We start from the raw sequence: 70988 nt of genomic DNA, 5'->3' as shown, positions 1-70988 counted from the left end.
CAGCAACACTTCTTTCTTCCCCACTGCCAGTTCTCTGAGCTCACCTTGCATTTACCCACAGCGGGTTTTCACTTTATAATTTATTGTAAATCAAAATTTCTCCCTCTCCAGTTTTTTCCCCTCGGGCCAGGTAAGTAACCCCTGGTAGCCTTTGAAAGTCTCTGCACTGAATTGGAATGGAGAAATGATTGATGTTTCAGAGCACATGTGTGAGCAAATACAGAGAGAAGTGAAACAGCTTTTCAAAACAAAGGATCAAATATCAGAAACCCTTTTCCTTTGTTTGGCTGTGATTTATTGTGGATGAGCAATTAAGATTTCCAATTCTGGCTGGCACGGTGGCTCTCGCCTGTAATCCCAGCACTTTGGGAGGCCAAGGTGGGCGGATCACCTGAGGTCAGGAGTTCGAGACCAGCCTGACCAACATGGTGAAGCCCCCATCTCTACTAAAAATACAAAAATTAGCTGGGCGTGGTGGTGCATGCCTGTAATCCCAGCTACTCAGAAGACTGAGGCAGGAGAATCACTTGAACCCAGGAGGTGGTGGCTACAGTGAGCTGCAATGGCACCACTGCACTCCAGGTTGGGCAACAAGAGCAAAACTCCATCTCAAAAAAAAAAAAGATTTCCAATTCAACTCCAGACCCTACTGAATTTTATTTCCACCGAGGTAGAAGTGGGTCTGATTACCAACACACAGACAGATCTCAAGAAACCCTGCTTCACTGAGCCCCGTCGGATTCAGGGGAGGGATGCCCTTCTCTTTGAGTCACACTTAGTCAGTGCCACAGCATGTTGTCTGGGGCAGTACGATGCCTTTTGGATGAGATCTAAACCCAACATCTGACTCCTGACCACTTGTGGTTATTAAAAGTCTCCTAGGGCTTGTGAAAGAATTAAAGGGAAGAGACACTGATTTTCATTGTCTTGGCCCAATTCCAAGTTTGATAATTAGGAGTCCTCCTCCCTCTGTCTTCCTGCCATTTCACTGAGACGTGCAATTCCACACTTCCTGTTATAAACAGCTGTCCACTGTTAACTGAGTGAGCCAGAGAGCCAGCGAATTCCACCCTAGGGGAAGCTGCATTTCAAAATAAACATTTCCTCCACATCTACTCGTAAATTACCTAGGTTTACCTTGGAGGAAAGGTGTTATTTTCTAGGGATAAGAAGGGCATAATAATGGGGAGTTGAGAACTATCCACAAACCCTAGTTTGTCTAAATACCAAACAAACAAGACTAACATTGATCACAAAGGGGCCCTCAGAAGAAATGTCCTCACTAAGAAAATATACTTTAGATTCTAAAATTGTCTTTTTTTTTTTTTTTTTTTTTTTTTTTGAGACGGAGTCTCGCTCTGTCGCCCAGGCTGGAGTGCAGTGGCCGGATCTCAGCTCACTGCAAGCTCCGCCTCCCGGGTTTACGCCATTCTCCTCGCCTCAGCCTCCCGAGTAGCTGGGACTACAGGCGCCCGCCACATCGCCCGGCTAATTTTTTGTATTTTTTTAGTAGAGACGGGGTTTCACCGTGTTAGCCAGGATGGTCTCGATCTCCTGACCTCGTGATCCACCCGTCTCGGCCTCCCAAAGTGCTGGGATTACAGGCTTGAGCCACCGCGCCCGGCCTCTAAAATTGTCTTTAGGGGATCCAGAATTTAATTGTATAACACTGATGTGGCAGCTGCTTTTAGCCACCAAAACTCACTTCTTCAATCCAAGGCATCTATACAAACAGAAGAAAGAGGGAAAACTCTGTAACCCAGAAAAAAACAGAAAAATTCACCTCCGCCATCCAAGCTCCGGTGTCGACATGACACATGACTGACCACTCATTTTAGTGCTTCCCTCCTCTTTGTTCAACTTTTCCAGGCACCTTAATTTCAAACTATCCACATTCCCATTCCTTTCAATGCCAAATGTCTCCTACTACTCCAATTTCCAGAATAAATTCTGCTATGGCTGGGCACAGTGGCTCAACACCTGTAATCCCAGCACTTTGGGAGCCCAAGGCGGGTGGATCACCTGAGGTCAGGAGTTCGAGACCAGCCTGGCCAACATGGTGAAACCCCTTCGCTACAAAAATACAAAAAGTAGCTGGGCATGGTGGTGGGCACCTGTAATCCTAGCTGCTCAGGAGCCTAAGGCAGGAGAATTGCTTGAACCTGGGAGGCAGAGGTTGCAGTGAGCTGAGACTGCACCACTGCACTCCAGCCTGGACCACAAAGCAAGACTCCATCTCAAAAAATAAATAAAATAAATTCTGCTACATTTGCTTTTTAAAAATCTTATCAATAAAAAGAGCATTTTAACATGGAAGCAACTGAGATGTTCTTCATTAGGTGAACAGATAAACTGTGATACATTCATGCAATGCAGTATTATTCCACACTAAAAGGAATGCGCTATCGGCCGGGCGCGGTGGCTCAAGCCTGTAATCCCAGCACTTTGGGAGGCCGAGACGGGCGGATCACGAGGTCAGGAGATCGAGACCATCCTGGCTAACACGGTGAAACCCCGTCTCTACTAAAAATACGAAAAACTAGCCGGGCGAGGTGGCGGGCGCCTGTGGTCCCAGCTACTCGGGAGGCTGAGGCAGGAGAATGGCGTAAACCCGGGAGGCGGAGCTTGCAGTGAGCCGAGATCCGGCCACTGCACTCCAGACCGGGCGACAGAGCAAGACTCCGTCTCAAAAAAAAAAAAAAAAAAAAAAAAAGGAATGCGCTATCAAGCCAGGAAAAGGCATGGAGGTGCTGGGTGTGGTGGCTCACCCCTATAATCCCAGCACTTTGAGAGCCCAAGGCAGGAGGATCCCTTGAGGCCAGGAGTTAGAGACCAGCCTGAGCAACATGGTGAGAAAAAAATAGTAATGATCTTTAAAAATAAAAATAAAAAATAAAGAAAAGATGTGAAGGAACATTAAAGGCATATTACCATGGGAAAGAAACCAATGTGAAAAGGCTACATACTATATGAGTCCAACTATCTGACATTCTGGAAAAGGCAAAACTATGTCTAGGAAAGGCATATTCTGGGAAAGGCAGTGAAGGGATTAGTGGATGCGAGGGCTTTGACAGAGGGAAGGATAACTAGGTGGAGCACAGGAGATTTTTAGGGCACTGAAAGTATTATTCTGTATGATACTTTATAGGTGGATATATGTTACTATACATTTGTCAAAACCCACAGAATGGGCCAGGTGTGGTGGCTCACACCTATAATCCCAGTACTTTGGAAGGCTGAGGCAGGAGGATCATTTGAGCCCAGGAGTTCAAGGCTGCAGTGAGTGTGATTGCACCACTGCACTCCAGCCTGGGCGACAGAGGGAGACTCTGTCGCCAAAAACAAAGAGGCTGGGTGCAGTGGATCCCAGCACTTTGGGAGGCCAAGGCAGGAGGATCACTTGAGGTCAGGAGTCCTAGACCAGCCAGGCCAACATGGTGAAACCTCATCTCTACTAAAAATACAAAAAAAGTAGCCTGACTTTGGGAGGCCGAGACGGGCGGATCACGAGGTCAGGAGATCGAGACCATCCTGGCTAACATGATGAAACCCCGTCTCTACTAAAAAATACAAAAAACTAGCCGGGCGACGTGGCGGGCGCCTGTAGTCCCAGCTGCTTGGGAGGCTGAGGCAGGAGAATGGCGTAAACCCAGGAGGCGGAGCTTGCAGTGAGCTGAGATCCGGCCACTGCACTCCAGCCTGGGCGGTAGAGCGAGACTCCGTCTCAAAAAAAAAAAAAAAAAAGATGCCTGGTATGGTGGCACGTGCCTGTAATTCCAGCTACCCCGGAGGCTGAGGCAGAAGAACTGCTTGAGCCTGGGAGGCAGAGGTTGCAGTGAGCCAAGATTGCACCACTACACTCCAGCCTGGGCAACAAAGCGAGACTCTGTCTCAAAAATAAATTAATTAATCAAATAAAATAAACCATGGACTTTAGTGAATAAGACTGTATCAACATTGACTCATCAGTCATACCAAAGAGACCACACTGATGGGAAATGTTAATAACGGGCAGCAGCGGGGAGTGAGGGGTATATAGGAACTCCGTCCTTTGGGCTCAATTTTGCTGTGAACCTAAAACCACTCTAAAAAATGAAGTCTATTGGGCGTGGTGGCTCACGCCTATAATCCCAGCACTTTAGGGATTACACACCTGTAATCCCAGTGAGGCAGGCGGATCACCTGAGGTCAGGAGTTCAAGACCAGCCTGGTCGGCCGGGTGCGGTGGCTGAAGCCTGTAATCCCAGCACTTTGGGAGGCCGAGACGGGTGGATCACGAGGTCAGGAGATCAAGACCATCCTGGCTAATACAGTGAAACCCCGTCTCTACTAAAAAAATGCAAAAAACTAGCCAGGCGAGGTGGCAGGCACCTGTAGTCCCAGCTACTTGGGAGGCTAAGGCAGGAGAATGGCATAAACCCGGGAGGTGGAGCTTGCAGTGAGCTGAGATCCGGCCACTGCACTCCAGCCTGGGTGACAGAGCGAGACTCTGTCTCACCAAAAAAAAAAAAAAAAAAGACCAGCCTGGCCAACATGGTAAAACCCCATCTCTACTAAAAATACAAAAAATTAGATGGACATGGTGGTGTGCGCCTGTAATCCCAGCCACTCGGGAGGCTGAGGCAGGAGAATTGCTTGAACCCAGGAGGTGGAGGTTACAGTGAGCCAAGATCACAACACTGCACTCCAGCCTGGAGAAGATGAGCAAAACTCCATCTCGAAAATTAAAAGTCTATTAATTAAAAAAGAAAGAGCATTTGAGTTCTGTCCTTTTTATGGTGAAGAATGGAGACTTGCTCAACATCTGAAGTACGGATTTAGCATGAGGAGGTTCCAACGTGGAAGCCAGGCAAAGCTGAGCAATCTGACCTCAGGAAGGGAAGAGACAGAAGTGGGGCCACGGGAAGGTCGGGACTGCAGCTCGCTCCCCAGCGTTAATGTCACTAGCCCCCTGTTCTCATCTTCCCACCCGCCGGCCTCCTCACCCTGCACTGCGTGGCTTTTCTTGACTTCACAGCCTTCTCCTACGTGCACCTCCCTTGTAATTGCGGCTAGCATATGGCTCCTCACAGCCCCTCCGGTTGTTCCGTGGCTTATGACTGAGCAGCTTGGGCCGCTTCTGCCAGCTCCTCATGACTTCAGTATTTCCTGGTTAAAATTTCTAAGAGGGAGAAACCTAACTGACCCAAGTCATGCTTTCAGGCCCCACCCTGGCCTGGCCACTGAAGGCTGTCAGGCATTGGTAAGTGCACAGCCAGGCTGTCCCAGGGAGCTGCTTCCGCAAAGGCTCAGTAGTGCAGCTTGTCTGCAGATAGGCCCAGGGGCGTGACAGCTCTCCTATTGTGTCACACAAATACCAGAATATCCCCTTAGTTGGGGATACATTCCAGATCCCCAGGAATGCCTGAAACCTTGGAGAGTAAACTATTTCTATTACGATTTTTCCTAGGCATTCGTACCTAAGATAAAGTTTAATTTATAAATTAAGCACAGTAGGCCGAGCACAGTGGCTCACGCCTGTAATCCCAACACTTTGGGAGGCCGAGGCGGGCGGATCACGAAGTCAGGAGTTCAAGACCAGCCTGGCTAACACAGTGAAACCCTGTCTCTATTAAAAATACAAAAAAAAAAAAAATAGCCGGGCCTAGTGGCAGGCGCCTGTAGTCCCAGCTACTCGGGAGGCTGAGGCAGGAGAATGGCCTGAACCCGGGAGACAGAGCTTGCAGTGAGCCGAGATCGCGCCACTGCACTCCAGCCTGGGGGCGAGACTCCGTCTCAAAAACAAAAAACCTAATACATCCACAGAGTGACATATTATGATAGAGAAAACTAAACCCTAACACTAACCCTAGCCCAGTTGTGTTTTATAAAATCTAACAGAATTTTTTTAACTTCTTTTCAGGAGCCTGTGATAATATACTAATGAAAATGCACTTGCAAACCTAATGTGGAAAACAAATAACATGACTTGTAGACTCAAGTGTGAATTGCAAAACTAAAGACATTTCAGAATAAAATATATGAGACATTGTTGAACAAGACCCAAAAAACACGAGCTGTTCAAAGACTCTTTTGACTAAAGTAATATTAAAGATTTCATATGATGTTATAATACGTGAAAGTCACAGATTGGGATAAGATCATTGTAATTTCCATAACCATGAAAGGGTTAGTGATCAGAATACATAAAGAAAGTTTACAGACCAGGCACGGTGCCTCATGCCTGTAATCCCAGCACTTTGGAAGGCCAAAGTGAGAGGATCTTTTGATCCCAGGAGTTCGAGACCAGCCAGGGCAACAAAGTGAGACTCTGTCTTTACAAAAAATACAAAAAGTTACCCAGATGTGGGGACGTACACCTGTAGTCTTTACTAAAATTACAAAAAATAAGCCGGGCATGGTGGCGGGTGCCTGTAGTCCCGTGTTGGCCAGGATGGTCTCAATCTCCTGACCTCGTGATTTGCCCGCCTTGGCCTCCCAAAGTGCTGGGATTACAGGCGTGAGCCACCGCGCACGGCCTATGTAACTCTAATTTTCATCCTAGTGTGTAAGAAATAGCCCAGAGCTAGACGGCCAGGTAGAGGTGACAAAATGACTTTCTCCAGGACATTAAAAATTTTTAAGTTGATTACCACAAATAAAGGAAATGAATTTCAGTCTCTATGATTAAGAATAAAGCCAGGCGCAGTGGCTCACGCCTATAATCCCAACACTTTGGGAGGCCGAGGTGGGTGGATCACGAGGTCAGGAGATCGAGACCATCCTGGCTAACACAGTGAAACCCTGTCTCTATTAAAAATACAAAAAAAAAAAAAAAAATAGCCGGGCCTAGTGGCAGGCGCCTGTAGTCCCAGCTACTCGGGAGGCTGAGGCAGGAGAATGGCCTGAACCCGGGAGACAGAGCTTGCAGTGAGCCGAGATCGCGCCACTGCACTCCAGCCTGGGGGCGAGACTCCGTCTCAAAAACAAAAAACCTAATACATCCACAGAGTGACATATTATGATAGAGAAAACTAAACCCTAACACTAACCCTAGCCCAGTTGTGTTTTATAAAATCTAACAGAATTTTTTTAACTTCTTTTCAGGAGCCTGTGATAATATACTAATGAAAATGCACTTGCAAACCTAATGTGGAAAACAAATAACATGACTTGTAGACTCAAGTGTGAATTGCAAAACTAAAGACATTTCAGAATAAAATATATGAGACATTGTTGAACAAGACCCAAAAAACACGAGCTGTTCAAAGACTCTTTTGACTAAAGTAATATTAAAGATTTCATATGATGTTATAATACGTGAAAGTCACAGATTGGGATAAGATCATTGTAATTTCCATAACCATGAAAGGGTTAGTGATCAGAATACATAAAGAAAGTTTACAGACCAGGCACGGTGCCTCATGCCTGTAATCCCAGCACTTCAGGAGGCCGAGGTGGGTGTATCATGCGGTCAGGAGTTCAAGACCAGTCTTGCCAAGATGGTGAAACCCCATCTCTACTAAAAATATCAAAATTAGCCAGACAGATGGCATGCACCTATAGTCCCAGCTACTCGGGAGGCTGAGGCAGGAGAATCGCTTGAACCCAGGAGGCGGAGGTTGCAGTGAGCCAAGATGGCACCACTGCACTCAGCCTGGATGACAGAGCAAGGGTCTGTCTCAGAAAAAAAAAAAATTTACAAATCTATGCAAAAAAGACAAGTAACCCAATAGAAAACTGGCCAAAGGATAAGAATAGGCAACCACAGGAGAAGACTTTGTATGTCCAACAAAAACAAAAGATGCTCAACCTACTCACTCATGTCTAAATTCTCAGCCTCCCAAGTAGCTGGGACCACAGGTGCATACCACCACGCCTGGCTTATTTTTGTATTTTTTGTAGAGATAGGGTTTTTCCAAGTCTCTCAGGCTGGTCTCGAACTCCTGAACTCAAGCAATCCGCCTGCCTCAGTTTCCCAAAGTGCTGGGATTACAAGTGTGAGCTACCTTGCCCAGCCCATGTCTTAATTCTTGATAGTTTCATAGTTTCATTACACAACAGTTTAGCATCGTGTGTATGTGTGTGTTCATTGTGGTAAGACACATATGACATAAAATTTGCCATCTTAAACGTGTTTTTTGTTTGTTTGTTTGTTTTTTGAGACTGGGTCTCCCTCTGTCACCCAGACTGGAATGCAGTGGCATGATCTCAGCTTACTGCAACCTCCGCCTCCTGGGTTCAAGTGATTCTCCCACCTGAGCCTCCGGACTAGCTGAGATTACAGGCGTACACCATCACACCTGGCTAATTTTTTTTTTTTTTAAGTGGAGATGGGGTTTCACCACGTTGGCCAGGCTGGTCTCAAACTCCTGACCTCAAGTGATCCACCTGCCTGGGCCTCCCAAATTGCTGGGATTACAGCCATGAGCCACCGTGCCCGGCTAGGACTGTTTTAAATGTTAAATATTTCCCAAGAACCTGTGACTAGATTATATCTACATAATGGTCTGTATCTGTGTGTGTGTGAAGAATTCTCCCCGTAGAGGTATATTCTTGTCTTCCTAAGACAAATCTGAATCAGTCTAAGATCATATCATCCATGACTTGATCTCCTCCCTCCCCTTCGTCCCTGTTTAGATTCCATGGTCAGAGTCCTCTCTGCCGTGTGTACACCTTTAGCAACCTCCCCCTCTCACTTCCTCACACTCCCTGGGCAAAAACACAACCCTGGTGATAATTCCAATTTGCTGCCTGGTAGGCACCTGCAGCTGTCCGCCAAATGAGGCTGGCATCACACTGACGAGTTTCACTTTCAAATTCACAGCCACAAACCTCACGTGGAGTCTTCATGCCCCTTGGCAATCATACAATGCTTATCCAGGTTAATTTCTCCCCTCATTTTCCAACCAGTAATTTTATAACCTCTCCTTTCTGCTCAAACCTCCAACACCTCCTCCCTTCCCCAGTTACTGGCTTTCTTTCGGTTCACTGTGAGTTAGCCCCCAGTTAACGGCTTTCTTTCCCTTCACTGTGAATATTGACACAATCAGCAGAGAAGCTGTGTCATCTCCCCCTCCCCACACCTATCTATCTTCTCTAAATCCCCACCCTCTGGGCTCCTGCCTACTATTACAGACAAAGTATCTCTGCTACCAGAGCCCAGCCCTCTGCCTGTGCACTTGATCCAGTCCCCTCTGATTACTCATAGGTATCACTCAGAAATTCTCCCCTCTCTCTGCTGCATCAGGGGTTTTTGTTGTTGTTGTTTTTGTTTTTCTCTCTGCTGGATCATTGCCATTAGAATATGCATAAGATAGGCTGGGCGCCATGGCTCATGCCTGTAATCCCAGCAGTTTGGGAGGCTGAGGTGGGCAGATCACCTGAGGTCAGGAGTTCAAGACCAGCGTGACCAACATGGTGAAATCCCATCTCTACTAAAAACACAAAAATTAGCCAGACGTGGTGGCACATGCCTGCAGTCCCAGCTACTTGGGAGGCTGAGGCAAGAGAATCTCTTGAACCTGGGAGGCTGAGGTTGCAATGAGTCAAGATTGTGCCATTGCACTCCAACCTGGGCAACAACAGTGAAACCCCATCTCAAAAAAAAAAAAAAAAAGAATATACATAAGTTTTTTATTCCCCTATAATAAGGCTTCTCTTAACTACGCTGTAGACATTATCTGCCCCATTTCTTTGCTTCCTTTTCCAGCAAAACACCTTTGAAAGAATTATCTACAGTTGCTGTATCCAATTTCTTATTTCCTATTCTCTGTAAAATCCACCCCAATCTCACTCTAACTCAACCTCTCCTCCAAAATTTTCCTGTCAAAAAGAAGAGACAGTGACTCAAACCTATAATCCCAGCATTTTGGGAGGCCAAGGCAGGAGGATCACTTGAGGTCAGGGGTTCAAGACCAGCCTGGCCAACATGGCAAAAACCCCATCTCTACTAAAAACACAAAAATTAGCTGGGCATGGTGGCGCGTGCCTGTAATCCCAGCTACTCACGAGGCTGAGGTACGAGAATCAACTGAACCTGGGAGGTAGAGGTTGCAGTGAGCCGAGATTGTGCCATTGCACTCCAGCCTGTGCAAGAGAGACTCTGTCTCAAAAAAAAAAAAAAAAAAAGAAAAGAAAAGAAAAAGGAGAGCCAGCTGGACTCCAAAAGAGAGCCCATCTTTCTACCGAGCCCGGGCTGGGTGACCCCATTTTGCCTCTCTCCCAGACTTGACCACTATGTCATCATCAAGTTCCCACTGCATCTGCCATGAAGAAGATGGAAGACAACAACACACTTGTGTTCACTGTGGATGTTAAAGCCAACAACAGCAAGTCACACAGGCTGTGAAGAAGCTCTATGATGTGGATGTGGCCAAGGCCAACACCCTGATTCGGCCTGATGGAGAGAAGAAGGCATATGTTTAACTGGCTTCTGATTACGATGCTTCGAATGTTGCCAACAAAATTGGGATCATCTAAACTGAGTCCAGCTGGCTAATTCTTATCTGATACAATTGGTCACTGCTCCTGCCTCCTCTTTGCCAGAGGGGCTCTTGCCATTTTGTGAGTTTTACCTCCAGAAACCCAACCGGGTTCTCACAGTGAAGAGCTGAAAAAACATCTCCTCATACTTCCAGCAGGGGAGAGGAAAAGCAGCCATTTTGGAATACACCCAGAACACTCCGATTTTTGTTTTTTTTTTTTTTTTTTTTTTTTTTGAGACAGGGTTTTGCTCTTGTTGCCCAGGCTGGAGAGTAATTGCATGATCTCGGCTCACTGCAACTTCCACCTCCTGGGTTCAAGCGATTCTCCTGCCTCAGCCTCCCAAGTAGCTGGGATTACAGGCATGCACCACCACACCCGGCTAATTTTGTATTTTTAGTAGAGATGGGGTTTCTCCATGTCAGTCAGGCTGGTCTTGAACTCCCGACCTCAGGTAATCTGCCCGCCTTGGCCTCCCAAAGTGCTGGGATTACGGGCGTGAGCCACTCCGCCCGACCCAGAACACTGTTCTTAATAAGGCCTGCCCTGAAAGGAAACTACACTCATACACTGCATAAGACGTTTTGGTCAACAACAGACCACATACATGATGATCGTTCCAGAAAATACCATATTTTTACTGTACCCTTTTAATGTTTAGATTTGTTTAGATAAGGCCAGGTGCAGTGGCTCACGTCTGTAATCCCCCAGCAGCACTTTGGGAGGCAGAGGCAGGAGGATCCCTTGAGTCTGGGAAGTGGAGGCTGCAGTGAGCTGAGATCCGGCCACTGCACTCCAGCCAGGGAGACAGAGCAAGACTCTGTCTCAGAAAAAAGAAAGAAAGAAAACAAAAGAAAAAAAGCTTTATCAGACAAACAAAAATTGAGAAAATTCACATCCATAATCCCAGCATTTTGGGAAGCTGAGGCAGGGAGGCCCCCTTGAGCCCAGGAGTTCAAGACCAGCCTGGACAACACAGTGAGACCCCCGCCTCTACAAAAAATTACAAAACGTAGCCAGTCATGGTGGCACATGCCTGTGGTCCCACCTACTCTGGAGGTTGAGGTGGGAGGATCACACAAGCCAGGGAGGTCAGGGCTGCAGTAAGCCATGATTGCACCATTGCACTCCACCCTGGGTGACAGACCAAGACTCTTGCCTCAAAAAAAAAAGAAAAAAAAAATTAGGAAATTTTTGCCAGCAGACCTGCTTTGCAAAAAATGTTTAAAGTATTTTTTTTGTTTGTTTTTGTTTTTGTTTTTTGAGGTGGAGTCTCACTCTGTTGCCCAGGCTGGAGTGCAATGGCACGATATCGACTCACTGCAACCTCCACCTCCCGGTTCAAGTGATTCTCTTGCCTCAGCCTCCCGAGTAGCTGGGACTATACACGCGCACCACCACACCCAGTTTATTTTTGTATTTTTAGTAGAAACAGGGCTTCACCATGTTGGCCAGGCTGATCTCGAACTCCTGACCTCGGGTGATCTGCCCGCCCTCCCAAAGTGCTGGGATTACAGATGTGAGCCACTCCACCTGCCCTAAAGGTTTTTCTTTTTTTTTTTTGCCTGGGCACAGTGGCTCATGCCTGTAATCCTAGCATTTTGGGAGGTTGAGGCAGGCAGACTGCTTGAGCCCAGGAGTCCAAGACCAGCCTGGGCAACATGGCAAAAACTCATCTCTACAAAAAAAAAAAAAAAAATACAAAAAATTGGCAGCGTGTGGTGGTGCACACCTGTGATCCCAGCTACCCAGGAGGCTGAGGTGGGAGGATCACCTGAGCTAGGGAGGTCAAGGCTGCCGTGAGATGAGATTGCACCATTGTACATCAGCCTGGGTGACAGAGTGAGACGCTGTCTCAAAAAATAAATAAATAAATAAATAAATAAATAAATAAGGCCGGGCACAGTGGCTCATGCCAGTAATCCTAGCGCTTTGGGAGGCTGAGGCAGCCAGGTTGCCTGAGCTCAGGCGTTCGAGACCAGCCTGGGCAACATGGTGAAACCCTGTGTCTACTAAAATACAAAAAATTAGCCAGGGATGGCAGCGTGCGTCTGTAGTCCCAGCTACTCGGGAGGCTGAGGCAGGAGAATTGCTTAAACCCAAGAGGAGGAGGTTGCAGTGAGCCGAGATCGTGCCACTGCACTCCAGCCTGGTTGACAGAGTGAGACTCTGTCTCCAAAAAAATAAATAATAAAAATTAAAAAAATTTTTAAGAGAGATGAAAAATGACATTGGTCAGAAACTCAGAAATACATGAAGAAAGGAGGAACATTAGAAAAGGAATAAGTGAAGATAAAATAATTTTACATGAAGTGACACAAAAATTCTAAGGAATAAATATATGTTGAATGAGAAAATTAACACACAAAAAGACATTTATGGAATGGCACCATTCATATGAATTATAAAAACATACTAAACAGACTGGGCCCAGTGGCTCACGCCTGTAATCCCAGCATTTTGGGAGGCCGAGGCGTGCAGATCATGAGGTCAGGAAATCGAGACCATCCTGACTAACACGGTGAAACCCTGTCTCTACTAAAAACACACACACACAAAAAAATTAGCCAGGCATGGTGGCGGGCACCTGTAGTGCCAGTTACTCGGGAAGCTGAGGCAGGAGAATGGCATGAACCTGGGAGGCAGAGCTTGCAGTGAGCCGAGATCACGCCACTGCACTCCAGCCTGGGTGACAGATCAAGACTCCGTCTCAAAAAAAAAAAAAAAACTAAACAATGCCATATGTACTATATGGATACATCATCTAAGTATACACATCTTCTCTAAGAAAAGTGAAACCAACTTCAGGATCAGTTATCTCTGGGGAGGGTGGCAGGAAGGCAATGTGAGAAGAATCTTTTTTTTTTTTTTTTGAGACAGAGTCTTGCCCTGTCGCCCAGGCTGGAGTGCAACGGTGCGATCTCGACTCACTGCAACCTCCACCTCCCGGGTTCAAGCGATTATCCTGTCCCAGCCTCCCAAGTAGCTAGGACTACAGGCACATGCCACGACATCTGGCTGATTTTTGTATTTTAAGTAGAGACAGGGTTTCACCATATTGGTCAGGCTGGTCTCAAACTGCTGACCTGAGGTGATCCGCCCGTCTTGGCCTCCCAAAGTGCTGGAATTACAGGTGTGAGCCACTGCGCCCAGCCGAGAAGAATCTTTTGGCTGTAGTTGTAATATCTTATTTATTTATTTGTTTGTTTGTTATTTTTGAGACAGACTGTCACTCTGTCACCCACGCTGGGGTGCAGTGGTGCAATCTCATTTTACTGCAGCCTCACCTCCTTGGCTCAGGTGATCCTCCCACCTCAGCCTCCTGGGTAGCTGGGATTACAGGCATGCACCACCATGCCAGGTCATATTTTATTTATTTAGAAACTATCTCAGGCTGGGCACAGTGACTCACGCCTGTAATCCCAGCATTTTGAGAGGTGGAGGTGGGCAGATTGCTTGAGCTCAGGAGTTCGAGACCAGCCTGGGCAACATGGAAACCCCATCTCTACAAAAAGTATAAAAACCAGGTAAAACATGATATTGATGACTGGTGTGCATTGAATCGTGTCCTCCAAAAACACCATGTTGAAGTCCTAACCCCTAGTACCTCAGAGTGTGACCTTGCTTGGAAATAAGGTCATTGTGGAGGGAATTAGTTAAGATGAGGTCATACCGGAGTAGGGTGAGCCCCCTTCATCCCATAGGACTGATGTTCTCATAAGAAGATGGCTGTGGCTGGGCACGGTGGCTCACGCCTGTAATCTCAGCACTTTGGGAGGCCAAGACGGGCGGATCACGAGGTCAGGAGATCGAGACCATCCTGGCTAATACGGTGAAACCCCGTCTCTACTAAAAAATACAAAAAACTAGCCGGGCGAGGTGGTGGGCGCCTGTAGTCCCAGCACTCAGGAGGCTGAGGCAGGAGAATGGCGTAAAAACCCGGGAGGCGGAGCTTGCAGTGAGCTGAGATCCGGCCACTGCACTCCAGCCTGGGTGACAGAGCGAGACTCCGTCTCAAAAAAAAAAAAAAAAAAAAATTAGCCTGGCGTGGTGGTGGGCACCTGTAGTCCCAGCTACTTGGGAGGCTGAGGCAGGAGAATGGCATGAACCCAGGAGGCGGAGCTTGCAGTGACCTGAAATCGTGCCACCGCACTTCAGCCTGGGTGACAGAGCGAGACTCCATCTCAAAAAAAAAAAAAGATGGCTGTGGCCTAGCATGGTGGTATGGGCCTGTGGTTCCAGCTACTCAGGAGGCTGAGGCAGGAGGATTGCCTGAACCCAAGAGGTCGAGGCTGCAGTGAGCTGTGATCGTGCCACTGCACTCCAGCCTGAGGGACAGAGACCGTGTCTCTAAAAAAATTAATAAATAGGCTGTGTGCAGTGGCTCATGACTGTAATCCCAGCATTTTAGGAGGCCAAGTTTGGCAGATTGCTTGAGCCCAGGAGTTCGAGACCAGCCTGGGCAACATGGCAAGACCCTGTCTTTACAAAAAATACAAAAATTAGCCCAGCTTAGTGGCAAACACCTGCACTCCTAAGTACTGGGGAGGCTGAGTTGGGAGGATCACTTGAAGCCCAGGAGACAGAAGTTGCAGTGAGCTGAGATTGTGCCACTATAGTCTAGCCTGGGCAACAGAGTGAGACTCTATCTCAAAAAAAAAAAGTGAAAAAGGCAGATAATATATTAGTATTATAAAATTAGTTTTAACCTCACAGACCCTGAGAAAGGGTCCCCAAACCTCACCTTGAGAACTATTGATTAATCCAAATCAAGCTCAACAATGGGAAGTAGCCTCTTCCAGTTGGGGCCTAATTGGAGTCCTGGCTTCCTGACTTGGTTGTGAGGTTCCTAGAACCACAGAGCCACAAAGCCACAGAGCCACAGAAGGAATGTTTAGGGAATAGCAGGGCAAGTAACTAACATGAACCAACTAGTGAGTCTTAACTAGACACTGCTATAGACCATGTGACATCATTAAGCACAGGTCTTTTTTATTGGCTTGTGCACTGCATTTTTTTTTTTTTTTTTTTTTTTTGAGACAGAATCTTTCTCTGTCGCCAGGCTGGAGTGATCTTGGCTCACTGCAACCTCCACCTCCCGGGTTCAAGCGATTCTCCTGCCTCAGCCTTTCTAGTAACTGGGACTACAAGCACATGCCATCATGCCCGGCTATTTTTTGTATTTTAAATAGAGACGGAGTTTCACCGTGTTGGCCAGGATGGTCTCGATCTCTTGACCTCGTGATCTGTCGGCCTTGGCCTCCCAAAGTGCTGGGAAAACAGGCGTAAGCCACCACACCCGGCCACATTGTTTTATTTTAAAAAGTCATTTAAAGAGTGTGATGTGGCCAGGTGCAGTGGCTCATGCCTGTAATCCCAGATTTTTAGAGGCCACGACAGAAGAATCACTTGAGACCAGCAGTTTGAGACCAGCCTGGGCGACATAGTGAAACTCAGTCTCTATGAAAAATTTTTTAAAATTTGCCAGGCACAAGTGGGCTCACGCCTGTAATCCCAACACTTTGGGAGGCCAAGGTGGGTGAATTACCTGAGGTCAGGAGTTTAAGACCAGCCTGGCCAACATCGTGAAACCCCATCTCTACTAAAAATACAAAATTAGCCAGGCATGGTGGTGGGTGCCTGTAGTCCCACCTACTTGGGAGACTGAGGCAGGAGAATCACTTGAACCTGGGAGGCGGAGGTTGCAGTGAACTGATATCGTGCCACTGCACTACAGCCTAGGTGACAAGAGCAAAACTCCTCAAAATTTTTTTTTTTTTTTAGCCGTTTGTGGTGGTACATGCCTGTGATCCTAGCTACTACGGAGGTGGAAGTGGGAGGATCACCTGAGCCTGGGAGTTTAAGGCTAAAGTGAGCCCTGATCTTGCCACTGCGCTCCAGCCTGGGAGACAGAGTAAAAAAAAGAGTGTTGTCCACAGTTTATTTTATTTTATTTTTATTTTTATTTTTATTTTTATTTTTTTTGAGACGGAGTCTCGCTCTGTCACCCAGGCTGGAGTGCAGTGGCACGATCTCGGCTCACTGCAAGCTCCCCCTCCCTGGTTCAGGCCATTCTCCTGCCTCAGTCTCCGGAGTAGCTGGGACTACAGGCGCCTGCCACCACGCCCGGCTAATTTCTTGCATCTTTAGCAGAGACGAGGTTTCACCGTGGGCTCGATCTCCTGATGTCGTGATCCGCCCGCCTCGGCCTCCCGAAGTGCTAGGATTACAGGAGTGAGCCACTGCACCTGGCCTATTTTCTTTCTTTTTTTTTTTTTTGAGACGGAGTTTTACTCTTGTTGCCCAGGCTGCAGTGGAATGGTGAGATCTCGGCTCACTGCAGCCTCCGCCTCCTGGGTTCAAGCGATTCTCTTGCCTCAGCCTCCCGAGTAGCTGGGATTATAAGGCACCTATCACCACTCCCAGCTATTGTTTTTTATTTTTAGTAGAGACAGGGTTTCATCATGTTGGCCAGGCTAGTCTCAAACTCCTGACCTCAGGTGATCCACCCGCCTCGGCCTCCCGAAGTGCTGGGATTATTGGCGTGAGCTACCACGCCTGGCCTTTAAAAAGTTTTTTTAACACACAGGGTCTCACTGTGTTGTTCAGGCTTGAGTGGTGCACTTTTCTTTTTTTTTTTTCTTTTTCTTTTTTTTGAGACGGAGTCTTGCTCAGTCGCCCGGGCTGCAGTGCAGTGGCATGCTCTCACTCACTGCAAGCTCCGCCTCCCGGGTTCATGCCATTCTCCTGCCTCAGCCTCCTAAGTAGGTGGGACTACAGGCGGCCCCCATCACGCCCGGCTAATTTTTTTTTTTTTTTTGTATTTTTAGTAGAGACGGGGTTTTACCTTATTAGCCAGGATGGTCTCGATCTCCTGACCTCGTGACCTGCCCGCCTCGGCCTCCCAAAGTGGTGGGATTACAGTTGTGAGCCACCGCGCCCGGCCGAGTGGTGCACATTTGAAGAGAAAAAGGCATAAGTAACTTTGTTTCCCAACGTCTAAGGCAAGGTTTCTGATTCCAAGGATTCCTCGAGTGCCCAAAACCCCTGGAATTACATAAAGGGAATGCGAGGGTGTCGATGTATATCTGTGTATGTGTGTGCACGTGTGTGTGAGCAGCTGACATGCACATTTTGGGGGGAGGCAGAGCCACAGCACTTGATGGGGTTTCAAAGGGAGTCCATGTCTCAGAAGATGGCTACAAACCACTGCTCTGAAGGCACGGTCATCCAGGGAATGGCTGCTTAGAGCTTTCCTCTCTCCACTGTGTGCGGACTTGGGAATCTGGCCGCTCCTTTTTCTGCTCGCAGGCTGTCTTTCTGCACGCTCTCCACTGGTGCGAGGGTGGAGGCTTCTGTCAGCTCGAGCCGTTTGCTCCACTGTCTCATGACATGAAAACAGATGTGCACGAAACAGCCCATTCATTAAAAGAATCACGTGAAGAATGACCTCCGCCTGCGGAAGTCATCAAATAACAGAATAATTCAGGGCTGGAGGGGCAGGGAGGGGACATCAAGATGCGGAGAGCTCATTTGTCTTTTCGTTCTCGCGGTTTGGCTAGGCATGACCAAATGTTCATAGAAATATGAACCCTGTAAACATAGCATTTGAAACTCCAAATATTTTAATCCTTGAACATATATAGGATGGATAGTGTTGGACTAACTTCAGATCTGGGTAGCTAAAGATTTCTCTAATTGGGCCGGGTGCGGTGGCTCACGCCTGTAATCCCAGCACTTTGGGAGGCCAAGGCAGGAGGATCACAAGGTCAGGAGATCGAGACCATCCTGGCTAACACGGTGAAACCCCATCTCCACTAAAAATACAAAAAGTTAGCCGGGCGTAGTGGCGGACACCTGTAGTCCCAGCTACTCGGGAGGGTGAGGCAGGAGAATGGCGTGAACCTGGGAGGCAGAGCTTGCAGTGAGCTGAGATCGTGCCACTGCACTCCAGCCTGGGCGACAGAGCGTGACTCCGTCTCTAAAAAAAAAAAAAAAAAAATTATCTAATTGGAAATAAATAGTAAAAGAAATTATATTTGAGACCAGGTGCTGTGGTGGTTCACACCTGTAATCCTAGCACTTTGGGAGGCCGAGGTGGGCAGATCACTTGAGGTCAGGATTTTGAGACCAGCCTGGCCAACATGGTGAAACCCCATCTCTACTAAAAATACAAAAATTAGCTGGGCTTGGTGGCAGGTGCCTGTAGTCCCAGCTACTCAGGAGGCTGAGGCAGGACAATCACTTGAACCTGGGAGGCAGAGGCTGCAGTGAGCTGAGAATGTGCCACTGCACTCCAGCCTGGGCAACAGAGCAAGACTCTGCCAAAAAAAAAAAAAAGAGAGAGAGAAAAGAAAGAAATTATGGGCCGGGCGCGGTGGCTCAAGCCTGTAATCCCAGCACTTTGGGAGGCCGAGACGGGCGGATCACAAGGTCAGGAGATCGAGACCACCCTGGCTAATACGGTGAAATCCTGTCTCTACTAAAGAATACAAAAAACTAGCCGGGCGACGAGGCGGGCGCCTGTAGTCCCAGCTACTTGGGAGGCGGAGGCAGGAGAATGGCGTAAACCCGGGAGGCGGAGCTTGGAGCTTGCAGTGAGCTGAGATCCGGCCACCGCACTCCAGCCTGGGCGACAGAGCGAGACTCCGTCTCAACAAAAAAAAAAAAGAAAGAAAGAAAGAAAAATTATATTTCAGAAAAATAAAATCTCGTCTCTTTTCCTCTAACCATCTAAAGTTCAATACCATGATAACCAAGTTCTTTTTTTTTTTTTTAGTTGTCTTTGTAGGTTCATGTTTATTAATCAGCTGTACTTTCCAAAATCATATTATTAGCGGAGGATTCTGAGTAGTGAAAATTAGTAGCTTGATGTCTCATCTAAATGCCAAAAATATGCAGCAGAAATACAGTTAAAAATAACTTTAATTGAACAAATGTTTGAAATAACTCATCATTTATTTTTGTATATTTCGTGACACAATGAAAAGATGTCATGGCCATTTCTGGAAAAGGAGATTTATCTGCCAAGAGGCATGTGTGCTGACCTTCAAATTCACAAGTGCTGAAACTGCTAATGACCAACGAAAGTGTTTCCTCTGAGTGGGATTCCATATCCCCCCAGACCCCTACTGCTGTATTCTGTTTTTACCTTGCAGCAATAAAAAGTAGCTCATTCTTGGTTTTTATCCGGCAAAATATCATAATTTAATTAAATTATTTTGGTCTGAGTCCAAAACAGTCTCTCCACAGTGTCCCGAAAGTTACAGGTTTTCTGACGGATGCCAAGACCATTAAGCCCACTTTATGATGATTGTGCACCCATGTATCATGTTCATCTATATTTTACAGTTCATTATTTAACAGTGCTTATCTCAAAGGTTAAAGTCTTTATAGGATCATTTGGCTGATTCTTAACTTGGCTAATTTACAAATAATTTCACAAATATCTTTTTGTCACTGTTATTTGTCCACAAAGATCTGATCGAGAGTATGGAATCTTTACATTATAAATGCTTCACTGCTTTAACGAGATGCCCCTCATGGTTTCCTTATGACAAATAATGACGACTCTGTCAAATAAATGCAATACACATTCATAATGTGGTGAACTGATTTTTTAAACAACTTTTCCTTCACTATAACTTTCAGAAATCAATAATCTAAGTTGTATTTCCTGCTCATTAATGCACAATAAAAGCCATGATACAAAAAAAGAAAGCTGAAAAAATGGAAAAATAACAAAATATCTTTTTCATAATAAAACATTTTGGGTCACTAATGAAACTAAAAGTACGAAAATTCTAAAAGTTTCATATACATGCAATAAATTATCCTAAAGATTGAAATGCATGTAATGTTTATAGGGCTGTTTTCTGGGCTGGGGAAATACACTAGGGACACTAGCCAGATCACTGGAATTCTAGTCAATGCCTCTTTTCATTTCTTTTTTTTTTTTTTTTTTTTTTGAGACGGAGTCTGGCTCTGTCTCCCAGGCTGGAGTGCAGTGGCCGGATCTCAGCTCACTGCAAGCTCCGCCTCCGGGGTTCCCGCCATTCTCCTGCCTCAGCCTCCGAGTAGCTGGGACTACAGGCGCCCGCCACCTCGCCTGGCTAGTTTTTTGTATTTTTTTAGTAGAGACGGGGTTCACCGTGTTAGCCAGGATGGTCTCGATCTCCTGACCTCGTGATCCGCCCGTCTCGGCCTCCTAAAGTGCTGGGATTACAGGCTTGAGCCACCGCGCCCCCGGGCTTTCATTTCTTATAGAGAAACACAAGTCGGCCGGGCGCGGTGGCTCAAGCCTGTAATCCCAGCACTTTGGGAGGCCGAGATGGGCGGATCACGAGGTCAGGAGATCGAGACCATCCTGGCTAATACGGTGAAACCCCGTCTCTAAAAAAATACAAAAAACTAGCCGGGGACGAGGCGGGCGCCTGTAGTCCCAGCTACTCGGGAGGCTGAGACAGGAGAATGGCGTGAACCGGGAGGCGGAGCTTGCAGTGAACTGAGAGCCGGCCACTGCACTCCAGCCTGGGTGGCAGAGCAAGACTCCGTCTCAAAAAAAAAAAAAAAAAAGAGAAACACAAGTCGATTTTTGATGCTTATTAAAAAAAAAAAGTGGCCGGGCGCGGTGGCTCAAGCCTGTAATCCCAGCACTTTGGGAGGCCGAGACGGGCGGATCACGAGGTCAGGAGATCGAGACTATCCTGGCTAATACGGTGAAACCCATCTCTACTAAAAAATACAAAAAACTAGCCGGGCGACGAGGCGGGGCCTGTAGTCCCAGCTACTGGGAGGCTGAGACAGGAGATGGCGTGAACCCGGGAGGCGGAGCTTGCAGTGAGCTGAGAGCCGGCCACTGCACTCCAGCCTGGGCGGCAGAGCAAGACTCCGTCTCAAAAAAAAAAAAAAAAAAAAAAAAAAAAAAAGTGATTCCTTGATTCACATCTTTTTTTTTTTTTTTGAGACGGAGTCTCGCTCTGTCCCCCGGGCTGGAGTGCAGTGGCCGGTTCTCAGCTCACTGCAAGCTCCGCCTCCCGGGTTTATGCCATTCTCCTGCCTCAGCCTCCGAGTAGCTGGGACTACAGGCGCCCGCCACCTCGCCCGGCTAGTTTTTTGTACTTTTTAGTAGAGACAGGGTTTCACCGTGTTAGCCAGGATGGTCTCGATCTCCTGACCTCGTGATCTGCCCGTCTCGGCCTCCCAAAGTGCTGGGATTACAGGCTTGAGCCACCGCGCCCCCGGGCTTTCATTTCTTATAGAGAAACACAAGTCGATTTTTGATGCTTATTAAAAAAAAAAAGTGATTCCTTGATTCACATCTTAAGTGAAAAATATAATTTATTAACAAAGGGTAAGAACATCAGAACTATCCATAATAATTGGTCTATCACACAAATATCTGTTCCCTTCTACACAGCACTGTTTTCTGGGAGCAGAGAATCACTGTGGATTTAGCAAGGGCCTTGGAAGCCCCCAGGATGCTTTACACTGGATTTCATTAGCTGACTGGTATCCTTTTGCGGTTGGTAAGTAAACTGCTGCATTTCTAACTAGAATCAACTGGGTCATCCCGAATTACTTCAGTCTAGTACTGCAGTTTTCCCAACAAAGACATGGAGGCACAGCAGAGGGTGAATCCACAGTTATCAAGCTGGGGATTAGACCAGGAAGGCTCCTTCCAGATAAAGCAGCTATCTGCCATGACGGTGGTGGGAGGGGGAGGTCAATGTAGACTCTCACTTCTCGCAGTACACAAAACTTCAGTTATTTGAAGAGTTAAATAGGCTGGGCACCGTGGCTCGCGCCTGTAATCCCAAGACTTTGGGAGGCCGAGGCGAGCAGATCTCTTGAGGTCAGGAGTTCGAGACCACCCTGGGAAACACAGTTTTAAAATTCTACAAAAAATTTTAAAAATTTAGCCAGGTGTGGTAGTTCACACCTGTCATCCCAGCACTTTGGGACGCCGACGTGGGCAGATCTCTTGAGGCCTGGAGTTTGAGACCAGCCTGGCCAACATGGAGAAACCCCATCTCTATTTTAGAAAACACAAAACTAGGGTGCGGTGGCTCAAGCCTGTAATCCCAGCATTTTGGGAGGCCGAGGCGGGCGGATCACGAGGTCAGGAGATCGAGACCATCCTGGCTAACACGGTGAAACCCCGTCTCTACTAAAAAATACAAAAAAACTAGCCGGGCTAGGTGGCCGGCGCCTGTAGTCCCAGCTACTCGGGAGGCTGAGGCAGGAGAATGGCGTAAACCCGGGAGGTGGAGCTTGCAGTGAGCCGAGATCCGGCCACCGCACTCCAGCCTGGGCGACAGAGCGAGACTCCGTCTCAAAAAAAAAAAAAAGGAAACACAAAACTAGCTGGGCATGGTGGAGCATGCCTGTAATCCCAGCTACTCAGGAGGCTGAGGCTGGAGAATCATTTGAACCTGGGAGTCAGGGGTAGTGAGATAAAATTGAGCCACTGCACTCTAGCCTGGGTGACATAGCAAGACCATGTTTCAAAGAAAAAATTTTTTTTAATTAAAAAATTAGCCAGGTGTAAGGGCATATGCCTATAGTCTCAGCTACTGGGAAGGCGGAGGTGGGAGGATCTGCCTGAGCCTAGGAGGTCGAAGCTGCAGTGAGCTATGATTGTGCCACTAGCCTCTAGCCTCAGTGACAGAGCGAGACCCTGGCTAAAAAAAAAAAAAAAAAAAAAAAAAAATAGAAGCCTATAATCTGGGAGGCCAAGGCTGGCGGATCACTTGAGGTCAGGAGTTCAGACCAGCCTGGCCAACATGCTGAAACCCCGTCTCTACTAAAAATACAAAAATTGGCTGGGCGCGGTGGCTCAAGCCTGTAATCCCAGCACTTTGGGAGGCCGAGACGGGCGAATCACAAGGTCAGGAGATCGAGACCATCCTGGCTAACACGGTGAAACCCCGTCTCTACTAAAAAATACAAAAAACTAGCCGGGCGAGGTGGCGGGCGCCTGTAGTCCCAGCTACTCGGAAGGCTGAGGCAGGAGAATGGCGTAAACCCGGGAGGCGGAGCTTGCAGTGAGCCGAGATCCGGCCATTGCACTCCAGCCCGGGCTACAGAGCGAGACTCCGTCTCAAAAAAAAAAAATACAAAAATTAGCTGGGCATGGTGGTATACCTGTAATCCCAGCTATTCCAGAGTCTGAGGGAGGAGAATTGCCTGAAAGGTGGAGGTTGCAGTAAGCTGAGGCTGCACTCCAGCCTGAGCAACGGAGCCAGATTCCATCTCAAAACAAAACAAAACAAAACAAAAAAAACAACAACAAACAGTTAAATATAACAAAATCTCTAAACATGGGTGAAATTTAGGTGACTGCTTACCTTCTCAGTCTTCCAACTGCCAAAGGTTGGAATGGCCCTGGGCCTAGTCCTCAGCTTTCTTTTCTTTCTCTACACTTGCAACTTGGATGCCAAATTCATACTCATGTCTTTAAATAAAGCTATATACTGAAACTCTCAAGTATATATCTCTAGCCCTCTTCCTCAAACTCCAGATTCATGGATCTACATGCCTACATAAAAGTCTGATGGGCGTCTGATATGGTTTGACTGTGTCCCCACTCAAATCTCATCTTGAATTGTAGCTCCCATAATCCCCTATGTCATGGGAGGGACCTGGTGGGAGGTAATTGATCCACGGGGTTGGGTGTTTCCTGTGCTGTTCTTGTGACACTGAGTAAGTCCCACAAGATCTGGTTTTATAAAGGGGGGTTCCCTGCACACGCCCTCTTGCCTGCCGCCACGTAAGACATGCCTTGCTCTTCCTTCACTTTCTACCATGGCTGTGAGGCCTCCTCAGCCATGTGGAACTGTGAGCCCATTAAACCTCTTTTTCTTTTTTTTTTTTTTTTTTTTTTTGAGACGGAGTCTTGCTCTGCCACCCAGGCCGGAGTGCAGTGGCCGGATCTCAGCTCACTGCAAGCTCCGCCTCCCGGGTTTACGCCATTCTCCTGTCTCAGCCTCCGGAGTAGCTGGGACTACAGGCGCCCGCCACCTCGCCCGGCTAGTTTTTTGTATTTTTAGTAGAGACGGGGTTTCACCGTGTTAGCCAGGATGGTCTCGATCTCCTGACCTCGTGATCCGCCCGTCTCGGCCTCCCAAAGTGCTGGGATTACAGGCTTGAGCCACCGCGCCCGGCCTACCTCTTTTTCTTTATAAGTAATCCAGTCCTGGGTATTTCTTGCAGCAGTGTGAGAACAGACTAATACAGCATCTTAAATTGATTAGGGCTAAAACCAAAGCCCAGCTTTCCCTCTCTCAAACCTGCTCCTTCCCTGGGTTTCTCCATCTTGGTGGATGGCAGCTCCCTCCTTCCAGTTGATGGAGTTGTTCCACCACCTCATCATCATTGTCAATCCCCCTCTTTTATACAGCCTGCATCCAACCCATCCGCAAACCCTACCTTGAAAATAGGTCCAGACCCTGACTACTCCTGATCACCTCGGGGGCTACTGCCCTGGTTCAGATTGCTATGGTCTCTCACCCAGCTTACAGCACCTGCTTCCTCATCTGTCTTCCCACCCTCCCACCAGCTGTTCTCACCAGGGATAGCAATTGTTTTCCAACTTAGGCCTGGGCCCAGTGGCTCATGCCTGTAATCCCAGCACTTTGGAGGCCAAGGTGGGCAGATCACCTGATGTCAGGAGTTTGAGACCAGCCTGGCCAGGGAGGCGGGGAGATGACCCAACGCTCCTGATTACCGTTGACTCTAAGCTGGTTTGCCTCAAGCTATGCATAAAGCCCCAGGTCCCTCCAACCTGGTGAAACCCTAGCTCTATTAAAAATACAAAAATTAGCAGGGCGTGGTGGTGCTCGCCTATAATCCCAGCTACTTGGGAGGCTGAGGCAGGAGAATCGCTTGAACCTGGGAGATCGAGGTTGCAGTGAGCCAAGATTGCACCACTGCACTCCAGCCTAGGCAACAGAGCAAGATTGTGTCAAAAACAAAAAAAAGCAAACAATCAAAAAAATGAGAAAATGACAACTGAGGTCACATTTTGCCCTCCTCACTTCAGAGTCCTCTACTGGCTCCCATCTCATTCAGGGAAAACCCAGGGACGTCACCAGGGACCCACAGAGCCCTACGTGATGCGATCCTGTATGTGTTTTCTCCAACCTCATTCCCCACTGATCTTGTCCTGACCCACTGTGCTCCAGCCCCATTGATCTCCTGGTGTTATTCACATAAACCTCGCCTGGACTGAGCACCCCAGGACGTTGGCATTACCAGCCTCTGCCTGAGGGCCCTGCTGTATGTTGAACTGTGTCCCCTACTAAAGCTATGTCCAAGCCATAGCCTTATTTGGTGCTGTGGTCTGAATGCTTAGTCCTCAAAACTCAGATGTTGAGACTGAATCCCCAGTGTGATAGTATGAAGCGGGGGGAGCTAAGATTGTGCCACTGCGCTTCAGCCTGGATGACAGAGCAGGAAAGTTCTTGTCTCAAAAAAAAAAAAGGTGGGGGGTGGGAGGGAGAGCATTAAGATAAATACCTAATGCATGTGGGGCTTAAAACCTGCATGATATGTTGACAGGTGCAGCAAATCACCATGGCACATACATACCTGTGTAACAAACCTGCATGTTCTGCACATATATCCCAGAACTTAAAATAAAAATTAAAAATTAAATTTAAAAGAAAAAAGAGGCACCAAGAAACCTGTGTGCCCCCTCCTCCACCATGTGAGGATGCATAGAAGGTGCCATCTATCAGGAGCAGCCTCTTACCAGACACTTAATCTGCTAGTGTCATGATCTTGGACTTCCCAGCCTCCAGAACTGTAAGCATTAAATGTATATTGTCTATAGTTACCCAGTCTAAGGTATGTTGTTATAGAGGCATGAATGGACTAAGACTTTTTTATTTTTTTGAGATGGAGTCTGGCTCTGTCACCCAGGCTGGAGTGCAGTGGTGCAATCTCAGCTCACTGAAACCTCTGACTCCTGGGTTCAAGCGATTCTCCTGCCTCAGCTTCCCAAGTAGCTGGGATTGCAGGCACATGCCACCACGTCCAACTAACTTATTTTTTGTTTTGTTTTGTTTTTGAGGTGGAGTCTCGGTCTGTTGCTCAGGCTGGCGTGCAGTGGCGCGATCTCGACTCACTGCTACCTCCACCTTCCAGGTTCAAGCGATTCTCCTGCCTCAGCCTCCCGAGTAGCTGGGACTACAGGCATGTGCCACCATGATGGGCTAATTTTCTGTATTTTTAGTAGAGATGGGGTTTCACCGTTTAGCCAGGATGGTCTTGAACTCCTGACCCGCCTCAGCCTTCCAAAGTGCTGGGATTACAGGCATGAGCCACTGCACCCGGCCAACTTATTGTATTTTTAGTAGAGAAGGGGTTTCACCAAGTTGGCCAGGCGGGTCTCGAACTCCTGACCTCAGGTGGTCTACCCGCCTCAGCCTCCCAAAATGCTGGGATTACAGGTGTGAGCCACCATGCCTGGCCTGGACTAAGACATTTTGGAATAAGGTTTTTGCAAATGTAATCAAGTTAAGAGGAGTCATAGTGGATTAGCGTGAGCTTTCAATCCAATGATGGTGATCTACTAAGAAGAGAGACTGAGAAACACAGAAGAGATGCACAGAAAAGAAGGACATGAACTGATGGAGGTGGAGATTGGGGTGATGCAGCTGTAACCCTAAGGCAAGTGACCCTAAGGATGGCCAGCAGCTACCAGAGGCTGGAAGAGGCAAGAAAGATCCTCCAAGAGCCTTCAGTGCCTGCTGATGCCTTGATTTCAGACTGCTAGGCTCTAGGGCTGTGAGAGGGTGACTTCTGGTTTTTGTTGTTGTTGTTTATTTGTTTGAGACGGTGTCTCACTCTGTTGCCCAGGCTGGAGTGCAGTGGCGTGAACTTGGCTCACTGCAACCTCTGCCTCCCAGATTCAAGTGATTCTCGTGCCTCAGCCTACCCAAGTAGTTAAGATTATAAGCAGGCACCATCACACCCAGCTAATTTTTGTATTTTTAGTACAGACAGGGTTTTGCTATGTTGGCCAGGCTGGTCTCAAACTCCTGGCCTCAGGTGATCTGCTGACCTTGGCACCTGGCCTGATTTCTGTTGTTTTATGACATCCGGTCCGTGGTCATTTGTTACAACAGCCACAATAAGCTAATAGAGGTCTCCCCCCCACAAAAATGGCTTCCTACTGACACTTGGAGGGGGCTTGCAGGGAGGGCTCTGTGTCTCTGCTCCACACCTTTCTCTCAGGTCACCACAGCCCCAACCGAGAGCACTCTCCCACAGTCTGGGCAGAGCCACAGGGTGATGCCCTCCTTCCCAATTCTCTTTCCAATTCTCTCAGTGTCACATAGACTCCACTGCTTCCCTAGGCTTTCCTTGTTGAGTTGTGAAAAAAAGCAGATATTGCTTCTTGAGCCTTACATTCTATTATTATTTTTTCTTTCTTTTTTTTTTTTTTTTTGAGATGGTTTCCCTCTGTTGCCCAGGCTGGAGTGCAGTGACGTGGACTCAGCTCACTTCAAACTCCGTCTCCTGGGTTCAAGTGATGTTCCTGCTTCCACCTCCTGAGTAGCTGGGATTACAGGCGCCTGCCACCACGCCCGGCTAATTTTTGTATTTTCAGTAGAGACAGAGTTTTGCCACATTGGCCAGGCTTGTCTTTAACTCCTGGCCTCAAGTGATCCACTCACCTCGACTGGTAATTCCCAGTGGGAATTACCCACTGCGCCTGGCCAACTTTGAGTATACTTTGAGTATAAATCTTTGTAGAAACCGTAAGAAGCATAACAACAAAGAAACTCTCCTACAAATGTTTCCAGGAAGAAAAAGCACTGGTTGGAGGGACCTGGGGCTTTATGCATAGCTTGAGGCAAACCAGCTTAGAGTCACCGGGAATCAGGAGCATTGGGTCATCTCCCTGCCCCCCTGGTCACTGGTAGAGACATGGAGGAGGAAGGCTACCCATAAAGAGGCCAGATAACAGCTGCACACAGGTTAGTGTCCGGGAGTTCACCCAGGGCTGCAGGGGAAAGTGGCTTCCTCTCAAGCTGTGGCTGTTCCCTGAAATCAACACACTACCTTGACCAGATGATGCAACAATATGTCCAGACCTCTTTGCTCAGGTCTACACAGCAAGAACACAGGGCCAGATGGCAGTGCCAGCTCCCATTTGCACTCAGCATCGACTGCTCTGAGGCCCCAGGGGGAGAACATATGGCTCCAACACAAATGAAGACTGGCCAGGACCCCAGCCTGCTCCTGCCCGTGCCCTTGAACTGGTGCTACTCCTCCTAGGAGCTCCACATCCCCCTTCCCTTTGCTGAGAGCTTTGAAGGAGAGAGAAGGGAAAGTGAATCCCAAAAGGTTTACCTTTGCCAAAATAATCGTTTGCCAGGGACAGCCTCTGCTTCTAAGGGCCAAGGCAACTGAGTTCTTTTTTTTTTTTTTTTTTTGAGACGGAGTCTCGCTGTGTCGCCCAGGCTGGAGTGCAGTGGCGTGATCTCGGCTCACTGCAAGCTCCGCCTCCCAGGTTCCTGCCATTCTCCCGCCTCAGCCTCCGAGTAGCTGGGACTACAGGCGCCCGCCACCGCGCCCGGCTAGTTTTTTGTATTTTTAGTAGAGACGGGGTTTCACCGTGTTAGCCAGGAGGGTCTCGATCTCCTGACCTCGTGATCCGCCCGCCTTGGCCTCCCAAAGTGCTGGGATTACAGGTTTGAGCCACCGCGCCCGGCCTGCAACTGAGTTCTTAATAAGTCACCTTGTAATCTACTGTAACGAAACCTCCAGATGCAGTAGGAACCCCAGGACACCTCCAACCTCTCCTGTTTTTACAAAGGAAGGAACTATTAAGACTGAACCAAGTTGTATTTCCAGCTGAGGCTCAGAGAAGTTAAGTGACCTGGCCAAAGCCACACAGCCAGCGGTGGCAGGAATCAGTGCTCTGAGAGAGCGAGCCCATCATGCAGTCACCCTTTCTCTAGTCACAGCATCCCATTCTTCTGGTGGGAAACACCCCCCTCCCAGTCTCAGTCCGTGCTGTTGGGCGAGGCTGAGCTATTCCCAGAATCTGAGGGTGACCATGTGACCCAGGCCTAATCAATCAGTGATTCCATCTCCCTTGGCAATAGTGATTGGTTCAAGGACACACATGTAACCCATTTTGAGCCTATGAGAGTCCGGCTTAGGGTTTTTGCTGGAACAATTGAGAGAAAGAAGCTGGGGTGCTGAGCTGAACCTACAGAGGTGCTGGGGCCACCAACCAGAGAGATGGATTGAGGCTGAGTCCTGATGTCATCGTCTCAGTCTCTGGACCCAGCTGTGCCTGAAGCCACATGTCCTTTTTGGTTTAAACTTCCTTGAATTGGTCACTGCTGTTGGTTCCGCAAATGAAAGATGCTGAACCAACTGGACCCCAAACCCACGCCCTCTTCCGACACTAAGTTGCCATCAGCCCAGGTCCCCCAGATGAGGTTCGCCATCCCTGTTCCCCGCGGGGAGCAGACGAGCACGCGGGCACGGCTCTGCTGTTGTTTTCGCCTTCGGATCAAACCAGCCCCAGGGACTTGGGAAGCACAGCAGAGCCCAGGCAGCTCTCCGCAGCTTTCCCTCTGCGTCCGTCCCAGTCACCTGCTGTATCTTCCCTCCTTTCCAGGAAGGAGGCAATTAGAGACCAGCGAAATGTAAGCTTCTGTCCACCATCTCAAAGGAGGCAGGAACATGGATCAGGACCCAAACATAACACTTGATAAGCTTTGTATCTGGCACACTTTTGTTATTGTCATCCCAGGGATGCTTTCTCTTGGCGTCCAGGAAAAAAAAAGAAAGCCCTTATGAAGAAAAGAGAGCCAAAGTGGGGAGCCTACCTATGCCAGCCTCTGCATGGATTTCCAGCATCACCACTGGTTTGACAAATGCAGCTGCTCTGCCCCTGGCTCATGTGTGACAATGTTTTTAGCAAGAGCTGCATCCCAAGGTCTCAAGTGTGGTCTGACAACACATCACCGTGTGTAGCTCCTGAGGGACTCTGCTCTCCAAACCTCATGTGCCAATAACCCTGAGGAGACCTGGTCCCCACCCTGTCATGTGAGTGGGACTTAGGTACAGGCAAGATTTAATAAGTGGCTGTCACTGTTATTTTGCAGGGATCAGTTAGGACAAAGGATACCCAGGCAGGCCAGGGCACACTTTTTTGGGGACTCATACATTTGAGGTCAGTAGTAATTTCTTTTTTTTTTTTTTTTTTTTTTTGAGGCGGAGTCTCGCTCTGTCGCCCAGACTGGAGTGCAGTGGCGCAATCTCGGCTCACTGCAAGCTCCGCCTCCCGGGTTCACGCCATTCTCCTGCCTCAGCCTCCCAAGTAGCTGGGACTACAGGCGCCCGCCACCTCGCCCGGCTAGTTTTTTGTATTTTTAGTAGAGACGGGGTTTCACCATGTTAGTCAGGATGGTCTCGATCTCCTGACCTCGTGATCCGCCCGTCTCGGCCTCCCAAAGTGCTGGGATTACAGGCTTGAGCCACCGCGCCCGGCCAGTAGTTAATTTCTAAGCCAACTCCCGGGTTCAAGTGATTCTCCTGCCTCAGCTTCCTGAGCAGCTGGGACTACAGGCGCCCACCACCACATCCGGGTAATTTTTTTTTTTTTGGAGACAAAGTCTCATTCTTTCACCCAGGCTGGAGTGCAGTGGTGTGATCTGGGTTCACTGCAACCTCCGCCTCCTGGGTTCAAGTGATTCTCGTGTCTCAGCCTCCTGAATAGCTGGGATCACAGGCACCTGCCACCATGCCCAGCTAATTTTTTTGTGTTTTTAGTAGAGACAGGGTTTTACCATGTCAGCCAGGTTGGTCTTGAACTCCTGATCTCAAGTGGTCCGCCCGACTCAGCCTCCCAAAGAGCTGGGATTACAGGCGTGAATCACTGTGTCTAGTCTTAATTTTTTTGTTGTTTGTTTAGTAGAGACAGGGTTCCATCATGTTGGCCAGACTGGTCTTGAACTCCTGACCTCAAATGAGACTTTGCCTCCCAAAGTTCTGGATTACAGATGTGAGCCACTGCACCAGCCCTAGATCTTGATACTTCTGGATTGGGGTGACATTAGTGTGGAGACATCACCTCTGTTTATTGGTGAAGTAAACTGAGAGTGGCCTTCTTTCAGGAGGAGGGGGCCACCGCCTACTTTGAGAGATGCCCCAATACATAGCTTCCCCTTAGGTCAGAGTAGGATTGGTCAAACCTTTGTTTTTTCAGCAATTGTCTCTATTTCTGCTCTGGAATTCATATTTCTCTAGTACGAGGCATATTTCTGCAGTGTCTAGGCCCTAGGAAGGTGTTGGCTAGAGACTTACAAGGGTCTTTTAACACTGCAAGCTCTTTCTGCCAAATACTGCAGCCCGTTTCTTACAGAGGTTGGCTGGCTGGCTGGCTTTGATGTTGGACGAGATGAGGCCCAACATTCCATAAAAGCAGGGAAAAGGTGTGACCAAGATGACCAAGAGGAGAGACCCAAGGATCTGATCACTCCTGACTCCGCCTCGGGATGCCCTTCCCCAGACCAGGCACCCAGGGCCCCTGCCTTGTGTGGAGTCACTGATTCTCCCCCAAATGGCCCTAGAGCACTCCCTCAAACAGGTGCTGTCACTCAGAGTGACACAAGTCAGCGCAGGACACCTGTGGAAATTCTCCCCTGAAGTCGCAGCCTGACCACAGATGCCCTCCAAATACGTACTTGGCATAGAACCCACTGGTTCCCTTTAAAGCAGGTGCACGTGGACTTGGGCACTCACCCTGTGGCTGCCTCTGCCATGCTCATTTCCAAAGTGGCCCCCGGGACTGGTCCCAGGAAGTCCTGTTCCCAGCCCTGGTTTGCTGGTTTTTCTGGCTCGTGGCTGGCCATGCCACACACAACTGCACCTGGCCTGCAGCTTTGCTTCCCAGTGAGGCAGAGGCAGATACTAGGTGTTGCTGCTGAAGATCAGAGTTCGGTGCTAGGGCAGCCAGAGAGGAAGGGGAGCTGTGGCCAAGCAGAGAGGCAGGCAGGCACAGCAGCCGCTCTTCCCACAGCTGTTTCCTACTCTGTCCTTTCATTCGCTGAAAGTCTGAACAAAAGACCTCAACACACAAGAAATCTGAGGGAAGGAGATGCTATCCAAAAGGTTCGGAAATCAAAGTGGGAGGCTGGGCGCGGTGGCTCACGCCTGTAATCCCAGCACTTTGGGAGGCTAAGGCGAAGGAATCACCTGAGGTCGGGAGTTCGAGACCAGCCTGGGCAACATGGTGAAACCCCGTCTCTACTAAAAATACAAAAATTAGCTGGGTGTGGTGACAGGTGCCTGTAATCCCAGCTACTTGGGAGGCTGAGGCAGGAGAATCACTTGAATCCGGGATGTGGAGGTTGCAGTATGCTGAGATCCTGCCACTGCACTCCAGCCTGGGCGACAAAGCTAGACTCCATCTCAACAAGAACAACAAAAAAGAAATCAAAGTAGGCCAAGGAAGAAGTCTGGCTTTGACCAGGTTCCATGGCCTCTGCGGTGACACAGGAGAGAGTGTTGACAAGGACGTGCTGTCCAGGAATCTCCCTTTATCCAGTGACAGCTCCATTCCTCTTGCCCAGCTTTGCCCAGAGCTCTGGGCTGGCTTCACTCTGGCTCTGAGTCCCTGTGAGCCACAGGGTACGGTCCACTTGCAACAGTAAACCTGTGCCAGCCAGCTGGGGCTGGAGAGAAGGAAGGGCTGGGATGGCAGCCAGCCCAGCTGGGCAGCAGGGAGGCCATGGAGGCCCAGGGTCTTGGGGCAGCCTCACTGCGCCCCCTCTGGCGGCTGAAGAAAGCTCCTGGGCGTGCCTAGACCACCAGCTGACCTTCTGCACAGTTAAGGTGTAGCTGCACAGTTAAGGAGTAGCTTTCATATGCAGAAATAAATAAATAAATGAATGAATGAATGAATGAATGAATGAATGAATGGAGTAGCCAGGAGGAGTAGCCAGGATGAGGGCCTTGACCAGGGCTCCTCACATATTGTGTCTCATCCCACCCCTAGTAGGCGGATGCAGGGGCGTCCTGCTCTCACGGCAGGGGAAAGCCGAACTGCACCTGCAGAAGGTTGGGGGAAGGATTACCCACCTCGAATCCCCTGTAGAGAAGAGCTCCTCTCCAGCCCCGTGGCCCTCAGCCCTCAGGCATTGTATGTTCTGGCCAGGAGTCCTGGTTGTACACCGGCCGACCTAGAGCTTCAATTTTCCCAGCCCTAGCCTAGCCTGGTGTAAGCTCGGGGAAGGCGGCAGTTGTAACAGTACTAACTGCACAGCGGTGCCCTTTCTTAATAATAACAAGGACAGGCCGGGCGCGGTGGCTCAAGCCTGTAATCCCAGCACTTTGGGAGGCCGAGACGGGCGGATCACAAGGTCAGGAGATCGAGACCATCCTGGCTAACATGGTGAAACCCCGTCTCTACTAAAAAAAAATACAAAAAACTAGCCGGGTGACGAGGCGGGCGCCTGTAGTCCCAGCTACTCGGGAGGCTGAGACAGGAGAATGGCGTGAACCCGGGAGGCGGAGCTTGCAGTGAGCTGAGAGCCGGCCACTGCACTCCAGCCTGGGCGGCAGAGCAAGACTCCGTCTCAAAAAAAAAATAATAAATAATAATAATAACAAGGACAGCTGGGGGTGGGTGTGTACTGGGAGTGGCCACAACCTTTGAGCACGCTGTCTGAAAACACCACAATTTCAACAGTTGTTTTGTTTTTGTTTTTGTTTTGAGACAGAGCCTCACTCTGTCACCCAGGCTGGAGTGCAATGGTGCGATCTCTGCTCACTGCAACCTCTGCTTCCCGGGTTCAGGTGATTCTCGTGCCTCAGACTCCTAAGTAGCTGGGGATTTCAAGCGCGCGCCCCCATGCCCAGCTAATTTTTGGATTTTTAGTAGAGACGGGGTTTCACCGTGTTGGCCAGGCTGGTTTCAAACTCCTGACCTCAGGTGATCCGCCCACCTCAGCCTCCCAAAGTGCTGGGATTACAGGCGTGAGCCACTGTGCCCGACCTTCAATAGTTTTTAAGGTGATCTGTTGGCAGTTAAGACTTAGATTTTTTTTTTAAAGACATCTTTTCAACAAACAGTACTGGGACAACTGGATATCCACATGCAACCTTATATAAAAATGAACTTGGCCGGGCGCGGTGGCTCAAGCCTGTAATCCCAGCACTTTGGGAGGCCGAGATGGGCGGATCACGAGGTCAGGAGATCGAGATCATCCTGGCTAACACGGTGAAACCCCGTCTCTACTAAAAATACAAAAACTAGCCGGGCGTGGTGGCGGGCGCCTGTAGTCCCAGCTACTTGGGAGGCTGAGGCAGGAGAATGGTGTAAACCCGGGAGGCGGAGCTTGCAGTGAGCTGAGATCTGGCCACTGCACTCCAGTCCGGGCAACAGAGCGAGACTCCGCCTCAAAAAAAAAAAAAAAAAAAAAAAAAGAACTCAGGCCGGGCGTGGTGGCTGAAGCCTGTAACCCCAGCACTTTGGGAGGCTGAGACGTGCAGATCACGAGGTCAGGAGATCGAGACCATCCTGGCTAACATGGTGAAACCCTGTCTCTACTAAAAAATACAAAAAACTAACCAGGCGTGGTGGCGGGCGCCTATAGTCCCAGCTACTCGGGAGGCTGAGGCAGGAGAATGGTGAGAACCCAGGAGGCAGAGCTTGCAGTGAGCTGAAATCCAGCCACTGCACTCCAGCCTGGGCGACAGAGCAAGACTCCATCTCAAAAAAAAAAAAAAAAAAATGAACTCAAATGGCTCATAGACCTGAATGAAAGACCTAAAACTATTAGACTCGTAGAAGGAATAATAGGTACAAACCTTTTGGAGCTTGGATTAGGCAATGGTTTCTTAAATACAACACCAAAAGCACAGCAACAACAACAAAATAGACAAGGTGGACCTCATCAAAAGTAAACACTCTTGTGCATCAAAGGACACTATTGGCTGGGCATGGTGGCTCACGCCTGTAATCCTAGCGCCTTGGGAGGCCAAGGCAGGAGGACGGCTTGAGCTCAAGAGTTCAGGACCGGCCGGGCGCGGTGGCTCAAGCCTGTATCCCAGCACTTTGGGAGGCCGAGACGGGTGGATCACGAGGTCAGGAGATCGAGACCATCCTGGCTAACACGGTGAAACCCCGTCTCTACTAAAAATACAAAAACTAGCCGGGCGTGGTGGCGGGCGCCTGTAGTCCCAGCTACTCGGAGGCTGAGGCAGGAGAATGGTGTAAACCCGGGAGGCGGAGCTTGCAGTGAGCTGAGATCTGGCCACTGCACTCCAGTCCGGGCAACAGAGCGAGACTCCGCCTCAAAAAAAAAAAAAAAAAAAAGAACTCAGGCCGGGCGTGGTGCTGAAGCCTGTAACCCCAGCACTTTGGGAGGCTGAGACGTGCAGATCACGAGGTCAGGAGATCGAGACCATCCTGGCTAACATGGTGAAACCCTGTCTCTACTAAAAATACAAAAAACTAACCAGGCGTGGTGGCGGGCGCCTATAGTCCCAGCTACTCGGGAGGCTGAGGCAGGAGAATGGTGAGAACCCAGGAGGCAGAGCTTGCAGTGAGCTGAAATCCAGCCACTGCACTCCAGCCTGGGCGACAGAGCAAGACTCCATCTCAAAAAAAAAAAAAAATGAACTCAAATGGCTCATAGACCTGAATGAAAGACCTAAAACTATTAGACTCGTAGAAGGAATAATAGGTACAAACCTTTTGGAGCTTGGATTAGGCAATGGTTTCTTAAATACAACACCAAAAGCACAGCAACAACAACAAAATAGACAAGGTGGACCTCATCAAAAGTAAACACTCTTGTGCATCAAAGGACACTATTGGCTGGGCATGGTGGCTCACGCCTGTAATCCTAGCGCCTTGGGAGGCCAAGGCAGGAGGACGGCTTGAGCTCAAGAGTTCAGGACCGGCCGGGCGCGGTGGCTCAAGCCTGTAATCCCAGCACTTTGGGAGGCCGAGACGGGTGGATCACGAGGTCAGGAGATCGAGACCATCCTGGCTAACACGGTGAAACCCCGTCTCTACTAAAAATACAAAAAAAACTAGCCGGGCGAGGTGGCGGGCGCCTGTAGTCCCAGCTACTCTGGAGGCTGAGGCAGGAGAATGGCGGGAACCCGGGAGGCGGAGCTTGCAGTGAGCTGAGATCCGGCCACTGCGCTCCAGCCTGGGCGACAGAGCGAGACTCCGTCTCAAAAAAAAAAAAAAAAAAAAAAAAAGAGTTCAGGACCAGCCTGGGCAACATGGTGAGACTTCATCTCTACAAAAAAATTTTGAAAAATTAGCTGGGTGTGGTCCCAGCTACTTGGGGGGCTGAGTGAGAGGATCACTTGAGCCCAGGAGTCTGAGGTTGCAGTGAGCTATGACTGTTCCACTGCAAAAAAAAATAAATAAAGTAATTAAAAGTTAAATAAGACACTATCAAGAAGTGAAAAGACAACCTACAGAATGGGAGAAAATGTTTGCAAATCATGTAACTGATAGAATTCTACAACTCAACAAAAAAATACAAGCAACTCAATTCAAAAATGGGCAAAGGGCTGGGTGCGGTGGCTTATGTCTGTAATCCCAGCACTTTGGGAGGCCAACGTGGGCAGATCACCTGAGGTCAGGGGTTCTTGACCAGCCTGGCCAACATGGTGAAAGCCTGTCTCTACTAAAAATACAAAAAATTAGCTGGGTGTGGTGGTGGGTGCCTGTAATCCCAGCTACTCAGAAGGCTGAGGCAGGAGAATTGCTTGAGCCTGGGAGGTGGAGGTTGCAGTGAGCCGAGATCGAGCCACTGCGCTCCAGCCTGGGTGACAGAGTAAGACTCTGTCTCACAAAAAAAAAGAAAAAGGCAAAGGGCTAGGTTCAGTGGTTCATGCCTATAGTCCCAACACGTTGGAAGCCAAGGCAGGAGGATTGCTTGAACCTAGGAATCTGAGACCAGCAGCTGGGGCAACATTGTGAGACCCTCGATTCCACAGGGGGAAAAAAAAAATTGCTGAGTGTAGTGGTGTATGCTTGTAGTCCCAGCTACTTGGGAGGCTGAGGTGGGAGATCAAAGCTGCAATGAGCTACAAGTGTGCCACCGCACTCCAGCCTGGGCAACAGAGTGAGACCCTGTCTCAAAAAAAAGGACTTGAATAGTCATGTCTCCAATATTACAAATTGATGGCCAGGCACAGTGGCTCACACTGGGAGACTGAGATTGGAAGACTGCTTGAGCTCAGGAGTTTGAGACCAGCCTGGGCAACATGGCAAAACCCCGTCTCTATCAAAAAATACAAAAAAATTAGCCGGGCATGGTGGCTCTCGCCTGGAGTCTCAGTTACTTGGGGGACTGAGGCAGGAGGATTGCTTGAGCCCAGGAGGTTGAGGCTTCAGTGAGCCCTGATCAAGCCACTGCCCTCCAGCCTGGGTGACAGAGAGAAGCCCTGTCTCAAAAACAACAAGAGCAACAAAAACAAACCGACAGTAAGCACATGAAAAGATGTTCAACGTCATTAGCCATAGGGAAATGTAAATCAAACCCACAATGAGATGCCCCTTCACAACCATTAGGTGGAATTTAAAAACACAGAAAACAGGTGGGTGTGGTGACTCATGCCTGTAATCCCAGCACTTTGGGAGGCCCAGGTGGGCAGATCACCTGAGGTCAGGAGTTCGAGACCAGCCTGGCCAACATGGTGAAACCCAGTCTTTACTAAAACTACAAAAATTAGCCGGTGTGGTGGCACACACCTGTACTCCCAGCTACTCAGGAGCCTGTGGCAGGAGAATCGCTTGATCCCAGGAGGCAGAGCCTGCAGTGAGCCTGAGATCGCATCAGTACACTCCAGCCTGGGCGACAGCATGAGACTCTGTCTAAAAAAATAAAAAATAAGGCTGGGCGCAGTGGCTCACGCCTATAATCCCAGCACTTTGGGAGGCCGAGGCGGGTGGATCACGAGGTCAGGAGATCGAGACCACCCTGGCTAACACGGTGAAACTCGTCTCTACTAAAAATACAAAAAATTAGCCAGGCGTGGTGGTGGGCACCTGTAGTCCCAGCTATTCGGGAGGCTGTGGCAGAAGAATGGCGTGAACCCAGGAGGCGGAACTTGCAGTGAGCCGAGATTGTGCCACTGCACTCCAGCCTGGGCGACAGAGCGAAACTCCGTCCCCGCTGCCAAAAAAAAAATAATAAATAAAAAAATAAAATAAAAATAACCCAGAAAATAACCATTGTTGGTGAGGATGTGGAAACTTGGACTCCTTCAACACTGCTGGTGGAAAAGTAACATGGTAAAGCCATTTTGGAAAACAGTTCAGCAGCTTCGCAAAAACTGAAATATAGAGTTGCCATATGCCCAGCAATTCCACCCCGAGGTGTAGACCCATGAGAACTGAAGCCATATATTCACACACAAATTTACACACACATGTTCAGGGGAGCATTATTCATAACATCCCTAAAATGAGAACAACACAGATGTCCATAAAACTGAACAGTGGCATGCACCCGTCATCCTAGCTACTCTGGAGGCTGAGGCCTGAGGATGCCTTTAGCCCAGGAATTCGAGGCTGCAGTGAGCTATGATTATCACTGCACTCCAGCCTGGGTGACAGAGTGAAAATCCCTCACAAAAAAAAAAAAAAAGAGATCATGCCATCCCGAAAAAAAAAAAACACCCAAACTTCTCTCCTTTCTTTTTTTTTTTATTTTCTTTTTTATTTTTGAGACAGAGTCTCTGTCACCCAGGCTGCATTTCAGCGGTAATCATAGCTCTCTGCAGCCTCGAACTCCTGGGCTCAAGGCATCCTCCAGCCTCGCCTCCTAAAGTGTTGGGATTACAGGCGTCAGCCATCATGCATGGCCTCCTCTTCATCCCGAGCACCAAAACGTCGGAACTCAGAGGTCGGCTGTGTGCCTTATGTGAGGTACATTAAAACCACACGGTGTGGACCATGGGGCTCATTCATACCTGGGGCACCTGTTGTGTACCAGGCACCTTTCTTGGTGCAGGATTCACTGCAGTCAGCAAAATAAAGTCTAATGGAGCTTACAGTATAATTAAGGAAGAAAAAATAAAAAGCAGATACATAACATTTCAGGTGGTGTTAAGTACCTTGCAGAAAGTAAAGCGGGGTATGGGGTAGAGCATTGGCTGGGGAAGGGCTGGGGTGTATGTATGTGCATTTTGGGGAGATGGTAACACCGCTTTGCCTTGAAAGTGTTTCTCAAAGCACCAAAGCCCGAGCATCCTAATCGTCTGGAAACCCATTAACCAGCAGATACACTTAAACTCTACAGAAGTCAAGACCTCCCTAGCACTGTGGCCAGAGCCAAAGTCAAAGCCAAACAGCTCCAGGGTCTCCTTTTTAATAAGGTACCACTTCACACCTACTAGGATGGCCATAATTTACACATGCAAAATAGCAAGTAATGAGAATGTGAGGAAATTGGAACCCTGCTATATGACTCGTGGGAATGGAAAATGGTGCAGCCACTCCGGAAGGCAGGTTGGTGGTTCCTGAAAATGTTAAACATAGACTCCCCACAAGACCCAACAACTCTGCTCATAGGTATTGACCCTGAAGAACTGAAAGCAGGGGCCAGGTGCAATGGCTCGCGCCTGTAATCCCAGCGCCTTGGGAGGCTGAGGCGGGAGGATCCCTTGAGCCCAGGAGTTCTAGACCAGCCTGGGCAACATAGGGAGACCCTGTCTCTATAAAATATTAAAAAATTAGTGAGGTGATCACGCTACTGAACTCCAGCCTGGGCGATAGAGCAAGACTCCATCTCAAAAAGAAAAAAAAGTTAAAATGATAAATCTCGTCTTATTTTACTACAATTAAGAAAAAAGACAAGGACATTGTCCTGCTCAGTAACCTTTCCATAACAGCATCAGGAACCTGGGAAAGGCTGAGACAGTGGCAGGGCGGTGGTCTTTCCTTAAAAAGGTGCAGTCATGGTGGCAGTCGGGTGGCCAAGAGACAGCCTGGAAGGAACTGTCTTCAGTTAGCGCCAGTCTCAGAAGGGGTGACTGTGCGCGGGTGACGATGGAGGGTTTTTAATTGCTCCTGAATTAATGTGCTTACTTCTCACCCCTGGGGCGACGGGGTTTAATTACTGTCTTAGGTCACATATGCAAATGAGTCTGCTATCACTCCTGGTCCCAGTGGACAGCAGCCCGGATTACCCGGCCCTTGCACATTGCAGCAAGACCAGCGGGAAGAAGCTGCAGTGCCCCTGGCCAGGCTGGCCTGTTAGAGCTGAAGCCGATGAAGGTGATGTGATGCCTGCCCCGCCCCCGCCCCCCCGTGCTGGGTCTAGATGAACTGAAGAGTTCAAGGTTGCCAGGGGAGTCCTTGATCCTTAAAGCACTGGGAGACCAGCTGTCAATGCTGGAGAAACCCCGGAAGCCCTGAATTCGTGAGTACCTGGGTATGGAGGAGTGTTACACAAAAGGCAAGAACTGGGAAGCCAGCAACCTGAAGAAGAGGCCATGGATGAGGGGTGCAGACCCAAAAACCTTGGGGGCTGGGCAGAGAGGGAAGAGAAGCAGGCAGGAGGGACCTCAGCTGCCTAAGGGGGTGGCCAACTGCTGCCTTCCGGGAATGCAGTGTCGTCCATTTTCCAATCCCTCAGAACCCAGAAACTAGGGCCAGGCACGGTGGCTTATGCCTGTAAACCCCGTACTTTGGGAGGCAGGAGGATTGCTTAAGCCCAGGAGTTGGAGACCAGCCTGAGTAATACAGCAAGACCTTGTCTCTAAACAAAAAGTTTTAAAATTATCCAGGCATTGGCTGGGCAAGGTGGCTCACGTCTGTAATCCCAGCACTTTGGGAGGCCGAGGCGGGTGGATCACAAGGTCGGGAGTTTGAGACCAGCCTGGTCAACATGGGGAAACCCTGTCTCTACTAAAAATACAAAAATTAGCCGGGTGTGGTGGCGGGTGCCTGTAATCCCAGGTACTCAGGAGGCTGAGGCAGGAGAATTGCTTGAACCCCGGAGGCGGAGGTTGCAGTGAGCCAAGATTGTGCCATTGCACTCCAGCCTGGGTGACAAGAGCAAGACTCTTGTCTCAAAAAAATAAAATAAAATAAGCCAGGCATGGTGGCATGTGCCTGTCGTCACAGCTACTCAAAAGACTGAGGTGGGAGGATCCCTTGAGCCCAGGAGGTGGAAGATGCCACGAGTCCTGATAAGCTGCAGCACTCAGTCTGGGTAACACATTGAAAAAAACCCCAGAAATTGACAATTTTACATGAAGTTAGTTTTTTTTTTTTTAGATATTGGCAATTAATTAAAATAAACCACACACACAGAGTAGGCTGCCTGGGGAAGGGATTGGGTGGGGATTGAGTGGGAAGGGACCCAAGGAACTTTTGGAAGTGCTGGAAATATTCTGGTTACCCAAGTGTATTTGTTAAAATATGTCACACTGATATGGTTAGGTTTTGTGTCCCCACCCAAATCTCATCATAATTCTCATAATCCCCACGTGCCGAGGGAGAGACCAGGTGGAGGTAATTAATCATGGAGCCAGTTTCCCTCATGCTGTTCTCGTGAGAGTGAGTTCTCACAAGATCTGATGGTGTTTAAAATTTTTACTTACTATTATTATTTTTGAGATGGAGTCTTGCTGTGTCGCCCAGGCTGGAGTGCAATGGCACGATCTCGGCTCACTGCAGCCTCCACCTCCTTGGTTAAAGCAATTCTCCTGCCTCAGCCTCCCGAGTAGCTGGGATTACAGGCACCTGCCACCACGCCTGGCTAACTTTTTAGTAGAGATGGGGTTTCACCATGTTGGTCAGGGTGGTCTTGAATTCCTGATCTCCGGTGATCCGCCCACCTCGGCCTCCCAAAGTGGTGGAATTACAGGCGTGAGCCACCGCGCCCAGCGAGATCTGATGGTTTTATAAGAGGCTCCTCCCCCTTTGCTCAGCACTTCTCCTTCCTGCCACCGTGTGAAGAAGGTGGCTGTGCCCTTTGCCCTCCACCATGATTGTAAGTTTCCTGAGGCCTCCCCAGCCATGCTAAACTGAGCCAATTAAACTTCTTTCCTTTATAAGTTACCCAGTCTTGGGCAGTTCTTTATAGCAGTATGAAAACAGACTAATACACACACCATACACTTCAAATGGACATCTGTTACTGAATGTCAATGATACCTCAATAAAGTTAATTAAACAGAAAAGGGAATTGGGAATGGGAAACTCACAGAAGCCCAAGGAGAAGTGCTGGAACCTAGAATCAATTTACAAGGTTTTTTTTGTTTTTTTTTTTTTGAGTCAGGGTCTCACTCTATCACCCGGGCTGGAGTGCAATGGCACAATCTTGGCTCACTGCAACCTCCACTTCCCAGGTTCACGTGATTCTCGGGCCTCAGCCTCCTAAGTAGCTAGGATTACAGGCGCCCGCCACCACACTCATCTAATTTTTATACTTCTAGTAAAGATGGGGTTTCGCCATGTTGGCCAGGCTGGTCTCGAATTCCTGGCCTCAAGTGATCCACCCGTCTCAGCCTCCCAAAGTGCTGGGATTACAGGCTGAAACACCTTCCTCCCCTTTCCTTATGTCCTGCACCTCTTCTTATCTATCGGCACCTGATTGTTCAGCTGAATCGTTTTATTCCGCATGGGAGCCCGAGTTAGTGTGATCATTTATAGTACTAGGTGTGCTCATCCTTGAGTGGTCGTACTGTTGTGTTTTTAGCCCCCTTTTATGGCTGAAGAAACTGAAGCACAGTTGGGGGAAAAGCCAGAATCCAGAGTCACATAGCCTGGCTCTGTGTTCTCTGACACTGCTGCCTGCACTGTGGCTGCTATCCGGGAGCGGCTGCTGGGAACCCGCTGCTTCGGGGACAGCTGGTGTGGATGCATCTACAGGCCCTAGTATGGAACACATTGCTAAGAAGCAGGCTCCTACAACAGCCCCGTGGACTCTGTTGGTGGCATTCAGAGGCCACCTTCCTGCCTCGGCTGCATTCATTCAAATGAAAATTACCAGGACTTTGGGCTTTTCGGGGAAAGCCTGGCTGCCTCTCATTGTGTCCTTGAAAGCTTGGCATTCTAGCCCTGCCTGGTTATCACCACCTCTGAAATTCATTTACTTGTTACACCAGTGGTTCTCAAGTCTGCCTGCACACTGGAGTCAGCTGGGGGTTCTTTAAAAAATACTGATGCTTTGGGTTCCACCCGGAGGTTCTGACTTAATTGACCTGGCGCGAGTCCTGATATAGAAGCTTCAGGGCCGGGCGCGGTGGCTCAAGCCTGTAATCCCAGCACTTTGGGAGGCCGAGGTGGGCGGATCACGAGGTCAGGAGACTGAGACCATCCTGGCTAACATGGTGAAACCCCGTCTCTACTAAATACTACAAAAAACTAGCCGGGCGAGGTGGCGGGCGCCTGTAGTCCCAGCTACTCCGGAGGCTGAGGCAGGAGAATGGCGTGAACCCGGGAGGCAGAGCTTGCAGTGAGCTGAGATCCGGCCACTGCACTCCAGCCCGGGCCACAGAGCGAGACTCCGTTTCAAAAAAAAAAAAAGAAGCTTCAGAAGCCTCCCAGGTGATTCTAATGTGACCACGTTTCAGAATCATTGCTTTAAACTTTCAATTTACCTTTTTTTTGAAGACAGGGTCTCGCTTTGCTGCCCAGGCTGGAGTGATCACAGTTCCCAACTCCTGGGCTCAAGCAGTCCCTCCACCTCAGCCTCCTGAGTAGCTGAGACTACAGGAGCCATGTCACCATGCCCAGCTACTTTTTTACTATTATTTTCAGCTGGGTGCAGTGGCTCACACCTGTAATCCCAGCACTTTGGGAGACCAAGGCGGGCAGATCACCTGAGGTCGGAAGTTCAAGACCAGCCTGGCCAACATGGTGAAACCCCGTCTCTACTAAAAATACAAAAATTAGCTGGGCGTGGTGGTGCACGCCTGTAATCCCAGCTACTCTGGAGGCTGAGGCAAGGGAATCACTTGAATCCGGGAGGTGGAGGTTTGTGAGCTGAGATCATGCCACTGTACTCCAGCCTGGATGACAGAGTGAGATGCTGTCTCAGAAAAAACAAAACAAAACCGAACTATATATATAAATCGTTTTTTTTTTTTTTCAGCCCAGGCTAACTCCAGACCTATCTTAAATGTTTCACTGAGAATGGCTTTCTCGAAACGTATTCATGTTGCCTGTCCTGCTTCAGACAGGCTCCACAGGAAAGGACCCAGAGGCCTGCACTTCTGCTCGGCTCCTATCTGCCAGTCAGCATCAGGAATGTGCTTAGTTTCTGCTGGGTCAGGAAGTTTAGTCACAGTTGGCTTTCCTTATTTGGGGCCCCTGTGTCTCCAGGGTCAATGTGGTAAACCGCTCAGTCCAGCCTGCAATGGAAATAGCTCCAACCCCAGTCCAGCAGCCTCCTTTCAGGGTGGTGCTGACTGGAAGGGATCCTGTCTACCTGTGTTTGCCATCTAACCTCAAGAGTAATAAATGAGGTTTACCTCACAGTCAGGAAATGTTGACATTAAACCAAACTGAAAAATACTCATGCTAACTTGATGCCTTCGAGTTGAGATAAACAAGATGTAGAACATGCCAGTAACTGTCAGACCCAGTTCCATGATTTACTTCCCTCCAGGATCAGTTCTCAGATACTGGTCATGCAAACCCGGACCGGGTTATTATCTGGGGTTTTATGTGGGATGACTGCATTAAGTTAGGCAGGAGAATGACTTTGTTACTGTCATTATCTGGAGATTAAGTATAGTTTAAGGAAATGTGTATGGGTGTAGAGCTGACAAGGGGGGAACCATGATGGCTTTCATATGTCAATTTGACAAGTCACCAGTTATTCAATCAAATACTAATCTAGGTATTACTGTGAAGCTATGTTGCAGAGGCAATTAAAGTTACTAATAAGTAGATGCTGAGGAATTATCCTAATTACTCTAGATCTGCCCAACTCCATAAACGAGGTGTTTTTTATTTTTTTGACAGTCTCACTCCATCAGCCAGGCTGGAGTGCAGTGGCGCAATCTCAGCTTTCTGCAACCTCCACCTCCCGGGTTCAAGCAATTCTCCTATCTCAGCCTCCCAGGTAGCTAGGACCACAGGCACACACTACTCCTGGCTAATTTTTCTGGTATTTTTAGTAGAGACTGTGTTTCGCCATCTTGGCCAGGCTGGTCACAACCTCCTGACCTCAGGTGATCCACCCACCTCGGCTTCGCAAAGTGCTGAGGTTACAGGTGTGAGCCACTGCGCCCGGCCAGTGAGGTGGTCTTCAAAGCCGAGGTTTCAAGAGAGAAATTTCACCTGTGAAATGGTACCTTTACCCAAGCCCCTGAGTTCCAGCTGCTGCTGGCCATCGCCCCTTCCCAACGGGCAGCCCTGTGACTGTCAGACACGCTTACCCAGGCTCCACAACCACAGAAGCCAGTTATTTTTGAGAAAGGCTCTCACTCTGTCACCCAGACTGGAGTGCAGTGGTGCGATTTGGGCTCACTGCAGCCTTGACCTCCTGGGCTCAAGCAATCCTCTGGCCTCAGCCTTCTGAGTAGCTGGGACCACGCCGACATGCCCGGCTAACTTTTCTATTTTTTGAAGAGTCAGGGTCTCGCCATGTTGCACATGGCCAGTCTTGAACTCCTGAGCTCAAGTGATCCTCCTGCCTCAGCCGCCCCAGGTGTTGGGATTACAGGCATGAACCACTCACTGCACCAGGCCACCAATTCTTAATATCCGTACCTCTCCTTACTGGTTCTGCTTCTCAGGTTAAATCCTGAGATAAACAATGAACAAGAATGTCCACAAGAGGGCTCCCCAGATCCCTGACTGTGCATTGGAACGCGCAACTTAAGATACTTCTAAGGAGAAAAATCAAGTAATAGAATATGAGACCTCCTCAAGGTGCAGATGGCAACCAGTTTCTCATCTCTTTTATTTTTATTTTTTTGAGATGGAGTCTCACTCTGTTGTCCAGGGTGAAGTGCAGTGGCGTGATCTCGGCTCACTGCAACCTCCATGTCCTAGGTTCAAGCGATTCTCATGTGTCAGCCTCCTGAGTAGCTAGAATTACAGGCGCCTGCCACCGCACCCGGCTAATTTTTAATTTTCTTTTGAAACGGAGTCTTGCTCTGTCACCCAGGCTGGAGTGCAGTGGCGCAGTCTCGGCTCACGGCAACCGCCACCTCCCGGGTTCAAGTGATTCTCCTGCCTCAGCCTCCTGAGTAAATGGGACCACAGGCGTCTGCCACCACGCCTGGCTAATTTTTGTATTTTCAGTAGAGACAGGGTTTCACCATATTGGCCAGGCTGGTCTCGAACTCCTGACCTTGTGATCCAGCAGCTTCAGTCTCCCAAAGTGCTGGGATTACAGACGCGAGCCACTGCACCCAGCCTCATTTTTGTATTTTTAGTACAGGCGGGGCTTTGCCATATTGGCCAGGCTGATCTTAACTTCTGACCTCAGGAGATCCGTCTGCCCTGGCCTCCCAAAGTGCTGGGATTATAGGCATGAGCCAGCCACCACACCTGGCTTCATCTCTCACTTTTAAATAAACATATTCTTCACACCCTGTGTTCAGCATTACCCTAGAACAGTACTTTCTCCAACATGCAAGTTTTCCATCTGCATAATCCAATGCAGTGCCACCAGCTACAAATGACAGCTTCGGAGCACCTGAAACCGGAAGCTCGAGAAACCGAGGAGTGGAATTCACTCATTCAAATCGGGTCCTGGGGTCTTCTCGATGCCCTTCTACCTTCCTGCCCAGAGTTCCCTTTTAATCCTTCTTTCACCTGCTTTCCCCAGGAAGAGACCCTATGCCAGCTCTTCCCAGGATGGTCACCTTTACCCTGGAGTCTTTCTGGTCTGAAGAATATGGCTGTGTAACCTAGCAGCTACCATCCTTAAGATAATCTACAAATAGGCCTGCATTTGAAGTTTCTTCCAAACAAGGTGTCTCGCTCTGCCTCCCAGCTTAGGCTCCCTGTTGTGACCCCACTACCCTAGAGGGACCGTGTATGTCACTTTTCTTGCCTTTGCCTCTAGTTCCCTTCCCAAGGACCCAGGAAAATGTCCTCAATGGATCCTCATCCCTTGCTGTTACGACACCAAACCTTAGTTCTCAAAGGCCAACACCCTTTCGCCAGGCCCCCTGAACATTAAGGACAGACCCAGATTGTTCCAAACATACACAGGCACACGGAGTATTCTCATGGGTCACTGAGGCTTTTTATTTTAAGCACAAAACCACCGGGCATCTTGCCTGTGGCCACCCCGGAGATGACACGAGGCTCACATGACTCCAGACACTGGGTGGAAAGTAAGGCGAGAAGAACAGTGATTTGGGCCAATTACACGACAGCAAAGCTAGAGCTGCCAAACAGGGCTCTGGGGAGCTTGGTTCTGTAGAAGTTCTACGGAAGCGGCACGGACTCCACGGCGGTGGGTGAGGGGCGCTAACTAGCAGGGACCCCTGCAAGCGTTGGTCGGGGCCTCGAGCTGCCCAAGCTGACACAGGGGGAGGGGTCTATTTAGCCAACAGGTGACCAAAGGGCTTGCCTGCCCACAGCTTACTTGGCCAGGGGGTTTCTGAAGTTCCTGCCGGCAAACTTAGCCTTGCTGCCCAGCTCCTCTTCAATTCTTGGGAAGGAGAAAGATAAAAAGATGGGGAGGAAAAAAAGAAAAGTCAGACCTCAAGTTGTAAGTTTTCCCATCCTAGATGTGGTCAGACACAGCCCCACTCCTGGGAAGTTGAGAATACAGAATTTGTCCACCTTCTTTAAACCCTCTAAACTTGTGCTTCTCTGAGAAGCCAGATTTGGGAGGCCAAGGTGGGAGGATAACCTGTGGTCAGCCTGACCAATATGGTGAAACCCCGTCTCCACTAAAAATTCAAAAAAGATTAGCCAGGCATGGTGGTGGGCACCTGTAATCCCAGCTACTTCGGAGGCTCAGACAGGAGAACTGCTTGAACCTGGGAGGCAGAGGTTGCAGTGAGCCAAGATTGCACCTCTGCACTCCAGCCTGGCGACACAGCGAGATCCGTCTCAAAAAAACAAAAATAAATAAAATTCCCCAGCAGAAAAAGAATGGGAGTTTGAGCTATGACTGCCCCACTGCACTCCAGCCTGAGTGACATGGCAAGACCCTGTCTCAAACAAACAAAATAACAAAAAAGCCCTGTGTCTACTGTTCACCTGCTTCTTTGTGTGTGTATGAAAATTTCCATGGCCGGGCGCGGTGGCTCAAGCCTGTAATCCCAGCACTTTGGGAGGCCGAGATGGGTGGATCACGAGGTCAGGAGATCGAGACCATCCTGGCTAACACGGTGAAACCCCGTCTCTACTAAAAAATACAAAAACAACTAGCTGGGCGAGGTGGCGGGCGCCTGAAGTCCCAGCTACTCGGGAGGCTGAGGCAGGAGAATGGCATAAACCCGGGAGGCGGAGCTTGCAGCGAGCTGAGATCCGGTCACTGCACTCCAGTCCGGGTGACAGAGCGAGACTCCACCTCAAAAAAAAAAAAAAAAAAAAAAGAAGAAAAGAAAAGAAAATTTCCAGGATACAGTTTTAATGAAGGGGTAATAGGGGAGAACTTAGGAAATGGGTGTTCTGTTTCCCTACAAGTCCAGAAAATAACTAAAAAGGGGGTTCGTATCCCAGTGGTGCCTGAGTCAGTGGGGGAGTGGTATATTATTGGCTGAGCACAGTGGCTCATGCCTGTAATCCCAGCACTTTGGGAGGCTGAAATGGGCGGATCACCCAAGGTCAGGAGTTCGGGACCAGCCTGGCCAACGTGGTGAAGTCCCATCTCTACTAAAAATACAAAAATTAGCCGGGTGTGGTGGTATGCCTGTAATTGCAGCTACTTGGGAGGCTGAGGTGGGAGAATTGCTTGAACATGGGAAGCGGAGGCTGCAGTGAGCCAAGGTCGCGCCATTGCACCCCAGCCTAGGCAACAGAGCGAGACCTCATCTCAAAAAAACAAAAACAAAAAGCGGGTGGCGGGGGGACGGGGGGACAAGTCTCCTGGTGTTCAGGGGCTTCCCAAGGACACGGACAGGAAAGGGAGACCAGAACAGCCCCACAGCGCTGAGAAGTGGAAACCCAGCCATATGCCCTTTGACTTTTTCCTCCTCTCTCCGAGCCCTGGCTCCATATCCACAAACGGGTTAAATGTGCTGAAACAGATCATGAAGAGGCTCTCTGAAAGCTCTAAGAAAGTCATGGGGCCAGGCGCGGTGGCTCACGCCTGTAATCCCAGCACTTTGGGAGGCCGAGGTGGGCGGATCATGAGGTCAGGAGATCGAGACCATCCTGGCTAACATGGTGAAACCCCATCTCTACTAAAAATATAAGAAAATTAGCCGGGTGAGGTGGCGGATGCCTGTAGTCCCAGCTACTCGGGAGGCTGAGGCGGGAGAATGGCGTGAACCCGGGGGGGGGGGGGGCGGAGCTTGCAGAAAAAAAAAAAAGAAAGTCGTGGATCAGCTGTCAAAGGGGGTCCCATTCTCTCTTATGGGAAGAGGGCAGCACTGTGCGGAGCAGGTTTCTGCCTCTGATGGCACTGCAGGGGTGGGGTCTAGGCCTAACTCTGCCCTGACCTAAGCCTGCTCAGGGCCTGGCTGTCTGCACGGTGCACCTGCCCTGTACCCGTTCCCAGAGCCAGGAGCTCCTGGGGGAGGGCAGTGCCTACACTGAGTGCAGCCCCAGCTGGTAAACCACAGGCCCCTTGTTCTCCAGAGCCCTCCTTACCTGAGGAGCTGGTTGTACTTGGCCAAGCGCTCAGATCGGCACGGGGCACCAGTCTTGATCTAGGAGAAAAGAAAGGCCGTTTGCTTATAGTGAACAGGCTTTGCAGGCATTTCTGGCAGGGAGAGGGTGTGACGTCAGAGAGAGAATTTCTAGAGGATCTGAGCCTAGGAAAGGGGGGGCTACAACATACAAGCAGGGCCCTCATGCCCCCATTCTGTTCAGGCTCAGAAACCAGGGCAGCAACTCAGGGGACATGAGCAAAACGGGGACAGACAAGGAGCTTCACTGGTTTTGGGTCTTCCAGGAAGTTGAGGTCAGAGAGAAGAAAGGAGGAGACGCTCATTCTTACCTGACCAGTGCACAGCCCCACAACCAGGTCGGCGATGAAGGTATCTTCAGTCTCCCCAGAACGATGAGACACCATGACACCCCAACCATTGGCCTGGGCCAACTTGCACCTGGAAGCCAAGAGACAACCCGGATGGCATGACCCCATTTTCTGGTGCCACAAACCCCAACGCCATTACCTCTTGGTGCCAGTAGGAGAGCAGTGAAGGGGCTGTTAATGGCTAAGGCTCTCCATGCCTGGGCTCTGCCAAGAGCACAGAGGACAACCCTCACCCTCCTCTGAACTCTTCCACCCCCAGGACCTTCTTAGCCCTCTTCATAGTTGAAACACTGGGTTCAGCCTCCCTTGATGGGAGAAAGACTAGTGTTCTCTGACTGAGCTCTTCACAGAATACATCTGCTTGCTATGTTGCCCAGGCTGGTCTTGAGCTCCTGAGCTCAAGTGATCCTCCTGCCTTGGCCTCCCAAAACGTTGGGATTACAGGTCCAACATTTTGGGCCTGTGATTTAAAAGGCTCCCGAGTTCAAACACAAAACCTGTTAAAATTCCAAGGTGTCCTACATTCTGGCCAGCAGGATTCCCCATCAACAGAACATAAGGGCCCTTTTCTGATTCACAAGCCGTAGCTGCAGGAAAGCTGCTTGCCTGGGAAGACACTTACGCCTGAAGGGACTCGGTCACGGAGCCAATCTGGTTGACTTTGAGCAGGAGGCAGTTGCAGGACTTCTCGTTCACGGCCTTGGCAATCCTCTTTGGGTTGGTCACTGTGAGATCATCCCCAACTACCTGGATTCCTGCACTGGCCGTGAACTTCTGCCAAGCTCCCCAGTCATCCTGGTCAAAGGGATCTTCGATAGACACCACTAAGGAAAGGAGGGATACGCCTCATCAGTGTGATCCTCCCAGTGTGCTCCTCTGCAATGCCCAGCCTTGCTTCCCCCCGGACCTGCTGCTCGCCTGGCCTCACACTGCCCAAAATTATAGGACAGGGATGGCTCCCCAACTGATCCTTGAAACAATGTGCTCCACCAACCTACTCCTGCAGCAGGGGACAAGTCACCCACAATCCTGGGTCAATAGATCTAAAACAAAAAATCTCACTGTCACCCAGGCTTGAGTGCCGAGGTGCAAATCACAGGTAACTGCAGCTGCGAAATCCCAGGATCAAATGATTCTCCCACCTCAGCCTCCTGAGTCGCTGGGACGACAAGGGTTTCCCACCCACCCAGCCACTGATTTTAATTTTTTTGCAGAAATGGAGTCTTGCTATATTCCCTAGGCTGATCTCAAACTCAAGTGATGCCGTTTCAGTCTCTCCAAGCGCTGGGATTCCAGGCGTAAGCCACCATATGCCCCGTCTCAAAGAAACTTTTAAAGACCTATAAGAAGAGGACACTTATTTGTCTAGGGTGGTTTGAGTTTAGTGCCACTGAAAATCAGAATGGAGCCACAGACTCAGAAGTGAGAAGACCTGAGTTTGGGTCTTGGCTGAACCTTGACTAAGTTGTTTAGGGTAGTGGTTAAATGCACAGACTCTGCAGTCAGATTTCCTGGTCTGAATTCTTGCCCCACTATTTGCTGTGTGCTCTCGGGCAGATTATTCAACCAGCCCATCAGTTTCCTCTCCCGTAGAACCCACAGTTCCTATCCTGTGTACACACAGAGCCTAAAATGAATATTCCCAGCTCACAGGAAGCATAATACATCTCAGTAACAAGTGGCTGTCCTGATTCTGAAGGCTTGGTTCCCTCGCCTGTCTAATGGAGCACAGACCGCATCTGCTCCTGAGACAGAGACGGGAGATAATCATACCATGAACGACTTATAATGCAATGTCGCTGCTGGCACCCGAGCTCCTCAGCTACACAAGAACCTCTGTGAAGCCCTGTGTACGTATAACTGGGGGGAAGCCCCCTGACGAATCCCCGACGGGAGCCAGAGGTTCAGACACCCCCTCCCCATCCCCAGCCAGCCAGATGCTCCAGCTGCCATGCTGCAGGTCAGTGGCAGGAAAGGAAGATGGCACTCCGGGAACACACACCTGGGTAGTCCTTGATGAAGGACTTGTACAGGTCAGCCAGCTCATCAGGTGAGATGTACCTGCTGGGGTCATCGGGAGACTTGAAGTCCAGGTCATACTTCCCAGATCTGAAGAACTCGGAGGCCGCTACGTCCATGCCAATGACCACCTTATCGGTGTAGCCAGCTTTCCCAATAGCAGTCTTCAGCAGCTCCAGGCCTGGGAAGAGATGGTGGCAACAGGTTTGGAAAACAGGTAGGTTCCCTTCAACAGCTGTTACACATGGACTGTAACACAAAGGTCAAGAGGTGTTCAGGCCCCAACCAGTAGTTTCAATAACGTCAGTTACTTTTTTCTGCTTTGGGGCAAGAAGCCATGGGCCAGAGCTCCCGGTGTATACTAAACGGGAAATTCAGCACAGCTTCCAAGAAAGCAGCCTTTCTCCCTGACAAATGCTCCCAAATTTAGTGCCCAGGAACAGCTGTCCTGGCCAAGATACAGTTACAGTAACCAGCTGAGATCAGCTGTCCCAAGGCACAGGCCTTAAATAGAGCTGAAGTGGGATCCAAGAAAAAGACCAGTGGAGGCAGCCCTGGGTGGCAGGATCCTCCTGCCAGGCTGTGCCATTGAGAGTTCAGGCTCAGGGTCTGCTAAGATGCCCTGCCAGCAGGACAGATGGACAGACAAGTGGCTCCCCAAGCTATTAGGTATTGCTTGAGCCCAGGAGGCAGAAGTTGCAGTGAGCCGAGATTGTGCCACTGCACTCCAGCCTGGGCGACAGAGACTCCGTCTCAAAAAAAGAAATAAATAAGTAAAATCAAATGAAGCTCCCCTTTCCCTCCTTAAAACCCTGTTTGAAGGGTCTTGATCTTTACCAACTACAGGTGGAATGAATACCTTTTCCACAGAGGCAGGTGTGGACAAGCCCTCCACAGCAGGAGTCGGTGCTGCAGGGCTGGGTGGGTGGGTGGGGATTCCCCAGCGCCTTTACCTTCTTTATTCTCTAGGATGTTGGGAGCAAACCCGCCTTCATCCCCCACATTGGTGGCATCTTTCCCGTATTTCTCCTTGATGACATTCTTCAGGTTGTGGTAAACCTCTGCTCCAATGCGCATGGCTTCCCTGAAGTTTGCTGCACCAACTGGGAGGATCATGAACTCCTGCATGGCCAGCTTGTTACCAGCATGAGAACCGCCATTGATGACATTGAAAGCCTGGGGAGAGAACAGAGAAGCATGGAACCGGCCCCAGAGAGCCCTACAGGGCAGCAGGCCCCTCCGGTCCTACCATCCCCATCTAGCTCACAGATGAGCCCAAGACTTGCTCCTTGAGGAGCATCAGTGGGGTCAGGGTGGCCATGAAATGCTCACCAGGTCTCTGACTCATGTTTTTAGAGACAGGATCTGATTATAATGGTCTTGCCCAGGCTGGTCTCAAACTCTTGGGCTCAAGGGATCCTCCTGCGCCAGCCTCTTGATTAGCTGGGACTACAGGTGTGCACTACTGCAACCAGTTCATACCAGGTCTATTTTGATAACTGCAAATTCATGATCATCAGGAGAAACACTAGTGACTATGTCAGCTAATGCTCACAGCCTAGCAAAGAAAGTACTGCCGTCATTTCCTACCCGAGCCTCCACTGCAAATAAAGGACCTGGGGCACAGGCAAGTTCAATTACCTGCTCAAGGTCACGCTAACAAGGGGCAGAGCTGTGCTGGGAGAGTCACATGTGTTAAGAGATCAAGCATAGGAGGTCTTGGGTCCCCAACAGCAAGCTGAAACCCCCAACTCCTTGCTTGGGAAGTTCCAACAAACCACTCACCGGGACTGGCAGGATGACTTCGGAGTTGCCAGCCAAGTCAGCAATGTGGCGGTACAGGGGGACCCCCTTCTCAACAGCACCAGCTTTGCAGACGGCGAGGGACACCCCCAGAATGGCGTTCGCACCAAACTTAGCTAGAACAGAAGAGAACCGAGTGGAATGAAGTCATTTCTGACTCACTAGCTTTTCTCCTGCTGTACTGTCCCTAGGGTTGCATTCTGTGCCATCTCCTCCCCCATCACACTGTTACTAGAAATGCAAATAGCATTCCCTGTGGACTCACCACTGCTTTTCCCCTCTAAGACAGAGCCCAGCTCTGGCCAACTGTAGGAATTGCTGAATTCATTATAAGGAGCAAAGCTGTTCTGAGTAACCGAACTGACAGGCTATTATCACCTGGTTTTGCTCCTGATACTCAAGTGTGATTTCTCTTTTTTGTTGCTGGAGATGGAGTCTCGCTCTGTTGCCCAGGCTGGAGTGCACTTGCGCGATCTCGTCTCCCCCATTCATGCCATTCTCCTGCCTCAGCCTCCCGAGTAGCTGGGACTACAGGCGCCCACCACGAGGCCACAAGGCCTGAGTAATCTGTTGTGTTTTTTTTTGAGACGGAGTCTTGCTCTGTTGCCCAGGCTGGAGTGCAGTGGCCGGATCTCAGCTCACTGCAAGCTCCGTCTCCCGGGTTTACGCCCTTCTCCTGCCTCAGCCTCCCGAGTAGCTGGGAGTACAGGCGCCCACCACCTCGCCTGGCTAGTTTTTTTTTTTGTATTTTTTAGTAGAGACAGGGTTTCACCATGTTAGCCAGGATGGTCTCGATCTCCTGACCTCGTGATCCACCTGTCTCGGCCTCCCAAAGTGCTGGGATTACAGGCTTGAGCCACCACGCCCGGCCTGTTGTATTTTTAGTGGAGACACGGTTTCACATGTTAGTCAGGATGGTCTCCATCTCCTGCCCCCCTCGGCCTCCCAAAGTGCTGGGATTACAGGTGTGAGCCACCGTGCCCGGCCAAAAGTGTGATTTCTTTAAGAGTGACGCAAAGAAATGGGAGGAGACCACAGGCTCATTTAGCTCATCACTAAGATCATGGACCTCTTCCTGAAAGTTGTTAGTCTTCAGGAGACTTCATGATCTTCCCCAGTAAAGATGCCTCCTCGGGCCACTCACATTTATTTTCTGTTCCATCCATCTCGATCATCAGTTTGTCAATCTTCTCTTGTTCTGTGACGTTCAGTTTCTAAGAGGGAGAGGGGAGAATGAGGGGTTGGTGTCACTCTTATCTGCACAGCATTTGCTCCCCTACCATGGAATCTGACTTTGGAACTACGTAAAATAAAAATCAATTCTGTGATGTTTTGTTTTATAAGCAAAAAAAGTGGAGGCCAAAAATCAATGGGGAGACAAAAAGCTGCCTTCTGCTTGCTTTGCTGGTGTTTCATTCACCCAACAACGAAACAAGAGATGGACGCTCTCAGACATGCTTGTGTCACAAAGGTAACGGTCTACCCAGGGAGTCCAAAGTAACTTTACACCCAAGAGAATTGTCAGGTATGTGCTATGTAAACCACTGCTGCAAAGGAACATGGCTTTCATGGGCAATAAATAAAGGAAAGCTCATTGTTCACTCAAGCAGGCTGAGCCCTTGAAAGCTGGACTCTGCTACTCACTCTTGGCTAACCTCAAAGACTGCAAATCTCCATCCTCTGATGGGAGGCATGATTTCTGCAGGTAGTCTGAAATCACTTAGCAAAGTGTCTAATAATGGATCAAAATGAGTTAAAGTAACAAAACTGATGTACTAAGAACTGGCTCAAAGTAATCCAATAAAAACCAGCATTACTTTTTAATGTTTTTAAAAAATTTTTTGAGACAGTCTGGCTCTGTTGCCTAGGCAGGAATGCAGTGTCACCATCTCAGCTCACTGCAACCTCCACCTCCTGGGCTCAAATGATCCTGCAACCTCAGCTGGGACTATAGGCATGTACGACCATGCCTGCCTAAGTTTTGTTTTTTTTTTTTTTTGCAGAGATGGGCTTCGCCATGTTGCCCAGGCTGGTCTCAAACTCCTGGTCTCAAGGAATCTGCCCATCTAAAGTGTTGGGATTACAGGCGTTAGCCACTGCACCCAACCAAAAATCAGCATTCCATTTTAAACTTACTAATATATTAACAAGGCATTATTTTTATCTATAATATTCTTGGTATAAAAAAATATGCAAAGGGCCGGGCGCGGTGGCTCAAGCCTGTAATCCCAGCACTTTGGGAGGCCGAGACGGGCGAATCACGAGGTCAGGAGATTGAGACCATCCTGGCTGATACGGTGAAACCCTGTCTCTACTTAAAAATACAAAAAACTAGCCGGGCGACGAGGCGGGCGCCTGTAGTCCCAGCTACTCGGGAGGCTGAGGCAGGAGAATGGCGTGAACCCGGGAGGCGGAGCTTGCAGTGAGCTGAGGTCCGGCCACTGCATTCCAGCCTGGGTGGCAGAGCAAGACTCCTTCTCAAAAAAAAAAAAAAAAAAAAAAAAAATATATATATATATATATATACGCAAAGAAAATCAGCTTTGATCCCATCATGCTATGCTAGCAACTTGGTGACTTTTGCAGCTTTGTCAAGGCATCACTGAACAGGCGGGCAGTTACCCAGGCACAGCCTCAGAGGCCAGTTCTCACCAGTAGTTTGGTATGGTATGTTTCTCCTAGGGGGAAGAAAATGTCGGGGGATGTCCTGCTCATCGTGTGATATGAAGGGACAGAGAACAAAGTATATGTGGAGGTTTCCAGGAGACTGGCAGAGGGTGTTGCAGGCAAAACACTAACGAGAAATTTTGTCTGGGGGCCTATCAGGCAGGGAGTAATTAGAGTGCCACAAAACCCAGGCTTCAACCAACAAGTGGGGGACAGAGACAACAAAGGAGCTCCTCCTTTTCCCTGCACAGAATGAATTCATGGAGCAGAGGGACTAGATTCAAGAACAGATGGAGGCTGTGGCTGGGCTTGGACTGGGCCTAGAGAGTTTTGTTATTTTTATTTTTTGAGACACAGTCTCACTCTGTTGCCCAGGCTGCAGTGCAGTGGCACAATCTCTGCTCACTGCAACCTCCGCCTCCCAGCTTCAAGTGTTTCTCATATCTCAGCCTCCCAAGTAGCTGGGACTACAGGTGTGCGCCACCACATCGGGCTAATTTTTGTACTTATAGTAGAGATGGGGTTTCACCACGTTGGCTAGACTGGTCTCCAACTCCTGACCTCAAGTAATCCACACACCTCAGCTTCCCAAAGTGCTGGGATTACAGGCGTGAGTCACTGCACCTCGCCCAGAGCATTTTTAGACAGGGCTTTTCAAACCAGTCCCATCTGATGAGTGCCACAGGAATGACGGAGGGACGGGCCGAAGGGAGGGTAAATGATAATAAAAACCTGCTGAGCCGGGTGGGTTGCTAGGTCCCCAGCCCCACTTCACCTCCAGCAGCTCTACTTTTATGTTTGACATATTGAGGTTTCCAGGATGATTTTACTTAACAGGAAGGAACTCCACTGCTAAAGTCAGTAGAATTATAGTAAATAATTCCAAAGTCCATGAGAAATTAGTCACCATGGACACTACCACAAACACCCCTGAGAAAGCACTCTTAAAATCTGGATCCTAATTTTCCCAAAGGTCCAGAGAGTTGCAGGGGGGAAAACCACAGGGCTGTAAGTGTCTCACTCTTCTGATGCAATTCCATCTGCTCCCAGAAGTGGGCTGTGAGGCAGCAGGCAGGTTACAATTACGTCATGCACGGATTGTTCTCATGCATGACAGGGAATCCAATCGGCTTCTGTAGCTCTCAGAATAAGCTCTTCCATAAACAGGAAAGCCCCTGGGATTGGGAGACGCTCTGGTGGTATTAGACACATTAGTTATCAGGAGGCAGGTCCTACCTTGCTAACCAGGGCAGGCGCAATAGTTTTATTGATGTGCTCAACAGCCTTTGAGACACCTAGAAGGAACAATCAAATCAAATTACTTGACATTAATTTTAAAACCAGGCTTGAGCAGCATTGCTAGGAGAGCCACTGTTAAGGCTGATCTGGAAGCCCACCAAGGGACCTTCCATGGGACCTCTTACCCCTCTCCCCTTCCCCCCAGAATCAGAGGACTTTCCGGCCTAGTCTGAGTGCTCCTACCTAGGACCCCAGAGGGTTAGAGCCACACAAACAGCAGCTGGCTCAGAGTGATCTGACTGGTTAGTTTGCAAGACCATGCACTGGAAACACCAGCCGCAGACTAAAGGCTGTCCAATCAGTTACCTGAGTGCACAAGGCTGGTGCCAGGAACTCATTAATATACTTAACAGGTCTGGAGACGCCTGCCCAGCAGAGGAGGATGAAGAAGGAAAAATGAGAGAGACTCAGAAGAGAACCAGTGATTAAGGACTGCGAGTGAGAGACAGCAAGGGAACAGGAAAGCAGAGGAGAGCATTTAGGGGTCATGAGTTCAATCTTCCACATCTTCCACAAATGCTGACTTACTGAGCACTCATTACCACCAAGGCACAGCACCATCCTGCTCTGGGTAAGTCCCCACACAGGCCATTAAACAACGGTGACATGGTAACATGTTTGTGTGTGGACACTGCTTCTTACAGCATTGAAGCGGGACTGAACACCCAGCACCACCGCTGCGACACCAGCCCAGTGTTTGGCAACCTGATTTCATCATTGTCCCCTCCCCTGCAGCCTGTCTGCAGTTTCCGGGTCCCCCACTGAGAATGTGTGATCTAGCCCTATGTGCTTTTCTGTAATTTGGCCACATGTTCTATCTCTAGAAAGGTCAGTGTTGCACACACACTAAGTCAATTTGAACACAGCCAGAGGCTGCCTCTGCCACAGAGCAGGGCTCCTGTGAGTCAGTCAACAGGAAAATCAGACTAAATGACACATCTGTAGCTCACCATTAAGGGTAAGCCATTGGCTAGACCTTCCCTGGATACTTTCCTGCCCTTGAAGAGGCGGATGATCTGCAGGGCCCACAGAACCCTCCTGGGAGATGGGGAAACTTTTCTTTAGCTAACAGGCCCTGTTCTCATCCTTGGGTTCCTGTCCTAATCATGAAGGAGTATTCCACAGACTGGGAACAAACTGCAATAGAAACAAGCATTGAAACTCTCGACCCAGAGCATGCAGGCTCAGGACCCCTGTAATCCACACGCCAACTTTCCTGTCCACATGGTGGTGCACTGCTTCCATCAACATCATGGGTTACAGGAGTTGACCTGCCATAAACCTGCGAATGCAAGCCCCACCCAGAGAGCAGGACAGGACTGGGCAAGGCCAGGAGTGGGGCTGGAGGCAGGGAGGCCATAGGCTGTGGGTTCTAAGGCTTACCCTTCCCCATATAGCGAGTCTTATCATTGTCCCGGAGCTCTAGGGCCTCATAGATACCAGTTGAAGCACCACTGGGCACAGCAGCTCTGAAGAGACCTGGATGAGAGGAAAAAAAGGCATAGTAGCAATTCAGAAATCCAGTTCCAGCACAATCCCAAGTCCCCTCCCGCCCACAAATGCATTTGTCATTAGGGAGCTGTTTCTTCCTCCTACCAACTGTGTGAATTAAACGCTCTGGTCTGTTCTTCGTGCCTCCCACATATTTATGATCCTGTACTGCAGACTTTACTGCAAAGATGACTGATTCCTCTAGCAGAAGGAAAGTGCTCTATAGCAGAGCCTACATGCCAGCTGGGGGTCTTGTTAAAATGTAGATTCCGACCCAGGAAAATATGTGTATCTCACAAGCTCGCGTTGGTGCCCTGTGGATTACCCCAGCAGCACTGCCCAAGAGAAATCCAACGCAAGCCACACAGGGAACTGAAGATGTTCTGGTATTTTTTTTTTTGAGAGTCTCGCTGTATCCCCCAGGCTGGAGTGCATGGGGTGATCTCGGCTTACTGCAACCTCCATCTCCCGGGTTCAAGCAATTCTCCTTCATCAGCCTCCCCAGTAGCTGCGATTATAGGAGCATGCCACCATGCCCAGCTAATTTTTGTATTTTCAGTAGAGACAGCGTTTCACCATGTTGGCCAGGCTGGTCTTGAACTCCTGACCTTAGGTATCTGCCCATCTCGGTCTCCCAAAATGCTGGGTTTACAGGCATGAGCCATCACATCCAGGAAGGTACTATATTGATGTTAAGCATAAAATTAGGGGAATTTAACTGGTTCAGGAGGAGTATCTAGCTCATTTGCTTCAGTTTGGACAATGCTAAATGCTATTTTGGGAGTTCTATGCCCAAGTGGAAACTGGCAAACAGGATGGATGCCGGGGGAAGGAATAAAGATAATAAAATGCACAGTTTAATAAATGTAAGAAAGTTCCATTCATTTCAATTTCAAAATGTCCACCTCCCAACAATCTTCTAGCGTCTGGGGTCTTTTGTTGCTTTAAAGTTCATTAATTTCCAAGCAGGAAGTCCCACCCATTCACTAAGCAAACCAATCTTATTGGATGAAGGGAATTGTCGGCATCCTGTGAGAGCCTCAGTATTCCCCATAAAGCGTGTGTCCTGGAGAAAATCCACTGTGCTTGAGAGCCCACACAGCAAGCAGCCAAAGGCAGAACACGGGCATTCTTTTGCCCAATGAAGTCGGGCCTCAAGGATCCTTTCTTCCTGAGGGGTAGGGGAGGTGCAAGGGGAAGGGAAGGGCTGGGGTTCCACTGCCAGGCCCGTGACTCACAGACGATGACTCAGCTCCGACTGGCAGTACTCTGTGAGTTTAGCACCACTGAGTGATTCTGCCTGAAGCCAACCTCACCCACTCTGTCCATAGCGCCATGTGCTGGAAGTAACACAGGGCTACAGAGGCACTGGATTTTCTTCTTAAAAGAAGGAATTTCACCATTCTGTTATTTTTTCACGAGAAAACTCCTCCTATGGGGATTGGCAGCCAAGCAAAAATGAGAGCCTCTGCACTATTCCAAAGCCCACAGGTAAAAACTGTCCTTGTTCCTTGCTGAAGAGTGATTTCTAGACACAGAGATAAGGGTGCTACATTCACGCCTGCTGGCCCTCGCCTCATCTCTTTCCCTCATGGTATCACCTTACTTCAGTGAGCTATCACCTCAACTGACTTAGGAGTCAACTTATGTGGTTTTAAGCCAAGAAGCTGGCAGGGCCAGACGTGGTGGCTCACGCCTATAATCCCAGCACTTTAGGAGGCCGAAGCGGGCGGATCACCCGGGGTCAGGAGTTCGAGACCAGCCTGACCACTATGGTGAAACCCCAGTCTCTAGCAAAAATGCAAAAATTAGCCGGGCGTGGTGGTGCACGCCTGTAGTCCCCGCTACTTGGGAGGCTGAGACAGAATTGCTTGAACCCGGGAGGCGGAGGTTGCAGTGAGCTGAAATCATGCCACCACACTCCAGCCTGGGTGACAGAGCAAGACATCTCAAAAAACAAAGAGCCAGGAAGCAGCAAGACACTGGCTCCATGCCTAAAAATCCCCCAACCCTCACAGTCAGGAATCACAACCTACTAGCATGTGCGGATACAAAAAAAGCTCATATATATATATATATATATATATACACACATATACACACACACTTTTTTTTTTTTTTTGCCTAAGGCTCCAGCATTTATAGAAAATTTGTAAAATGAAGCGTGGTAGAAGGAACTCTGGAAACCAAGGTGGCACATACCTTTTGAGGTGAAGAGATCAACTTCAACAGTGGGATTCCCACGAGAGTCAAAGATCTCCCTGGCATGGACCTTGAGAATAGACATGCTGAATTTCTGTAGGAGAAACACACAGTTCATGTTTTCCATAAGCCATAATGCTATATTTGCTTACTCATTCAAGGAATCACTTCTGAGGTTCATGGACTACAAACAATCAGCATTGGACTAAATACTGGATGTAGGAAAGTTGATTAGGGTGGGGGAAAAAGCCCGCTGGAAAGCAGTGGGAATTCTCCTAAGTAAGTAGTTAGGGCCGAGCTCCGGAAGGCCTTAACCTATTTATGCCTAGTGTTCCATTACTGGAACGCTAAGCGTGTGGGAGTTATTTTTATCTGACTGCTCAAGTCATTGCCAAGGCCTGATTTTTCACAAAAAAGATCTGCAACCTCCGGCATAAATGGGTTAAACGGCAGCAAGTGAGGTCTTGTTCTGTAAGCAAGAGGAAAAAAAAAAAAAAAGAGAGAGAGGGAGAGAAAGCCCACAAATGTGTGTGCCCAGGGAGAATCAAATCCAAATAGATGAATGTGTTGCTGGATGCAGAGCAGCCAAGGAGCTGTCTGAAACTGACTACTGTCATGAGTGAACAATGAGGCCTAGCATGGGAATGTTCCTACCAAGAACAGACATGAAGGTCACAAGCAAAACCACCTAGGGCGAGGCCAAAAAGGGTTGAGGGACGAGGGGAAAATCTGGCTTGCAGCAGAATTAAAACAAAATAGCGAATTAAGTTTGGACATAATTCTTCAGATTAAATTTGAAGTAGCGGCAGAATATTCATTTAGTAGGTATTTAATAATCAGAAATTCTGAGTTTCGAAGTCAGGAACAATGAAATCCTTGGACCATGCGATCTTGGCTACTGCCACTTCCTGGGACTTTCCAATTTCACAGTATTTGGGTCTTCAGTATTGTTATGTCATTAATGACAACATCTTTTATTTTAATTACTTTTTTAAGAGATGGGGGTCTCACTATGTTGCCCAGATTGGTGTCAAACTCCTGGGTTCAAGTGATCCTCCCCTGCCTCGGCCTCCCAAAGCATGCTAGGATGATTATAGGGGTGAGCCACCAGGACCAGCCAATAAGGACATCTAATTTCTTCCCAAGGGGGTTTTATAATTTATAAATAGAGGAAAGATTCTTTGAACACCAGGATACTTCAAGGGAAGGGGCTTCCTTTGACAACGCCTTAAAAACAAAACAAAACAAAAAACCACAAGAATTTGCAGCAATGAAAAACAAATAGCAATTCCTCAAAGAAAAACCCTTTCTTACTTTTTTCCTTGGCGCTCTCCAAAGAAACTAACTGAACAACTTATTGAACTGAGGTGGGTGAGACGAACTTAGTGTTTAAAGCCATTATCTAGCGGGGCTCCCCTTCAACATCTTCTCTGGAATGTACTGAGCCGGCAAATGGCAGATTTTTAACTTTCTTTTTTTTTTTTTTTTTTTTTTTTTTTTTTTTTTGAGACTGAGTCTCGCTCTGTCACCAGGCTGGAGTGCAGTGGCCGGATCTCAGCTCACTGCAAGCTCCGCCTCCTGGGTTCACGCCATTCTCCTGCCTCAGCCTCCCACGTAGCTGGGACTACAGGCGCCCGCCACCTCGCCCGGCTAGTTTTTTGTATTTTTTTTTTAGTAGAGACGGGGTTTCACCGTGTTAGCCAGGATGGACTCGATCTGCTGACCTCGTGATCCGCCCGTCTCGGCCTCCCAAAGTGCTGGGATTACAGGCTTGAGCCACCGCGCCCGGCCAAAGATTTTTAACTTTCAAAATTATTTACTGAAGTCACTTCTGTGGCTTTGTTGTCTACGTAACAATGGAGTTTTATTCATTAGCCAAGAAAAAGGTACTTAGTTTTTATCTACTCGGTTCCAAAAAGGCAAATTTGTTTAACATATTTAAGTTAATTTTGCGTTTTGGCAAATTACATACTCGAGTGACATTTCCATCACTGCTAAAAGTTATCTCAGGCCATTTCTAGTTAATATTCCCCTGCCCCATCTCCAGGCCACCACTGTGGTATACTTTGTGTATTTCAGTCATACTTTTAAAGGCAATTTTATTAGGGCACCTCGGCATTTTTGTTTTCATTTTAGAGACTTAAAAGTCTTGGGATGTGAAAATAAAGTGTAAGTGATTTTTTTTTTTATTTTTTGAGACGGAGTTTGGCTGTTCTTGCCCAGGCTGGAATGCAATGACGCCATCTGGGCTCAGTGCAACCTCAGCCTCCTGGGTTCAAGCGACTCTTCTCTCTCAGCCTCCTGAGTAGGGACTACAGGCGCCTGCCACTATGCCCGGCTGATTTTTTTTTGAGACAGTCTCGCTCTGTCGCCCAGGATACAGCGCAGTGGCAGGATCTCAGCTCACTGCAAGCTCCTCCTCCCATTCTCCTGCCTCAGCCTCCCAAGCAGCTGGGACTACAGGCGCACACCACCACGCCCAGCTAATTTTTTGCATTTTTTGTAGAGATGGGGTTTCACGGTGTTAGCCAGGATGGTCTCGATCTCCTGACCTCGTGATCCGCCCGCCTCGGCCTCCCAAAGTGCTGGGATTACAGGCGTGAGCCACCGCGCCCGGCCGATTTTTGTATTTTTAGTAGAGACGGGGTTTCACCACGTTGGCCAGGCTGGTCTCGAACTCCAGACCTCAGGTGATGCGCCCACTTCGGCATCCCAAAGTGATGGGATTACAGGTGTGAGCCACCGCGCCCGGATCATGCACAGCTTTTTTAGCTGCCTAGATGGAACCCCGAATTAGGGACACAGTAAATGAACGCAGCAGTCAGGGCCCGGGTGGGCCCGAAAGGCAAGTGAAGCAACGGACCCTACCGCCCAGAGAAGCGCACAGAGCAGGGGAACAGTGAACAGGAAGCTTTCTTAAAATACATCCTTGGCCGGGCGTGGTGGCTCAAGCCTGTAATCCCAGCACTTTGGAGGCCGAGACGGGTGGATCACGAAGGTCAGGAGATCGAGACCATCCTGGCTAATACGGTGAAACCCCGTCTCTACTAAAAAAAAAAAAAATACAAAAAACTAGCCGGGTGACGAGGCGGGCGCCTGTAGTCCAGCTACTCGGGAGGCTGAGACAGAGAATGGCGTGAACCCGGGAGGCGGAGCTTGCAGTGAGCTGAGAGCCGGCCACTGCACTCCAGCCTGGGCGGCAGAGCAAGACTCCGTCTCAAAAAAAAAAAAAAAAAAAAAATACATCCTTCTGGCCGGTGCAGTGGCTCAAGCCTGTAATCCCAGCACTTGGGGAGGCCGAGACGGCCGGATCACGAAGTCAGGAGATCGAGACCATCCTGGCTAACACATGAAACCCCATCTCCACTAAAAATACAAAAAACTAGCCCGGCGAGGTGGCGGGCGCCTATAGTCCCAGGTACACGGGAGGCTGAGGCAGGAGAATGGCGTAAACCTGGGAGGCGGAGCTTGCAGTGAGCCGAGATCCGGACACTGCACTCCAGCCTGGGCGACAGAGCGAGAGCGAGACTCTGTCTCAAAAAAAAAAAAAAAAAAATCCTTCTTGGCCGGGCGCGGTGGCTCACGCCTGTAATCGTAGCACTTTGGGAGGCCGAGGCGGGCGGAATACCTGAGGTCGGGAGTTCAAGACCAGCCTGACCAACATGGTGAAACACCGACTCTAATTAAAACAAAAAAAGTGTGTATACACAAAATTGGCCGGGCGTGGTGGCGTATGCCTGTAATCCCAGCTACTCGGGAGGCTGAGGTAGGAGAATCGCTTGAACCCAGGAGGCGGAGGTTGTGCCATTGCACTCCAGCCTGGGCAACAAGACCAAAAAAAAAAAAAAGGAATCCTTCTCAGATCAGGGCCCGACGTTTGGTGGCCAGCCGGGGAGCCGCTCTTGCCCAACTTGGGCGAGGTCGCCTGGAGGGCTTGCCAATGATCTAACGGCTCTGCGGCAGATTCCTCAAGAAGAGGTGACTTCTCGAAATGAGTCACCGCTTACTGGGCCGAAGCGCGGGCCGCGAGTGCAGGCGAGAGGCGGGGGCTGCCGGTGGGGGAGGGGGTTGCAGCCTCGTGGGCATCTCCTCTCTCGCCGCCCTCCTCCATTTTAGGGAGGGCCTGGCCTGAGTGGGCACCACCGCTATGTCTGCGTCCATCCCAAAAACCTTGCACTTGGCTAGGATGGAAAAGCAACTTCCACTCCCAATTCCCGCTGTGCTAAGCGGCTCGCGTGTGCAGCTCCCGACCTTCCCCTGACGGTGATCCTGCCCCGCAGTCCGTAATCACGTGTTGATCTGCACTTTCCCCTCCAAAGAAATCGGGACCCAGCACGTGCGCCTGGCATTGCGCCCCCGTCCCGGGCCTCGGGGTGAGCGGGGATGCCACTTCCCACCCAGGGAGTCGGCTCGCACGCGCCCCCGATCCCGCCACGCCGGGCCCGCTGGCGCGCAGCCTCCCTCTGAGGGGAAAGAGCCCCGCAAGCCCAGAAAAGCCCTGCGCCGCCTGCCCGTTGCTCAGCCCTTCCCTAATCATTACCTAGCTGCTGGGTCTCGTGGCCTAGGAGAGGAAGCGGCGGGTGCAGCAGACACCGAAGTGAGTGTGAAGCCGGCGAGGTCTGCGAGGTCTGCGTGCTCCGGATCCCCACACCTACTGTCCGCGCTGCACGCCGACTTCCTGCCCAGCTAAGGCGGGCCCCACCCACTTCCCGCCCTCCAGACACGCCTCCTCAGGGCCGCCTCGCCATTGGTCGGGAGAGCCGTCACTCGTGCCCTCACCTCCCGGAAAGGGGCGGGACTACGGTGGCTGCAGCAGCCGAGAAAGGGGGGTGACGACCCGGGGACGTGAGGCGGGCGGAGTTGGGGGGCCCCAACTCCCCAGCGGCCCTGTTGTGGTGCGAGCGAAACTCTAGCCCCAGATAGGACCTGTAAGCCGAACTGGGGTGTGCGGAGCCGGGGCCCCCGGTGAGAGCCCGGGGCGGCGTGGCGGGCATGAGAGCTCGGGGCTCCGTCACGTACTCCGAGTCCCGCACGCACTCAGCGTCCCTCCGGGGCTGCGCGTCCGGCCCTCGACCTTGCTGACGACTTTGGCGGCCCGCGCCTGCCCCGGCCCTCCTGCCCCGCCCCTCTTGTCCTGCGCCGCGATCCGGGAGACCCCGTTGGCGTCGAGTCGTTGAGAGGCTGCGCACCTCGGCCCCACTCTGGCGTTGGGTCGCGGGCCCGGCCGCAGCGGTGCGCCTCCGGGGCCACGTGCGCCGCCTGCGCCTGCGCGCTGCCCCCCAGCCGCGCCCGTCCGGCCGGGCTCCGCCTGGCACCCGCCAAGGTGACCCTGTCCTTTTCTCCTTGCTGCGGTGAGAATCAGGCCGAGATAGCCAAAGGAAGGTTCACTTTCCTTTAATTCTACCTCATATTTCTTGAGTGCCTCCTAGGTGTCTGGCGTGCCACCACGTGCTTCCGCAGTGTTAATTCATTCTCTAGCCCATGTTAATGTTGCATCTGAAATTTCACATCCCCCTCATTCCCATCTGGGGAACTAGATCAAACCTACCTGGATTCTTGTGAACCATTCATGTAAGTTATTTGGAACTGGAATTTCACATAGACCCGGTGAATTTCTCAAAGTTCAAAGTTCAAGACGGGTCATATTCCATGGAATATGGAAGGAGTTGGTGGAGTGATCAGATCGAGAACTGATAGCCATTAAAACTCAGCTCCGCAATACGTCCCCCCCACTCCAAGGGAGGGCTGAAATGATCACTTCGTTTTCTGTTACGGTGACTTTCATATTTTTCAACATTACTGCTGGTCTCTAAGAGAACTAGAACATCTCCTGATTTTCCTCATTTCCTTGCAAAGAGATGTTCAAATATGTACTTGAATTTAATTATTTCTTCTGGTTCGCTGCAAAAACTGCTTTTCTTCCTTAACTCCTACCGTTTTTGTCCTCTTAGCTACTGACAGGTTTCCATGGCGTTGGTTAAAAGTGAAGGCCTATTAAGTCCATAGTATTTGCTTTTCAGTGGGTAAGAAGCAAGAACTTTAGGACTAAATTCAGCAAAATAATAATAATAATAAAATTTTGCAAGCAGAGTTTGTGATTTCACCAGCAATACACTAACGTTTTTGGCTACTGAAAACCACTATCTCCAGCCCCATGACTCAGCAGCTACATCAGCCAACATCTCCTGCTGGTAAGGACTCTAAGAAATCAGGCACTTGGTACTCTTACTTTCAGAGCAATTCTAAGGCGTGGCCCTGAAAAGGCTCCAAACAATCTTATTTTACATTAAAATGGTTAGAGAGATAAAAATACTCTGCTGTGGCCAGAACCGGTAAATCTAGCAGGAAATGAGAGGCAGAACATGATCCCAGACTGCTGCTGTTGCAAGTTTCTTGGAGGCTGCAGCACCACATTCTGAGCCGGCACTTCGACCTCACATTGTAGCTAAAATGTTAATGATTACTAGAGATGTCCTGAAATCTTTTTCAAAATTCACAGGCTGCCAAATGCCCTCCTTGTTTCCATAGCTCCTTAGGCTTTGTTAGCAGGCTGTGGGGTTCACATTTGCTTGTAGTCAGCACAAGGGCATTGCATTTAGTTATTATTTCTCACTTGCTGTAAGCTTGTTGAGCAGGTTTATTGGTGGTGGGCAGGTAGGGAATAACTGTCCAAAGCTATCGGAATACTTGAAGCACTGTAGGTAGCACATGCACGGTGTCGGCAGGTGGCCAGCATCAAGGGAAAGTGAATCTGCTATGACCTGTAACTCGTTTGAATTACTGATTCTCTCTGTGACACGTATGTAAAAACCACTGGTCAGCTTGAGAAAGTGATCTTTATGAAAGAAGGTCTCCAGCTAGATAGGGAACTTCTGGGTTGGAGAAGGAACTCTGGGAAGGTAAGATACCAGATGAGTGCAGAAGCGGATCTAGGTGGATGGTGCCTCCTCATAACAGATCATAAGGTTTTGGTGTTTGTGTATCACTTAGTATTTCACGTACACCAGAGACTACATGAAGTGTATATAAATGTCTGTGTACCCACATTTCGCTTAAGAAATGGAACACTAGGCCAGGCACGGTGGCTCACGTCTGTAATCCCAGCACTTTGGGAGGCCGAGGCAGGCGGATCATGAGGTCAGGAGCTCAAGACCAGCCTGAGCAACATGGTGAAACCCCGTCTCTACTAAAAATATAAAAATTAGCTGGGCGTGGTGGCAGGCGCCTGTAGTCCCAGCTACTCAGGAGGCTGAGGCAGGAGAATCACTTGAACTTGGGAGGTGGAACTTGCAGTGAGCTGAGATCGCGCCACTGCACTCCAGCCTGGACGACAGAGCGAGACACCGTCTCCAAAAAAAAGAAATGGAATCCTAGAGTCCAGGCTCAGTGACTCACATCAGTAATCCCAGCACTTTGGGAGGCTGAGGCAGGAGGATTGCTTGAGCCCAGGAGTTCCAGAACAGCTTGGGCAACGTGGGGGAGACCCCATTCTCTGTAATAAATAAAAAATTAGCCAGATGTGATGGCACATGCCTCTAGTCCCATCCCAGCTACTTGGGAGACTCAGGTGGGAGGTCACTTGAGCCCAGGAGGTTAAGGCTACAATGAGCTATGATTGTACGAGTGCCCTCCAGCCTGGGAGTAAAGAAAGACCTGTCTCAAAAGAAGAAATAGGGCTGGGCATTGTGGCTCATGCCTGTAATCCCATCACTTTGAGAGGCAGAGGTGGGTGGATCACATTAGGTCAGGAGTTTGAGACCAGCCCGACCAACATGGTGAAACCCGGTCTCTACTAAAAATACAAAAAATTAGCCAGATGTGGTGGCATGTACCTGTAATCTCAGATACTCAAGAGGCTAACGCAGGAGAATTGCTAGAAACCGGGAGCCAGAGGTTGCAGTGAGCCGAGATCACGCCATTTCTCTCCAGCTTGGGCAACAAGATTAAAAAAAAAAAAAAAAAAGAAATGGAAAGTTTAAAAAAAAGAAAGAAAGAAAAAGAAATGGAGCCCGGGTGTGGTGGTTCATGCCTGTAATCCCAGCACTTTGGGAAGTCGAGGCAGGTGGATCACCTGAGGCCAGGAGTTCAAGACCAGCCTGGCCAACATAGTGAAACCGTGTCTCTACCAAAAATACAAAAATTAGCTGGGTGTGGTGGTGCATGCCTGCACTCCCAGCTACTCTGGAGGCTGAGGCAGGAGAATCATTTGAACCCGAGAGGCAGAGGTTGTAATGAGCCAAGAGTGTGCCACTGTACTCCAGCCAGGCGCTAGAGCAAGACTCCTTCTCAAAAATAAATAATAATAATAATAAAAAAGAAATGGAACATTAGTAATGTCATTTAGGTCCCCTGTATATTCTTTGACCCCAGAGATAGCCACTATTCTAAATTTTGTGTTTTGTTATTCCCTTGCTTTTTTTTTTTTTTTTTTTTTTGAGACACAGTCTCACTCTGTCACCCAGGCTGGAGTGCAGTGGCCGGATCTCAGCTCACTGCAAGCTCCGCCTCCCGGGTTCACGCCATTCTCCTGTCTCAGCCTCCCGAGTAGCTGGGACTACAGGCGCCCGCCACCTCGCCCAGCTAGTTTTTTGTATTTTTTAGTAGAGACGGGGTTTCACAGTGTTAGCCAGGATGGTCTCGATCTCCTGACCTCGTGATCCGCCCGTCTCGGCCTCCCAAAGTGCTGGGATTACAGGCTTGAGCCACTGCGCCCGGCCTATTCCCTTGCTTTTTAAAAATGATTTAAAAAAATTTTTTTTAGGGAGGCTGAGGCAGGAGAATGGCGGGAACCCGGGAGGCGGAGCTTGCAGTGAGCTGAGATCCGGCCACTGCACTCCAGCCTGGGCGACAGAGCGAGACTCCGTCTCAAAAAAAAAAAAAAAAAAAAAAAATTTTTTTTAGAAG

The 70988-nt window shown here is 49.4% G+C and overlaps 1 protein-coding gene across 1 annotated transcript; it reads right to left on the bottom strand.

Moving 5' to 3' along the window:
- Nucleotides 1-47668: 47668 nt before the first annotated feature.
- On the bottom strand, nucleotides 47669-67348 carry ENO1 (enolase 1). The gene is made up of 12 exons (XM_033228491.1): nucleotides 66625-67348; nucleotides 62085-62178; nucleotides 59775-59870; nucleotides 58329-58387; nucleotides 55570-55639; nucleotides 54408-54541; nucleotides 53576-53798; nucleotides 52606-52803; nucleotides 51226-51427; nucleotides 50565-50673; nucleotides 50216-50274; nucleotides 47669-48101 (listed from the first exon to the last, which is right to left on the bottom strand). Exons 2-12 carry the CDS (start codon nucleotides 62167-62169, stop codon nucleotides 48032-48034), a joined length of 1305 nt encoding a protein of 434 aa, XP_033084382.1. The 5' UTR covers nucleotides 62170-62178; nucleotides 66625-67348; the 3' UTR covers nucleotides 47669-48031.
- Nucleotides 67349-70988: the final 3640 nt, after the last annotated feature.

This window comes from Trachypithecus francoisi, unplaced genomic scaffold (genome assembly GCF_009764315.1).
Source record: "Trachypithecus francoisi isolate TF-2019V2 unplaced genomic scaffold, Tfra_2.0 Lachesis_group12, whole genome shotgun sequence".
Classification (NCBI taxonomy): Eukaryota; Metazoa; Chordata; class Mammalia; order Primates; family Cercopithecidae; genus Trachypithecus; species Trachypithecus francoisi.
This window is presented reverse-complemented; position numbering and strand designations above follow the sequence as displayed.

What these genes read in the sequence shown, in the direction of transcription:
- ENO1 (XM_033228491.1), bottom strand. Translation starts at nt 62,169, where the DNA reads ATGTCTATTCTCAAGGTCCATGCCAGGGAGATCTTTGACTCTCGTGGG. An exon ending in GACTCGCTATATGGGGAAGG is followed by an intron (nt 58,388 to 59,774) that starts GTAAGCCTTAGA and finishes TGTTCCTTCTAG; the next exon opens with GTGTCTCAAAGGCTGTTGAG. An exon ending in GTGACCGAGTCCCTTCAGGC is followed by an intron (nt 50,674 to 51,225) that starts GTAAGTGTCTTC and finishes CTTGGCTTCCAG; the next exon opens with GTGCAAGTTGGCCCAGGCCA.